Raw genomic sequence first — 72,089 nt, 5'->3', positions numbered from 1 at the left:
GAGTGGGCCTCTCATCGGTGATCACTCTTACCCTTTTCCTATTGGACCGACAAGCCCTGTATCTGACTCTACCAAATAAATAATACAATGTCCGTCGTAGGTTACAACGTCCGTCGTAGGTGATAGGGTGTCCGTGAGCCGTGAGGGTTAACAGCATAGCTTAGTAATTAGCATGGTAGAGGAGATGAGCATGCATTGGAGCTTGGCTCTTGGTTGGATTTGCATCACAAAGCCAAGATTTGTTGGTGTAGGCCTCCCTTCTCACAAGCGTGGAGTAGGTGATGAGATTTCCATTAAAGCTTGAGAAGGAGAGAGAGTCTTCTTTGCTTCACACATGAGATTGTGTCACTGTGTGTGTGATAATGCCTTGCCAAAATCAACCCCCTTTCTCCCTTGGTTGACCCCTCTAGCATTTTACTCATGCTGGCACCCCATTGGACCCTGCAAAGCTTAGCCAATGATAATTAAGAAGCATAATTAGTGATATCCTTGTGACATGTGTTCCCCTTTCCCCTTTTGTGAGAGATTTAGGTAATTATTTAATGCAATTAAACTCTAATTGGATCCCTTAGTCTTCTGACCAATAGGAATCAGGCAAGCCATTGGGTTGCTAAATGCTCATTGGACCCCTTGGGAGACTGTCCAATAGTCTTCTAGAGAGCTTAATTTCTATTGGTTCTTTTATCAAGTTTTTAAAACAAATTAAACTAAATTATTCTACCCTAATTCTCATTGGTCTGCCTCTATGGCCATCCAATAGGAATTGAACGCATCTTGGGGGCAACTGGCCTAGGGAGCTGACATGTGTCCCCTATTTCCTTTGTGTAAAGGGAGCCTGCTAGAGTTTGTGTGAGTTTCTCTGTCATCCCCTGCTAAAAGGGATCGCCCCCTCCTATCTAGGGATATGTGAAGAATTTTTTGTCTTCACATAAGCATTCAATATTACCTAGAATTTGACCATTGGACACAACCTTTGAATTTTGGAACCTTAGCATTTTGGAAGTCTAATGGGCTAAACCTTAGGGTCTTTGAAGCCCATTGTTGCACATTGATCTTTTGCAGATGGCCCCCCCTGTGGATCCCTATTTTCGCTCCTTTGGATCCCTATTGTGGCCGGTTTGCCAGCTTAACCAATATTCTAGCCTTTTCTCCCCTCGTACTTCCCCATATTATGATCATTTTTAACATGAGAAAATAATTATTAGTTATTATGACATTACCTCTCTCTTGAAATCATAGTTGTCCTTGACTATGGGGTAGAGAAGATAAAGCCTATTCATTGGTCCTTTTCCTAGCGGGTAGATGATCCCTATTTTACCCTACGACATCATCCCAGAATGGATGACTAATCCATTTGGTGCTTGAGAGCCTAAGCTACCGCAAGCATGTCTGTGCATTAGTCCTTTCAATCTTCCATAGTAGAGTGACAAGCTCTACTTGGTGTTTGGGAGACGTCTCCACAAAATTGATCCTAAGCATGCATACTACTTAACATTTGTGCACAATAAAGAAAAAGAGAGTCTTATAAGACAAAAAAAATGTTCATTTTAAACATTTGTACATTAGCTTACTCTAGGGAAGCATTGTAAGCATTGACAAGGTTTAGGTTATCCTTTAATTGTATGCCTTGTATCCATCTAGCATCTTCAAAAGGATAGTTCTTAAACTTAATAAGATACTGTCGGATAATCTTACCGCCTCTCAATACCTTGTCTTCATGTTCGATCTCCGGTGGGTCTTCAATAGTTGGTTCTTGAGGTGGATCTCCTTTGTAAGGCTTTAATAGGCTCACATGGAAAGCATTGTGTATGAGCCAATGACTGGCAATTTGAGTTGATAGGCCATCTCATTGATTGGTCTAAGAATCTAGAAGGGACCATAGTACCTTTTTGCTAACTTAGCATAGTACTTTTGGTGTCCCATAGGATTCTTGCCCGTTGTGTGCCTTAATCGAGCCTTGGAAAATTTAAGCAAAACCAAATCATTTTCTTTAAAGGCTTGGACTCTTCTGTGCTTATCAGTAGCAGCCTTTTGCCTTTGCTGTGAGATAGAAATAGCATCCTTAATCTTTTGGAAAGATTCTTGTAGGTCTCGGCTATACTCATCTACAATGAAGATCTTCCCGTGTACCTTAAGTAGCAGAGGACTTTTAGATCTTTCCTCAATTACCTCGAAAGGTGCTTTTCCCATGGAGGTATGTATAGTATTATTGTAGGCATACTCCACTAAGGGTAAGTACTTCTCCCATTGGGACCTTTGACCTACTTCCATTACATAGGCTTTTAGTAGATCAAGAATTTTTAGGTTATCTATTTCACTTTGGCCATCCGTTTGCGGGTGATAGGCTAAAGAGAAGTTTAGCCTTGTCCCTAAATTCTCAAAGATACCCTTCTTGAAATTACTGGTCATTCTAGGATCTCTATCCAACACTATGGACATCGGCAAGCCATGGTACTTGAAGATTTGTGATATAAAGAGGGTTGCCATTTGATGGGCTTTGATAGTCTTTTTGACAGGTATAAAATGAGCTTGTTTGCTGAACCTATCTACTATCGTCCATATTCCCCTATTCCAATGTATAGACTTAGGCAATCCAAAGATAAAATCCATGGATATGCTCTCCCATGGTGAATTAGGGATTGGAAAAGGTTGAAGCAATCCAAGTTGCTTCCCTCTATCAAACTTCGTCTTTTGGCATACCACACATTTAGAAACATTCTCTTGTATGTTTGCTTTCATGGAAGGCCAACCAAAATATGTTTCAATCTCTTTTAGGGTAGATTGAATCCCTCAATGCCCCGCATAAGGAGGAGCATGAAATTCATACATTACTTTCTCACGTAGTGAGTTAGTAACCCATAGTTTATTGCCATAGAGAAGATAACCATCTTGTAAAGTAAATGGTTCCTCTTTCTTCCTTAGTGCAAGGGCTGAAATCACATCTCTAAAATCGGGATCAATAGCGTACTCATCTATCATAGAAGATAGATCATTGTGAGTTGCTATGGAAACCGCATTCACTCTCGGCCATCTTGAGAGTGCATCGGCTAATTGATTTTGCTTGCCAGCAATGTGAGCAATATGAAAATGAAATTGCAAAAGAAAATTTGCCCACCTCATTTGTTTGTTGGAGAGCTTGGTCTGCATCATGAAGTACTTAAGGCTTTGGTGATTTTTCTGCCACAGAATGAAAGGAGTCCCCAATAAATAGTGCTTCCACGAGTCTAAGACATGTAGAACTACGAGGAGATCCTTTTCATATATGCCTAGGGCTTGCTCAACAGGGTCGAGCCTTTGATTTTCATAGGCTATGGCGTACCCTTTTTGGAGCAAAAACAACTCCAAGGAAATCGCCACAAGCGTCACATTGGACCTCAAATGGCTTTGAGAGATCAGAGAGTGTAATCACTTGTTGAGAGATAAGCTTTTCAAAAGCATTGTCCTTCTTGGCAGACCATGTATACCTAACATTTTTCTTTGTTAGGTCATGTAATGGTCTCGCGAGTGGTGAGAACTTTTCTATGAAGCATCTCTAGTATGCACACATAGCTATAAAGCTTCTTAGTTCATGTAGATTCCTTGGATTAGGCCATCCTTTTATCACCTCTAGCTTTGATGGATCCATCTTGAGAGATAATGTGACCTAAATACTGAATCTGTTGTAAGAAAAACTCACTTTTCTTTTGATTAATATAGATTTTATTCTCTCGCAAGAATTGAAATATTACCTGGAGGTGTTGCTTGTGTTCGTCTAATGAATTAGAGTAGATGATTATATCATTAAAGAACACTCCAGTAAAGGTTTGGTGAGGCCTAAATAGATTCTCCATCAATCTGTTAAATGTGGCTAGTGCATTGGTCAAGCCAAAAGGCATGACAATGTACTCGTAAAGACCAAATGTGGTGCAAAATGTAGTCTTTACAATGTCTTGATCAACTATCCTTATTTGATGGTAGCCACTTTTAAGGTCAATCCTACTAAAGTAGGTCAACCCCCCTTGCAGCTTATCAAATAGGTCTTCTACCCGCGGAATGGGAAACCTATTCTTGATAGTGATCCTATTTAGTGCTCTACAATCGACGCACATACGATATGTGTCATCTTTCTTTTTCACTAGTAACATGGGTGAGAAAACGGAGATGAGCTAGGCCTAACCATGCCCTACTGAACTAACTCATGCACTTGCCGCACAATCTCCTCTTGTTGAGCTTGAGAAGCTCTATAAGGAGGTTTATTAGGCGGTGAACTTCTTGGAAGAAGTTCAATTACATGGTCATCATTGCCTCGTTTAGGAGGTAGTTCACAAGGGATGTCCTTTATAAAATCCCTGCTCCTTAGCTTTGTTATTGTTGGCATTGCCTTTAGGAGACTTTTGGAAATTGTCCTTCCCCTTAGGCTCATTGTTACGGTCCTTGTTCTCCGTGGGCTTAAGATTTCTCTTAGCCCCTTGTTGGAAATTGATTCGTGAAGCCACCATGGTATGGTGTATGACCGTAGATATGGTGTGTGGCCTTTGGGAGTTGACATACTCTACCATATCTTCAGTTAAGCCCGCACAAAATTGTTGTTTTTGCTCTCCAAAATCCATCTTTTTGAAGACAGTGGCTTTGAGATGTAAGTCCCAAAACTTGTCTACATATTTGTGAATAGATTCGTAGGGAGAGAGCTTCAAGCTTTGCCATTCGGTGAGTACTGTCTTTGGCATCGGTAGCCAAAAATTTCTTCATGATGGAACATCTTAAAGCTTTCCATGTTCATGGAGTAGGCTAGACCACCATTTCCTTACGGATTTTTGAAAATGCATAGCTACATGGCATAGCTTAGAGGACTCTGTGAAGTCCTCATCTCCAAACGCTGTATTGAATTGTTGAATGAAGGCCAAGACTTTGTCGTAGGTAAGAAAAGAGATGTTCTTTCCTCCCTCTTTGAACTTCTTGAGCTTGGACGGCCTCTTCTACGTGGCATAGGATTTCCTATGGCCTTTTCTTTTTGGTGGTTCAAAAGTTGCACCATCGCTTTCTTCAGAAGATGAAGAATTTGAGGAAGATGGAGAAGAGGGTGACCTCTCTGTTGCCTTGTTCCTCCTTGTCTGCACCATCACTTTCTTCATAAGAGGAAGAGGATGAAGAAGATGGAGAATAGGGTGACCTGTTTCTCGCCTTTTTCTTCTCTTGTTTTCTGCCATCCCTCTTTGAATTATGGTGTAGAGAAGTGTGAGATGATCTTCTCTATTTAGGAGGTGATGGAGAGCGTTTTTCCCTCCGTCTTCGTGGAGCCATCTCCACCGAGGTGGCAGGAGACACTTCTTTATCGCTCTTTTGGTGGGGGCTCTTGAGTTCTCCTTTGGGAAGGAGCTATGTTGTCCACCAGTAGTAGATTTTTGAGCCCTTCGTACGGATCTTCTTCTTCCCGAATCGGAGAGAGGCCTCTTTTGGAAGTCTCACAAGGAGGCTTCATAGGTACTCTCTCTTCATGTTGGGGAGTTTGGAGAATCCCATGAGCACGTAGCTGCCGTTGCACTTCACTTTGGAGGGATGGATTTCCCATTATTTGTTGAAGCCTAGAAACAAGGTAGTTAACAAGCATAGGGGCATCATTAGTAGGCTTCTCATTAGAAAAATCAAAGCTATCAACATTAATTTCACTCTCTTTATTATTTTCAATTATTCTCACAACTTTTAGGTGTAAACTTTTTTTTTAAGGTGTACTTTGGCACTTCAAGCCCTAGTTGCTACTCCTCTTTACCCCTTTAGAAAAGCACTCAAGCTCCTATACCTATGGCTCAAATATCATTAATTGCAAGGAATAGAAGAAAGGGTCTTTCAACACCAAAACAGTACCGGCTCCTGTCACAAGCTTCTAATAGCTACATAGTGGTTAAGCCGTAGGCAAGCTCCGTAGGACTCCGCTATTAAGATCATAGCTTTGGACGGTGATGCCCCGTTATCTGCACGAAGCAGGTGCACTACAAGGACAAAAAATCCCTATTCTACTTACTCAATTGCAATTAATAATACCAACCATTTATAGTTAGCATGAGGACCTCCCTTCTTGAGCAAGAAAAGAAAAACCTTGTGCTCGGATACCAATGTGACATTTAATGGCCTAGTAGCTTGTGTGTAGCGAAAAATAGCATAAACATAGTGAGCATTTCATTAGAATAAATTCCTAATGAGCATAGCAAGAGTGCTTGGATGGAGAGAGCAACAAAAAGCATAACATCTATCTAGATAGGCATGACCAATACTTCAAAAAGAGAGAGAAATTAAGCTATTGACAATAGTTGACCGGATTTACATGGAGCCGGCGGTCCCCCCTCCAAAAGGCTTTGTATTATAGGTTTCCCCCATCAAGGGAGACATTTTACAATACAATACTTTGTGTTCCTTCAATAACTTTCTGGTGCAATGAAGATGTAAGCTTCAAGCACCATGCATCTACTTATAAAACACAACATCAATTTTCTCACTATCTCAGACCCAAGACCTCACACACCTTCGAAGATGGTGAGAGCTAGCGGGGTATGAGAGTAGATTGAGAGGAAGAAGGAGTAGTCTTACGAGAAAGAAGTATATCTCCTCACATAATCACTCACAAAATCTCAGCATAGCTTAGTAATTAGTATGGTAGAGGAGATGAGCATGCATTGGAGCTTGGCTCTTGGTTGGATTTGCACCACAAAGCCAAGAGTTGTTGGTGTAGGCCCCCCTTCTCACAAGCTTGGAGTAGATGATGAGCTTTCCATTAAAGCTTGATTAAGAGAGAGAGTCTTCTTTGCTTCACACATGAGATTGTGTTAGTGTGTGTGTGATAATGCATTTCCAAAATCAGCCCCCTCTCTTCCTTGGTCGACCCCTCTAGCATTTTACTCATGCTAGCACCCCATTGGACCCTACAAAGCTTAGCCAATGATAATTAAGAAGCATAAGTGATAGCCTTGTGACATGTGTCCGCCTTTCCTCTTTTGTGAGAGATTTAGGTAATTAATTAATGCAATTAAACTCTCATTGGACCCCTTAGTCTTCTGGCCAATAGGAATCAGGCAAGCCATTAGGCTGCTAAATGCTCATTGGACCCCTTGGGAGACTGTCCAATAGTCTTCTAGAGAGCTTAATTTCTATTGGTTCTTTTATCAAGTGTTTTAAAATTAATTAAACTAAATGTATTCTACCCTAATTTTCATTGGTCCACCTCTATGGCCATCCAATAGGAATTGAATGCATCTTGGGGGCAACTGGCCTAGGGGGCTGACATGTGTCCCCTATTTCCTTTGTGTAAAAAGAGCCTGCTAGAGTGTGTGTGAGTTTCTCTGTCATCCCCTACTAAAAGGGATCGTCCCCTCCTATCTAGGGATATGTGAAGAATTTTTGGTCTTCACATAAGCATTCAATATTACCTAGAATTTGACCATTGGACACAACCTTTGAATTTTGGAACCTTAACATTTTGGAAGTCTTAATGGGCTAAACCTTAGGGTCTTTGAAGCCCATTGTTGAACATTGCTCTTTTGCAGATGGCCCCACCTTTGGATCCCTATTTTCTCTCCTTTGGATCCCTAAATGATCAGTTTAACATGAGAAAATCATTTAGGAGAATTAGATAGTAGTTATTATGACGGGTTGAAATCATTTGTATGGGAATTATGTCATAGCCATCCTCATTGCAAAATTGAGTAGGCATAAACGTATTCACGCATACATCCATTGTTGCCAAAAATTCTAAGAGTTACAAAATACTTACAAAAATTGGCTTTTATACCTTATCCAAGGTTTCTTTGGTAAAAACTAATAATCTAGGAGCTCTAACTAAATATAGGTTGATACAATCTGGAATCTTGTATCCCCAGCTCATCAATTACACAATTTATCTGGAAAGTAGAAGTTACAATATTCCCGATTTATCAAAATAATAAGTGTTTTTACAATAAAAAGCTCAAAAAAATGTTATCCAAGTTAGCTTGCTGCTAACAAATCCGTCTTTGTAAATTTATCCAGTAAGTGTGTAAACTTATAGTTCATAAGATTTTAGCCATTTGTAACCCACAAATACATCTAGCCAATTCTTTAAGAAAGTCAGCCTTGGAGTATCATGTGTTGTATAATACGAGCACTGCATAACCTCCTCTCCAAATCTTGAATGTGCTAGCTTTATTTTTGTAAGCTGATTGCTCAAGGAAAAAACTTTTACAAAATATCTTTCACATACAATTTCATCCAAAAATTTATATTTTGTGTGTTCATTTGCTATCCTAATTGATACATGTAAAAAACTATTTTTGTTAGATCGCTTCATCCCAAAGAATATCTCTCTTTCTTCCTTGATTTTATTAAAGCCTAAACTTCATAAGTGTTGTACATATTAGAGGCTGGAACATCACTATTTTGAAAGAAAATTGCAAAACTTTTACGTAGATTTGAAAGTGTAATTAAGAGATTGTCACTAATTATCTTCTCTAATTATTCACTAATTTCATGTGCTTTTAATGCTACACATTGACAAATCTTTGGTTGGATGTGTCCTTGGTAATTTTATGTGTTTAATTTTGTTAAGATGGAAGCTACTATACATGAGATTTGGTGATGGTGTGTGTAGGCAAAGCGGTTTTAGAAGTGCAGTTTTGGAGCATGCATGTGTATGTGTGTGTGCAGGTACGCACGTGCACGCATGTGCGCGCGCGCGCACACACACACACACACACCCCGATGGAAGCATCAATTGAAATTACAAATCAACACAATTTTTGGCGCAATTGTGAGTGCATTAACGCACTCATTTGCTGATTTATGTGTAGGTTTTGATTGAAGATAAAGTGCATAAGATTTGGTACAATTTAGGTGCATTAGTGTGTGCCTCTCTCTCTCTCTCTCTCTCTCTCTCTCTCTCTCTCTCTCTCTCTCTCTCTCTCTCTCTCTCTCTCTCTCTCTCTCTCTCTCTCTCTCTCTCTCTCGTAATGACTAGCATGGGAAGCTCATCCAAGTCATAGGTTCTTGAAGAGACTGTCGAAGAGAAATCTTGAACTAGGAAACATACTCCACTTGAATCTGCTGAAACATGAGGAATTCCATGCTCTCCATAATACTATCCATAGCACCCAAAATTTATCCGAGCCGAAAAAGTATGCATACGGCCAAAGTGATGGCGAAAGCACTCCAAAGATCCAAAAAAATCTACCAAAATGTATGCCAAGAAACGCATGCAAAGAGCCGTAGAGATGCAATCCAATAAATGTGGAATATTGTCAATGCCTGCACCATAACGAACACGTCGCAAAGAGGCCAATCTTTTAGAGCGCAAAAATTTGCCAGTTGGGAGAACCCCAACAATGCATCTCCACATAAATAATCTCTCCTTCAGAGGTAGCTTAGCATGCCACACTTTCATAACTTTACTCCGCCACCATGTAGCATTCTTACTAATATTCCATACCTTATTACAGTGTTCTAATTGTATCTAGGAAGATGACTGCAAATGAAAATACACTTTCTTTGCAGATGTCAAAGGGATCGAAGAACTAGCGTATAGTCATCGCAAACTCGATTCTCCGCAACCAATAGCGGAACAAGAGGTATCAAGTCAATTAGATCCTTAATGGTGTCCCACATGTGCCTGTAGTGCATCCCAAGACCAAAGGTAAGAGTAGCATGTCTAAACGAGAGCACTAGTCTATCAACATCTATCACATCTGTTATCCTATCAACAGCTTTCTGGGAGAGAGAGAAAATAAACATGTCTAGGAGAGTGTTGAACAAGAGTTTGAAAATAAAAATTGACTCCAATGCAAACTCTCCAATCAAAGGGAATTTCCACAGGCATCATCTCTACCATGCCACAACAATTTCCACGTAACTAGTTTCCAATATGCCACAAGAATGGAAGCAAGGGGGCATCCAGGTATTGTAGCTTCAAACTTATAAAAAACCACATCCCAATATGATGGCTGCCAATGGCCAAAAGCTGGCATAGAAGCTACATGAGAGCACAGATATGCAAACACATGCGTCCAGGGCTGTTTTTGCTCAACTAGCACCAATAAAAAAGTAGCCTTCCTTGTTGTAACATGAGAACACACATGTAGTATATTCAGACCACCACAACCCTTTGGAGTACACAACTTATACATCGCAAGAAATCACAAGCCCTTTTTTGGGGAGGAACTAGACCAGAAGTGCTTTGGAATTTGAGACATGAAGGCTCGAAGACGACGAGGTGGCCAATACAACAAATGTAGGAAAATTGTATGTATTCCACCAAGATGGATTGCACAATTTTGTGTCTTACATGCAACGTCTAGGTAGACAATTTCCAATAGTGCACTTTAGACCTCAATTTATTCTCAATCCAATCCAACAACTTTGCATTGTTAACCGACCCAGCCAAGGGGTAGCCAAGATGCCTCACAATTTGATCACGCTTCACTATCTCACTTGGCCATAATATATAACAGAGTGCCAATCCATTTGATACAATGACAAAAATTTAGATTTCCAATAATTCACTTGTAGGCTTGTAGCCAACCCATAAACATGCAAAGCTTCCATGATACACCTAACATACTCATGTTGATTTGGAGTCATCCGCATATGCTTACACCACAAAATGATCATGAGAAGGCAATTCTGATCCATGCAAATGGCTAGATGCCATCAAGACTTCGAGATACAACAATAGAGGATGTGTAGCAATAACATACAACATAACACTTAGAGGACATCCTTGCCTGACCGATAGACCAAGATCCCATAATTGAGTCAGCTCACCATCAAGAATTCCAGCTAGGGATTTCATTAATGTAATCACGATCATGTGATTGCGTCAATAACTCCAGTATTTACACAAGAAAATCATGTGATCACGTTAATTGTTAATGTGACTTTGATTATGACCTGCAAAAACCCACAGAACCGGTTAGCACTCCAGGTTTTTTATTTTTCCGTCGGGAAAATAAAAAAGGTTGGCAGGAGTAAATATATATAGTAAATAGTGTGCTAACTGCGGTCCTTTAGCTAGGCAAATCCTTGGGGAGTGTATCCGAGTGCCGGCTATAGTCATATCCTTGTCAATTGACCTAAGGTTACAGAGTCACAGGTCCTTTTTTTTGGGCCGAACGTGATTCTTAATTCTGTAAGCATTTTTAAAAGTTTTAATTCATTTACCGACATAAAGGTACGAAACCAAAACAATTTAAAACTTGGAGAGTCATGCTCATTGCGAAGAAGCTATTGGTCCAAATGAGGGTTGTAATTGGTTTTAGAAGATGAGCATATATAAATGACGAGTCGATAGTCAAGGGTCGTATGTCCTGTACTACTGTACTGGGCATATAAAGATCCTTGAAGTCTTGCATTTTTCACCATCATAGATTTGAGTTGATTTACACTGTCACTCCACAATATAAGAGCTATAATCCTTAATTGGGTTAAAGTAGCTTTTATATATTGAATTGGTTGCATGGGGGGCTACAATCCTTCACTGGGTACAAGTAGTTCTTAATTGAGTGATTATATTGAAGATTTATTTGCGTTAGTTCATCATTGGTTTATACAAAGAGTGCATTATGTATTACGATAGATTATTAGTGCATGAAATGACCAATCATATATTTTATTGCTTTCGTATGTTTTTGTAGCAATTGAAATTAGATGTGTCTTATTGTTTGCAAATGAAAGTGGACATATAAATATTCATTATAATAATAATTTCATTGAGAAATTCATAGCATTGTTGTAGTTATTATGCCGTGCATAGACTGTATTGCTGTGTATGTTTGCTCACAATATAGGTGATCAATATGTGGATTGACTAGCGTGCACTGAAAATCTCATATTGTGCATCATGGTTATTTTCATATTGAATGGTTTTATAATTTTAATATATACTAAAATTAAGAAAAATGTTTCAAAAATTGAACATCTGGTTCTTTTATCTTCAATTTTAATTTAAAAGCAATGGAGCAAAATGTGGGCACAAGTGGTACAAAGAAGCCAAAGAATAAAAAAGCTCCTGGCAAAGAGTGGGATTATGCTAACAACATATGTGGCCGATATATGGAGTGGCAATGTAAATTTTGTCACACAACAACATTAAGCGATGCACCACGTATTGGGGATCATTTTCTGGGTAAAGTTAAAAAGAGTTGTAAGAAATGTGAGCATCCTCAGGCAGCTCCATCTACAAAGCGTTTGAGAGAAGAGCTCGTCAAAAAGGGTGGCAAGAGACAATAGATATATAGCTATGTGGCTTCGAGTCAAGAGTTCTTAGAGCCAAATATTAACTCCGCAGATCCTATAGTGACGCCAACTAACCTTGGAGAACAACCTACCCAGGGAGAAGAAATTCTAGGCAGTGTTCCTTTCAAGCGTCACAATGAAGGTGGACTTGGTCAAAGCTTTCGAGTGCAATCTCTAGAAGAAGCACAAACTGCACTCGCCAAAGTAATATTCTTTACTAGAAGTGCTTTGGTCATGGTAGACAGCAATCATTAGAAGGCTGCTTGGAAGAAAATCGGTGAGTTTGGCCCAGGATTTTCAGCTCCTTCTTATCACACGATACGAAATGTTTTCTTGGACAAATGTTACATCGAAGTCAAAGAGCATGTTGGTAAAATAATACTTGGGAATATTTTTCTTTCAGGATGTACGATTGTGAGTGATGGCTGGTCAAATGTTCAAAGAAGATCGCTGATCAATGTAATGCTGATTTGTCCAAGGTGAGAAACGTTTATAAAGCCGATTGATAGTTTTGGTGCAATTAAAAGTGGCAAATACATTTTTGAGGTTTTGATTAATGTAATTAAAGAAATTGGTGCTAAACATGTCGTTCAAGTAGTCATGGATAATGCAAAAAAATATAAAAACGCTAGTAAATTAATAAAGAAGTGCTTTCCACACATTTTTGCAAATGGTTGTAATACACACATCTTAAACTTGGTGCTGAAGGATTGGTACACTACCAAAGAAACCACATGGTTCACCAAAATAATTGATACATCACGTCAGGTTGTGAAATTATCTTGAAACGACAAAGAGTGATCGATTTGTATAGGATGCGCATGTCAGTGATGTTGAAACTTCCTGTTGAAACTTAGTTTTGCACGCACTTTTATACCTTGTAATCACTTCTCTGCAATAAATGTGTTGTGATTGACACATTCAATTACGCGGCCTTTGATGAATGGCAGCTTGAGCAGAAAGAAAAAGTGATGGATAAAACTACATGTCTACGTGGCAATGTAAACAAGGTTGCTTGGTGGAGGAGTGTAATGGATGCATACTATGTAATGATGCCCGTTATGTTCGTGATCTTCAACCTTGATAAAAGGGTGCCAAACTTGGGCAAAGTGTGGATGACATGGTGGTTAGTCCAACAGAGTCTTGAACATCCCGAAGAGCTAAAAGAGTCTGTAGTAGAGAAGGAGTGGCGTCTACCATTCTTTGGCAAACATCAAAAATTTTGGCCAAGTATTTCCATGCAAGTGGAAGAGCGCTCATAGTCCACTCCATAATGTTGCTTACATGCTCGATCCGGAGTATTGGAATTTAGATATGATGTCCAATATAGAGGCGATAAGCAATTTCTATCACGTGTTCAATTCTACTCCAACATTCAGGACTGAATTGATTGCATCAAAGAAATGAGTGCATTTAGATTAAAAGAAGGTCCTTTTGCGAATGATTTTGTACAGGTAATGGCAAAAGAGCAACCTGCATGGAAGTGGTGGATGATGAAGGGTGGAGATCATTAATCTACCTTACGTCCCCTTGCAATGAAAGTACTGGCACAATGTGCAGCAACCTCAAGTTCAAAGAGAAACTGGAGTATGTACAAGTATTTCACAACACTATTCGCAACAGACTATTAGCAGACAGAGCGGAAAAAATAGTGTATATGTTTTGCAATGAAAAGATATTGAATCACATCGAAAGTGATGGCTACGAGTAGGAAATGCCAACTTGATTGTATGATTGTCAAAACGAAGATGAAGAAGAGTTCAATGTTGGTGTATCTCAATGCACTATAGACAAAATAGAAGAGAATCTGATAATATATGTGGAGGTTGAAATACAAGGAGAACCACAACATGCAGACTTAGAACCAGATAACAACTTTACAGATTCAATATAGCTTGAGAGTAGAATGAAGATTGTGTCAAAAACTATTGTAAAAGACCTTTTTTTCAAATGTGTTTTGATCATATACAATGCTTCATATTCGCGATTATACATAGTTTGTCAATCTCAATTGTGTTGATTTGAAGCAGCATCTTGTTCACCAAACAGATTTCTAATTGTGCTAGGGGTATCTTGGTAGGCTTGCTTGAATTTATACTCATTTTCCGTGCCAAACATAATATATATTCGTTGTGGAATATCTTGTGAACAGATTGTACATCAACTAATATTTTGTATTAAACGAATAAGACAAACTAAGTGATCATAATGACCGCATGTCAATGTATAATATCCACTCCATCCATCAAAATTCTTGTAGCAAACTGGACATTGGGAAGATGAGGATGCATCTGAAGTAGTCGATGGGACCAAATCTGAATGCAGGACAAGGTGGCTGATGTGGGTCCCTTGTACAGGTGTTGGATTCACTTGCTGTGTCAGATTTTGAACGTCCTGGCTTAAGCGGTGAATGCTTTTCGCCCCATCCAGACCTGCAAGGGTTGGGGTGCCTGGGTGGCTATAGAAAGCTATTTATTTTTGCATCTTTCTCTACCAACTGTGTTGTGTAAATATCCTTCTCTCTCTTTAATTGTAGGTCTGCACCTTCCACTATCAATGCCAACTCATCTCAGGTAAAAGTGACACAACTCTCTCTTAGATCATGAGTGGCAACAGTTGTCTCCTTTGAAGAAAATTCTAATGGTCACTACTGCACAAACTGAACATATAGCATTTTTGCAAAATATAACGCACAATCTGCATTGTGCATGGGATGGCCATAAACTTCCAAGAAAATACTCTCAACATTTTCTTTGATTGCATCATGGTTGCACTTCAAAACCTTCCACCTTCCTTTCTTGATCTCTGTGTCCTCGAATGGCCATATTGTTTTGATCATGTCCTTCATCACTTCTTTGTTGATCTCTTTCCATTGCATGTGGTTTGGATTTGCCCATTTTGAGAGTTGTCGAGCAGTGCGCGTTGCTTGTTGTGCCGACATACCGTGTGCTAGAGACTTTATGATCTAAAATGCATTAAGTGCCGCTTGTTGTTGATCATCGGGCACTGATTGGGTGCCAATATCTTGTTCTTCATCGGCCATTTTCTCTTGGAGCTGTAATTGATAGTTAGATAAAATATCAATATCATTGGCAAATAAATATTCTCATGATTCAACAGTCTCACAGATGCACAAGATAGGCAACTTCTCCTCCACTACATAAGACGTCAGAATCCACTAAATCAAACCACAACTAATGTGATTAATTGAATCACAAGGAAAATTTGAAATATCGACAATCAACACGACAAATTTGAAATGGCTAAAGATAATTGACTCAAGGAGGTGAACCACTTCAAACCAGATAATACACTTCAATAAAAAATAGGATACCTTGGACAAGACATATGTATATCATAAAAATGTTTAGATCGTATAAAATGATGGTGCAAGTTCAACAAGGGGACATTGGACAGGGTTAGGGTCTGTCTTAAAATTTTCTTTGAAAAATATCAACACGTCAGATGCATTTCTTCTTTGATCTCGATCATAACAATCTACTTTAATCCGAATAGCCCTCATAACATCTTCGTTCGGGTGGTGAAAAACTTCTTCTGAAAAATAAACTTTTTTGGCTACACTCCAAAAATCTGCAAGCATGTTGAATAGATAGCCCAATGCATAATGTTTCTCGCTTTTGTGTATGCACCGTGGATCGTATAGTTCTAGAGAAATCCATGGTCGCTTAGCTATCTCTACATCCCCTGCTCTCTGTGACTCCAAAAATGTAGAGTTTGACTGTGCGCTTGGATGCAGATAATTAACTGTTGCATGCTTAGCTGGCATTCTGAGCATCATCCCCCAATCAATGATGCCGACACGGGGTTTATTCGTGCAAGTAAAGTCCAACATTATGTTGAGCAAGTGCAGGTCATTGTGCACTATCGTGGCCGAGTGGGCAGCCAAAATAACATTGATTAAGGCGTGAACAAATGGTTGGCATCTGCTCAATCATTGCTTTGATCCATGCCGTGTCTATCTCTTGTACATGAAGATTTGTTGTAGGCAATGACCTCTAGCCGTGTTGTAGCCTGTGCATGTGTCGTCTGAACAATGGTAAGCAGCACATCATGTCACCCACTGTACCCCCATTTTAGTATAGGAATATTGTGATCCAAGGAGCTTTGGTAGTAAATCCAATGCACCTTACAATGGAGGGGTGAAGCGTTTGCTTTCCTTGCTCTGTTTGAAAGCTGTCAAATTTGCCTCACTCCCTCCCTTGTAACATTTTCCCACATATGTAATGTGGTATGGAAAAAAAGAGATGCCTTTGATGGCGTACAATGTGCACATACCAAAGGATCCTCCTCCAACCCTCATACCTTCTAACAAGGCTTCGTGAGGGATGCCGACAAGATGAGCACACTTGGCATTCAAAGCTGTGCGCGTGATTGTGTTGGTGCTGCTAGCATCGGATCGACCTCCCAAAACTGCTTGCTCATCTTGGGCCATCTTCAATTTCTTGGGTAAGTCTGCTTGGTCCTGCGCTTTCACACGCTTCATCTTTACCTTCTGTTCCTCCCACAATTTATCCCAGAGTTCTGCTGGGTATGCGAAGCTATGGAGGTTGCTATCGTGGAGCCATAGCTTGGAGAAGGTGTGCAGTAGAAGCGAGAAAGAGAGAACTCGACACAGCTTGAACACACCTTTTCTTGATTGATTATATGTTTTGAAACAACCTTACAACTATATAGTATGTTAACCATGCAAGACTCTAACTTTAACTGATCTTCAACTGAAGCTAACTTGCGTGCTATAGGGGTCAGTGCCCATGGGTTGACAATTGCTCACCAAACCCGGGCTTGCATACCCAACAAACCCCCCCCCCCCCCCCCCCCCCCCCCCCCAAGCCCAAACTAATGACAATGGACTTGAGATAGATCATGGTAGAGTTCATTCACCTAAAACCATGAGTAGAAGTCCCCCCCCCCCCCCCCCCCCTCCCCCGAGTATAGCATAGGTGTGTGTGTGTGTGTGTGTGTGTGTGTGTGTGTGTGTGTGTGTGTGTGTGTGTGTGTGTGTGTGTGTGTGTGTGTGTGTGTGTGTGTGTGTGTGTGTGTGTGTGTGTGTGTGTGTGTGTGTGTGTGTGTGTGTGTGTGTGTACTTCCCTCAAACAACCATCAGCGTGAGACAGACCCGAACTAGACCAAAACACAAAGGGTGGTCTTACCATTTGTATTTTATGGTAGTGTCTATAACCCGTACAAAAGTTTGGCATGACAGTAACCGGCTACCGAGAGGCTAAAACAAGACTTTGAAATTGATATTGACAAACAAGACTATAACACGGAATTGGTAAAATAATTTGTGAAAATTTGTATTGTAGTCATGAAGTAGTTCTTCATGTATCGGCCTTTGACTTCCTGAAGGAGATCTTCTTGTGAGATGTGTAGCATTTGTTGATGTATTTGAGCATGTCGTACACCTAGCTTGAAGCAAAACCATGGAATAATCACCTCTGCCTTTCTTTCTTGAGAAGCTTCAATTTTTGGAGATTTATCAACCACTTTAAAACCGTTTGCATGATGCTCATCTTCTACTAAGAACTTTCGTAATCCCTCCTCATCAGGAGTGACCATTTCAGTTCTATTTGATCCTGGTCAGTTGATCCTGGTCAGAAGTTACTAGTGGTTCTTGGAATAGTTGTCGGGCTTCTTTGTAGGGCCAAGACTCTGGAACTTGGTACCTGTCTTTGCTTAAGTTTTTGATTACCGAGTCCAAAGAACCATGCTGGCGAACCAACTTCAAGGCTGTTTGTGCACCAATTCCCTTAATTGTTTCACAATAATCACACCCACAGAGAATGCAGAGGTCAATAAATTGTTCCATAGTCAGGTCTAGGCCTTGTAGTACCTTTGAGACATCAAACTCAACAACAGGTAGCTTGTGAGGTGTGGGTTCCGTTAAGGGCCTGAGGAATTTTGGTGCTCCAAAAGTGAGTGAGTCCATGTCCTCTGAGGCAACTGCGTACACCTTTCCAGACTTGCATAACGTTGCACACTCGGCCTCCGCTTCACAAGGTTCCTCAATTACAAGTACTTACAACTATGTAATATGCTTACAACTATGTTATATGCTGACCATGCAAGACTCTAACTTTAACTGATCTCCAATTGAAGCTAACTTGCATGCTATAGGGGTTAGTGCCCACAGGTTGACAACTGCTCACCAAACTCGGGCTTGCATACCCAACAAGCTCTAGTTTGGACATGCTGCACACAGGTGGGATATCTTCCTTTAAGTCTCTGCAACATACTTTCATATTGCCCAACACTGTTCTAACCTTGTGGTGGGGGTCAAATTCTCGAATCCCTATTGGAATCAACAACTCGTATTGGCCTTCACCTTGTAGCGTGCGCTCTGTGTTCTCTCATATAGTGCTAGTGAGGTCTTTGATGAAGACATCTCTTTCACTAATCTGCTGTATGCGACCATCTTCGCATAATGAGATTGCCAAAATACATTCTTTACGAATGGCACCCATAATACTTTTCTTTTGATCTGGTGTCATGTTTGCACTGGACAATAAAAAACAACATATTAAATACACATTCATGGTTGTGAATGACACTAACACTCTCACACTATTTCAGGCAAACCCTTAACCACGACTTGAAGACTTTAAGAAATGTGCAAGGCAATATTGATATAAATTAAAACAATCTTTAATTAAAATTGCAATGTGTTACACGTGTAAAATGTAGATCAAACAAGTGGTTTATAAGAACTTTATCCAGATCAAACAATACATGCTAACAATCTGGAACATTTCAACATATATTGAATTTTTAACTTATATTTTTCTCCGTGCGCACATACTAGTTCAAACAAAGTGTACAAATCTGATTAGAAAATTGCAAAGAATGTCTTGCTCTTTAAAAAGATAGAAATAAATATTTAACATGCAAATTGTCATCACACACTTTTCTACATAGAATTTATGTGAATATAGCATTCAAAATAGCGATGATAATTGATGCTCTTTAAAAAGATACAAAAGAATATTTAACATGCAAATTCTTTTTTTTTACTGAGAATTTATGTACATGAAGCATTAAAAATAGCGATAATGCTTGAGGTCCTTTAAAAAGATAAAAATGAATATTTTTAACATGCAAATTGTGTGCAAATATTTTTTTCATATAATTTATGTAAATGTAGTATTTAAAATAGCAAAGATTGATGAATAAAGAATTATTTTGAATATGATTAGCTAATATATAATTTCATATGAGCACTTAAAAATAACAATCAAACAATTCAAACATTTGTATATAAAATACTCTTCACAGCCATGTTACCGACCAAGTATTTCATATACTTAATACTTAAAAAATTAATTGCACATGCACATACAAATTATATGACGTTCTACGGCCGGGTTAACGATCTGAATGCCACATTTATGCAAAAACAGATGCTTCTAACAAACGACACTCTATTAGGTGCATTACCGATCCAGTGCTATCTAAATCTAAGGAGAAATAATGGCTTGCATACGAACATCATATAGCCGCATTACCGACCGATACCCATATGTTTTTCGAGAAAGGGGAAGGAAGTTGACTTACCATAAGGATACTAGATTTGTCGCGTTACCGATGTAGTACCCAAACAGTAAGCCAATACTTATCACAAGGACACCATCTTCCCCACGTCACCGAGGTGATGCCCCCGTGGTAAGCACTGTTTCGTAGAACAGCTTACGCACACACTCCCATTTTGTGGTAAGGTACCTTAGGACTGCCATGCAATATTACAAAAGGCACGCTACCACACAATACATACACACACGCAACACATACCCGGATCGTGTGATCAGGTACTCCGCTACTGCCGTGCACTGTGACGTACAGCACGCTCCCACACGACCCCCTCTCTCCCTCTCTCCTCTCTCCTCTCGACGTACCTACAAAGGCAGTCGACGAACTCTCTCTCTCTCTCTCTCTCTCTCTCTCTCTCTCTCTCTCTCTCTCTCTCTCTCTCTCTCTCTCTCTCTCTCTCTCTCTCTCTCTCTCTCTCTCTCTCTCTCTCTCTCTCTCTCAGAAGATGAGACAATGAAATAACACCCAGCGGGCCCAATCAAGCCCGTATATATATATAATTTTGCGAGCCCGTTGGGCTTTTAAGTATTCCCGACGGGCCAGCAGGGAGAACCTAAAAGCTCGGCGGGCCCGCAGGGAAAATGAAAAAGCCCGGTGGGATTTTAGTGGGTTTCCAGGTTGCCCTAAACCGGATTCTTTGTGATCATGTTTAGTGTAATCATGTGAATGTGTCAATAAGACCTTGTGATGACATAAAATTTGTCGTAATTCCGTAAATATTAAATCCCTAATTCCAGCAGATTGACTCTGCTCATAAAGAAAATAGACCACTCGATGCATTATGGACCTAAAGCCCAAAGCCGTCATGATTTGAACAATGTAGTCCCAATGAACAATGTCAAATGCTTTCCTTATATCAACCTACATAATAAGCACATCTTGTCTAGTATATTTTCCATACTCAATTCCAATGAAAGCATTAGCAATATTATCCATAATTTACCGACGAGGGATGAATCCATATTGAGCCGGATGTATATTAGAGAACAATTGATCATTAAACACACACACACACACACACACACACACACACACACACACACACACACACAAACTAAACTATTGGTTTATGCTTGCTTTAGTTCAAATATCTCCCCCCACTTTGGTTTTTTTCACCCCCTATTGGGACTATAGACTTTTTTTTGCTTTGCCATACTTTCCTTGTAATGGGACTAGGCCCTTGCATAATCGAAGCGTGAAAAAAATTTGGTATGATTATAAGGGATAGGCGGCCCTGTCTACTCTCTTCCACTCTCTCAGTATGGACTTCCCAGGCAATGGCAATCGCGGGTCGAACATGGGATTTGCACAGTAAAGGGGCGGCCAGGCGCATTCATCCCCACCTCTCTAGAAACGTGCACACCTACGTATTTAAACAGAGGTGAGGGCACACCTTGGCCCTCACTTAGCCTTGGATTAGGTTTTTGTCTCTCTCTGCTCTGTATCGTTCTGTCTGAACTTGTTGAAACGATGGATCTTGCTACTCAAACATCTCAGTTGCCTTGTTTTACCTGCTTTAGCTTTTTTCAGTTATGCATGGTTGGCTCCGAGTGAGAGTTGGTTGGTGTAAATACTGTTATATGACCTTGAAATACTGTGTCGGACATGTTCAGCTTGTACCTTGAGACCTCTTATGCATTAAAAAAAGGGGGGAGGATGAGTTGCTGTAGAAAAAGTGGGCAGATTGTTGTTTAAAACTGGTTGTTGTACTAGCTCTTTTTCAAGCCATGGTAGATTTATAACTACTGGTTGTTATGGCTCTATTTTCAGCCGCTGCAGGTTGAGCACTACTAGTTATAAAATTGGCACCTGTAAATAACCAGTTGTAATATTAGGGCTAAGGATAAGTCTGCAAGTGGTCATACTTAAAACACTAAGAGTTGCTTGGTACATTCATTTAAAAATGATCTTCTTTAAAACAAACCACTGTGCATGACCGACTGGGGTCTTGAGACCTCATGTTGATAACTATTTTTGTTAAAAACAATGGCATGGACTGAGGTTCCTCTTGCAAGTTGGTATGGTCTCTGTGCTTGCAGCTAAGGGTTGTTGATTTCACTCATAACCACCTGGTAGTTTTCCGCTACAGGGGTTTCTCTGAAATGGCCGATAAGGGCTGTGTTTTTTTTTTTTTTTAAGTGTTGAGCCATTGCATAGTTGGTTTGGGTCCTGACCTTTGGGTCCTGACCTTGCTTTGCATATGGTAAAAGACCTCTTTCGAACACTGGCAAGGACTGAAAGTTTCTAGCAGGCTCTGTGCGAGCAGCTAAGGGTTTTTTTTTTTTTGAAAGTTTATCTTACCTAGCTAATAAAATGTCGATACTAATGTGGTGGCTTATGGGTTGCCCTGGTCGTAACCTTTCTCTTGGATAGAGAATATTCAAGGGGGGAGGGAGCTTGACTGGTAGGATTCGAAAATTGTTGGTTTTTTTTATAAAACTGGTTGCTTGGGCTTATCATAGTTGGGATTTCATAGCAATAGAGTGGTTTTTAAGTAACCATGATAGTTGAAACATTAAGCATAATACTCTAATCGGTTCGGATACTACAATGCGTGATAACTTGGCATTCTGAAGGTAAGTATATAGCTGATACTTTCAGCTTTGGGAAAAAGCTATGGTTGGTAGTCCATGAGTCTACTTAGTATAGATGGAGTTTTTTTTATACTCTGTTGATTGGTTATACTGGCATTTTTTGTTGCATTTTTTGCATACATTAACCTCTTTTTTGAAACCATTGGGCATCTTAAACAGTGTAAGTTGTTCTTGACCTCTCGGTGTGAAAAAGAACACCAATGACACCTTGAAATTGTTTCTCAGGAAGGTAAGTATATGGATACTACTGCAAAGCATAGCTACCAAGCTATGGTGTAAAAAATCTCACTATGATTAAATTGATATATGGATTCTTGGTGGGCTTCACATGTCAATAAAAAAGGTAGAAGGTAACACTCATCTTTTGATATAATAAGTAAAAGACTGCTATCATACAAGTTCTAATGAATAACCTAGCTTGTCTAAAGTAAATAAAATCAGTAAGATGGACATAGATAACAACTGATAGGGTCCATTTATACATGTAAAACACATCCAAGGCTAACTAAATTGTTGTCTTGTTTGGATGGATGTAGGTAAGGACTCTATCCTATCTTGGAGGGTTTTCTTTTCTTTGGCAAGCAACCTTACTTAATGAAGCACTCACTGAAGAACAGGGAAGTTCCTTTACTATTGGTCTAACTGAAAGAGGATCTCTTTCCTACAATCATTGTACCTAAATAATTCTGATACGGAGTTATTTTTGTACTTATCTGTCCATTGTTCCTTGGCCAGCTGTCTTTTGAATGTAAAAATTCAATTATGTCTTATTAGTTAAGAGTTAAACAGCTACACACACACACACACACTCACTTAAGTACTGATACCTCTTCACTAGACTGGATCAGCTTACAATATGGTCAAAAACATTGCACCATGTTAGTAGGGATCTTTTACCCCAATATAAAAATAGTTGACACCTCCTAAATGGTTCTCCCCATGGGAGTGGACCCTTGAATGGGAGCACAATGGAATAAGCCTTGACTTGAGTAAACCATGAATGGGTGCATATTAAAGTGCGAGAATTAAAATACTCAAGGCCCTCTTCATGCTTCTCTTTCCCTCTCCCCCTTTGCTACGACAGCTATACCTGCCTGCACTAAACCCTAATCCATCATAACCTTTACTGAGGCGGATGTATCTGGTGTAATACAGTGCCAGATCGTGCTGATATGATAAATAAGGAGTTTATGCCTCTTAAACCTGGCCCGTCTTTCATGATCCTGCTACCCTTTCCCCCTCCTCCTCGTTCCTATTGTAGTAGGGGTGGCTGTATTAACTTTTTGTACATTAACACCCACTAAGTACATGGATCTTGGGTGCTTCTGCTGCTACGAACAAATCAGAAGGTTCAGACCCTACAACACTGCTATATAAGAGGTGAGGGAGCTCTAGCCCCTCACTTAGCCTTGGGCGTATTTTTTTGGTGTGTGTATGTGAGAGAGAGGAGTGAGTGCATCACCGCTTACTGTGCAGTTATGGAATTGTCTGTACAACCTTCTCAGGTCTGTGATTACTATTGATTATTTAAAAACTATTTGACATACTACTTTTCTCAAGTTTGTTTTGGCATATGGTTTAATAGCTTGAGTACTTTATGTCTGAGTGGTTTGCATAGACAAAACCACTACATAAAACAAGGCACCTACACTACTGAGACTGATGGATAGTTTCTCTAGATGGTGGGTTTTCCTTGCATTTATCTGCACAATGGAAATGTTTGTTGGCTCAGTTTTGTAATGTTTTGATAAAGGTTTTTTGTGGCCAAAGACTCAATGGGGTTCGTGTGTTTTTTTGGGAATAATGTGCCATTGACAATATTTTTTTGTTATTCACTGCATCATGCTAACCAAAGTGCAGACTTTTTGTTCTACATATTGTTTGGAGTGGTTGAAATCTTTTGATTGTTCTAGGTTATTTTCCTGGTACCATTGGGTAAGTAGATAGCAGTTTTTGCTTCAACACCTACTTGGGTGTATAGTTGGCTGTCGAACTATTGCCTACTATTCAGTTAAGTGGTAATCTGAGCATGTTTTGACCTATGTAAGCATATTATGTTGTGCTTTGAATCCCCATCTATGGGACCTTTTGATCGACCCTTCTTAATGAGATAAGCGGTTTCTTTTTTTGGGCCTGGCATAGCCTGGACCATAAGTACAATGTCATGTGAGTGTAGAGCCCTTTGAAGCATTATTCTTGCTCACAGTTATACTTCTCTCCGATGTGATAGCTTACTAGTGTTAAACTAGGCAGGTTAAAAAAAGGGGTCTTTGTGGATTAGGTTATACTCAATTTCCTTTTTGGGATAAGCTTTTGATATCTTTTCGACTCCTTTAAAACGTAAAGTTGTAAAATACTTCACAAAGGTAACAGATATAAATGATACTAAGCGCCTTATGGGCAAAAACTGGGAATAAAGACACTTGGATCGGAAAGGGTGGTGGCCTCCGATCGGAATTTTGATTATTTAAATAAAACTATTAAAAATAAATAAACAATTGGGGTATATTACTTTATCTATAACCTATGTTATTGTACTTGAATCTTAAAGGAGTGATGACCTTTTTTATTAGAAGTTTAAGAAAGAACTAAAAACAATGCGCACCTTGAGGTTTTAAAAAAAAAACAAAAGATAATGATTTAGTTTGGATAGTGGTTTTAAGTTAAAAAGTTGTAAGTTGGACATCGATAACAACTGATAAAGTCCATTGACACTTGTAAAATGCATTCAAGGCTAAAATATCTGTTGTTTTGTTTGAATGGATGCAGGTCATGATTCTATCCTTCCTTGGAATTTTTTTGGCTTAAAGAAAATGTCTTCCTTGACATAATAGGCTCTTGCCACTTCATGGAACATACATTTTAGATCGACCATAGTACTTTTACACTAGGATGAGACCTCATTCTTATAGCAATGTACAAAAGTAATTCTAAGGTTGAGTTGTTTTTGTACATATCATTGTCACTTGTCCAAAGCTAGTTGTCCAAAGCTAGCTGTCTTTTGAGCTAAAATGTTCAGTTATGTTTTATTATATAAGTAAAGCAACAGCAACACACAACACACAAACATGCCACACACACACACACTTTATTCTCTCTCTCTCTCTCTCTCTCTCTCTCTCTCTCTCTCTCTCTCTCTCTCTCTCTGTGTGTGTGTGTGTGTGTGTGTGTGTGTGTGTGTGTGTGTGTGTGTGTGTGTGCGCGCGCGCGTCCGCGTGCGCGTGCCAAAGCCAGATCCCCACCCGTCTCCGTCTTTTTCTCTCTCTTTTGCATTGTCGACCCCACCCCATCCCCTCCAGCCCTCTATGCTACTGTCGAGATTTGTTTTTTTTTTTTTGTTGACCTTTTTGAAATATAATATAATTTAATCTCATTTTTCTTAATTTCATTTTATTCCATTTCATTTGCTTTGAATTTTATGTTGCATTTATTTATTTTTATTAAAAAGACCAATTTTAAAAAAAAATCCCAAAATCCAAAAAGTTATCAAAAACAAAAAACAAAAACAATAGAAGTCACCAAAAAATGGAAAAATTCGACTAAAAACAATTTCTTTGCAAAAAATGGAAAAAAATAAGAAAAAAAACAAAAAAATAAAATTAAAAATTAAATCAATAAAAAATCACAAAATTTATAAAATCACTAAAAAAATTATTTTAAAAATTGACTTGTAAAAACAAAAAAATGTACATTTACTTTTTTCTTTTTTCTTTTTCTTTTCTGGTTTTTTGTTTTTTGTTATTATTTTTCTTTTATTTGTTTTTTTCTTTTTTTCCTATTATGGGCTCATTGTGAGTTAAACGGAATACATATATACACACACGTAGACAACCAGCATAGATATATCCAACTTCAACCCACAAACCATCAAGTACTTAGTTTCTAGATGCTTAGAGCTCGAGCACACTCAACATGGTTAGATCGCCTTCTCGGTGGTTTTGGTACATTGTATAGACATATGACAAAGGATAGTCAAGAGACTATTACGTTAGCCCTTCTTGAGGATCACACAGATGCATGTGAGCTCCCACAAAATGTATCTTTGCACCTATTTGACATTGGACCCTTGTATACTAATGAGGATCGGAGGATGTACATGACAGAGATAGCGAGACCTGGAAAGTACCCTCCCTATGACACATATAGTACTATCCCATCGGGTTCCTTCTTACGAGATACTTATAGGATCATTCATGATGAGGCTACCTGTACGTTGTTGTGTGGACTACGGTATTCCCCTTCTCGGAGTAGTGATGTTGAGCCTATAGTAGACTCGATGAACATACCACCTACACAACCGACACGACTTAGATCACCTCCAGGATTCACATCATCCACACCATCTAGGAGACATACCTTTGATGGCATCATAGCACAGAAGAGGACTGATATGGAGCATAAGAATCAGAGCTATACCATTGCACCGCCAGACTTATCATGAGAGAAAGTCATATCACATGCTTTGACTGCCACTAAAAGTAGTACACATGCTAGAGAGGTTGCACATACTACACTATAGACCATGAGCACAAGAGCTTGCTAGATCACATGCATCAGATATGCAAATGAGTCATAGATCACCACCTAGAGACACTGTGAAGGTACCCCATGGATAAAGTTGTCACAATGAACAAAGAGGACCGTATTGAGTTTGTGCTACATTTTTTAGGCTATAGAGGAGTTTTGGTGACTTTGATGGACATTCTTAAACCAAAGGCACCTTCTTAGAGGACCTTGTTATAATAACTAATATCTAATTCTCCTAAATGATTTTCTCATGCTAAACTGATAATTTAATATGGAGAAGTACCAGGGGAGAAAAAGCTAGAATATTAGTTACACTGGCAGACCGGTCACACAATAGGGATCCAAAGGAGAGAAAATAGGGATCCAAAAGGGGGGGGGGGGGGGGGGGGGGGGGGGGGGGGGGGGGGCATCTACAAAAGAGCAATGTGCATCAATTGGCTTCAAAAACCCTAAGGTTCAGCCCATTAAGACTTCCAAAATGCTAAGGTTCCAGAATTCAAAGGTTATGTCCAATGATCAAAACCTAGGGAAGATTGAATGCTTGTGGGAAGACTTAAAAGTCTTCCGGGCGAGCCCTTTTAGTAGGGGATGAGAGAGAAATACACACACACTCTAGCAAGCTCCCTTTACACAAAGGGAAAAGGGGACACATGTCAACTCCCTAGCCTTGTTGCCCCCAAGGTGCATTCAAATCCGATTGGATGGCCATAGAGGTGGACCAATGAGAATTAGGCTAGAGTAAATCTAGTTTAATTCATTTAAAAACACTTGATAAAAGAATCAATAATATTAAGCTCTCTAGAAGACTATTGGACAGTCTCCCAAGGGGTCCAATGAGCATTCAGCAGCCGAATGGCTTGCCTGACTCCTATTGGCCAGAAGACTAAGGGGTCCAATGAGAGTTTAATTGCATTATTTCATTACCTAAAGCTCTCACAAAAGGGGAAAGGGGAGACATGTCAGAAGGCTATCACTTATGCTTCTCAATTATCATTGGCTAAGCTTTGCAGGGTCCAATGGAATGCTAGCATGAGTTAAAAGCAAGAGGGGTCGACCAAGAGAGAGAGGGGGACTGATTTTGGCAAGGCATTATCACACATACACTCACAAAATCTCATGTGTGAAGGAAAGAAGAATCTCTCTCCTTCTCAAACTTTAATGGAAATCTCATCATCTACTCCAAGCTTGTGAGAAGGGAGGCCTACACCAACAACTCTTGGCTTTGTGATGCAAATTCAACCAAGAGTCAAGCTCCAATGCATGCTCATCTCCTATACCCTACTAGCTCTCACTATCATGAGGTCTTGGGTCTGAGACTGTTAGGGAATTGATGTTGTGCTTTACAAGTGTGAGCTTGGTGCTTGAATCTTCCATCTTCATTGCACCAGCAAGTTATTGAAGGAACACAAAGTATTATATTGTAAAATGTCTCCCTTGATGGGGGAAACCTATAATACAAAGAGTTGTGGAGGGGGGACCGCCGGCTCCATGTAAATCTGGGCGTCAACTGTTGTCAATAGCTTAATTTCTCTCTCTTTTCGAAGTATTGTTCATGCCTATCTAACTAGGTGTTATGCTTTTGCTGCCCTCTCCATCCAAGCACTCTTGCTATGCTCATTAGGAATCTATTCTAATGAAATTCTCACTATGTCTATGTTATTTTCCGCTACACACAAGTTACTAGACCATTAAACGTTACATTGGTGTCAGAGCACAAGGTTTCTCTTTTCTTGCTCAAGAAGGGAGGTCCTCAAGCTAACTATAAATGGTTGGTATTATTAATTGCAATTGAGTAAGTACAATAGGGATTTTTCAGCCTTGCAGTGCGCTTGCTTTGTGCAGATAACGGGGCATCACCGTCAAGAGCTATGGTCTTAATAGTGGAGTCCTACGGGGCTTGCCTACGGCTTAACCAATTGAGCTATTAGAAGCTTGATAGGAGCCGGTGCTGTTTTGGTGTTGAAAGACCCTCTCTTCTATTCCTTGCAATTAATGATATTCGAGTCATGGGTACATGAGCTTGAGTGCTTTTTTTAAGGGGTTAAGAGGTGTAGCAACTAGGGCTTGAAGTGCCAAAGTACACCTAAAAAATTTTGCACCTAAAAGTTGTTAGAATGGCTGACAATAGTAAAGAGAGTAAAATTAATGTTGATAGCTTTGATTTGCTAATGAACATGCTACTAATGATGCCCCTATGCTTGTTAACTACCTTGTTTCTAGGCTTCAACAAGCCATGGGAAATCCATCCCTCCAAAGTGAAGTGCAACGGTCGTTACTTGCTCATGGGATTCTCCAAACTCCCCACCAAGAAGGGAGAGTATCTAGGAAGACTCCTTGTGAAACTTCCAAAAGAGTCCTCTCTCCAATAAGGGAAGAAGAAGAGGATCCATATAAAGGGCTAAAAAATCTACTACTTGACGATGCATCTCCTTCCCAAAGGAGAACTCAAGTTTCAATGGTAGAGCCCCCACCAAAGGAACGAGAAAGAAGTGAGTCTCCTACCACCTTGGCGGAGATGGCTCCATGAAGACAACAGGCAAAATGCTCTCCAACACCCCCTAAACGGAGAAGACCATCACACACTTTCCACACCATAATTCAAAGAGGGATGACAAAAAACAAGATAAGGAAAAAGCGATAAAGAGGTCACCCTCTTCTCCATCTTCTTCATCCTCTTTCTCTTATGAAGAAAGTGATGGTGCAGACAAGGAGGAACAAGGGAAGAAAAAGGTGAGAAAGAGGTCACCCTCTTATCCATCCTCCTCAAATTCTTCATCTTTTGAAGAAAGCGATGGTGCAACTTTCGAACCACCAAAAAGAAGAGGCCATAGGTAATCCTATGCCGCGTGGAATAGGTCCTCCAAGCTCAAAAAGTTCAAAGAGGGAGGAAAGAACATCTCTTTCCTTACCTACGATGGAACCCTTGGTGCTACGGACAAAGTCTTGGCCTTCATCTAACATTTCGATGCGGCGTTTGGAGATGAGGGCTTCACGAAGTCCTCTAAGCTATGCCATGTAGCTATGTATTTCCAAAAGTCCGTCAAGCAATGGTGGTCTAGCCTACGGGCAAATGGTGAAGCTCCACAAACATGGAAAGCCTTAAGAGCTTCCATCATGAAGCAATTTTCGGCCACCGATGCCAAAGACAAAGTACTCACCGAATGGCAACGATTAAAGCTCTCTCCCTACGAATCTATTCACAAATATGTAAACAAGTTTTGGGACTTACATCTCAAAACCACTGTCTTCAAAAAGATGGGTTTTGGAGAGCAAAAACAACAATTTTGTGCAGGTCTAATTGAATATATGGCGGAGTATGTCAACTCCCAAAGGCCATGCACCATATCTGCGGTCATACACCATACCTTGGTGGCTTCACGAATCAATTTCCAACAAGGGGCTAAGAGAAATATTAAGCCCACGGAGAACAAGGACCGTAATAACGAGTTTAAGGGGAAGGACACTGTCCAAAAGTCTCCTAAAAGCAACGCCAACAACAACAAAGCTAAGGAGAAGGGAGTTTATAAAGGAAAAAATAAACTCTCTCTCAAAGAGCTTGAGCGTTATCGTAAAGATAACCGATGTTTTTAGTGCGGGGAACAAGGGCATGCTTATCATGCTTGTCCCCACAAGAATACACAAAATGAGCCTCCTAGAGCTACCTTGGTCGAAATCCAAGAAGAGGAAGCTCACCACAAAGGATCTCCTCTATGCCATGCTTGGGGAAAGGTAAGAGAACATGATGCTTTTATTCTCGTTGACCCTAGTTCTACTCACGATTTCATGTCCACAGAGTTGGCCACCAAGCTAGGCATCCAAGCCTATGAGATAGGAGATGTCCTACCCGCCGATGAGATGGGAGATGGGAGATGTCCTACCCGTCGATGGTGCTTTCAAGGGGCAAGAAGCCTCAGTCACTCCCTTAATTGGGAAATTGAGGCTCCATGTCCAAAGCTATGTGGACAAGGAGGACTTCTTTATCTCTCCTCTCAAGCACGAGGATGCAATCCTTGGTTTGATTGCATGGCTACCAATGTTAAATTCCCTGAAAGAAAAATCTACTTTAGGTTCAGGGAAAAAGATATGTACATAGATGCTAAGGAATTGGGTAACACCATACCCATTGTACATACACAAGCTTTCAATAAGTCAATAAAGAGCTCTATTTCAGTGTACATGATTTTTGTTAACACTAGGTTGGTAATGGGACAATTTTATGTCCTGGGACACTTTTATGTCCTGTTAAGTGACCATTTTCCTTGAATTATGTCAAGAGTTTCAAAATGGATTTTGAGGTGCTATCTATCTAGAAAGTTGTCTCATGAGCTGAAAAAAACTCGACATTTTTTTGGAATATCAATTCCATCTTTAACATTGTCCTTGCACAACATTTCACAACCTAAACTGTGTGAAAAAACAAATCCTGTTTTTGGCTTTTTTCAATTTTTTGCAACTATACCACTCTAGAATTTATGTTTGTGAGGTCTATAAGGCTAGAGAACTATCTTTAGTAGTCCTGAACATGTACTGATGCTTCTAGGGAGAAATAAATATAAAAGTTGTAAGTTATGACCAGATTACAAAAATTATCAAATCCTGTTTTTTAGCCAATTTTAGCTCTTTTGTGATTTTTTTGGTGGATTTCATGATATCCAAATGCATTTTTTATTTTCTATGTCGCATATTGTAACATAAAGCTAACATTCCTTGAGTTTTGGGGCACCTAATACCCTATTTTGCATAGTACACAACGATGGTTGATTTTTCCAATTATAAAAGAAAACAAAACATTCTAGTATATCAAGTATAGCTTTTTCAATATTGTTAGTTTCTTGTGACAAATACATGCATTTTGTAGGTAGTAACCATATCTAGTCATAAGGATCAAATTTGGCTAGATATTGAATAGTTTCTATGGGATTCTACAACTCATAATGTTGAACCCAGTTTTTTCATGTTTACTGTATTTAACACTTCATCTTTGTCCCCAAGATTCCCCTTGGTAAGAGATGTATTATTCTTTTGACATGCTCCATGCCTCCTTATGAACATAAAGGACAATAGGGAACTAAGAAAACATGCATATATTATTTGTATTGAGCGTGGCTATAGAAATTTTGATGATATGTTTTCAGAATGGTAAAAATTCGACTTTTTTGTACCTATTTATTTTGACAAAACAAAAAATAGTGAGTGAGAAGCAATCATATGTTCTCATCACCAACCCATTGAAGTTAACTAGGGAATTTATCTCAAGTCCTACAAAAATTCCTAATCTTATTTTTATGCAACAAAACGTAAGAAATGACTGTTTTGATGAAAATGCACTGGTCCATCAACTTTGGAGGCTTGGTGTGACCAAAAGATGAGAAATTTTACAAGTTTCTTATTTTTTCTATGTGTAGTGGGCCTTGAGCTATAACCTCATGAAAGGATTTTACAAAATGAGTGGATCTACTATGGTTTTGGAGGTTTTTTTCAAAACCCTGAAAGGACACTTTTATGTCCTGTCAGGTTACCAACCTAGTGTTAAAGATTCTCAAAATGAACCTAATGCTTTAGCAAAAGAAAATATAAACAATCACAAGGAATTAGAGTTATCCAATTTTCTCAAGGGATTTCGATTGTTTTTATTGATGACATCCCCTGTGAACCACCTCCTAAACGAGGCAATCATGACCATGCAATTGAACTTATTCCAGGAAGTTCACCGCCTAATAAACCTCCTTATAGAGTTTCTCAAGCTCAACAAGAGGAGATTATGCAGCAAGTTCATGAGTTAGTTGAGAAGGGCATGGTTAGGCCTAGCTCATCTCCATTTTGTTCACCAGTGTTATTAGTGCAAAAGAAAGACGGCACATATCGTATGTGTGTCGACTATAGAGCACTAAATAGGATCACTATCAAAAATAGGTTTCCCGTTCCACAAGTAGAAGACATATTTGATAAGCTACAAGGGTCGACCTACTTCAGTAGGATTGACCTAAAAAGTGGCTATCATCAAATAAGGATAGTTGATCAAGACATTGTAAAGACCGCATTTCACACTACGTTTGGTCTTTACGAATACATTGTCATGCCTTTTGACTTGACCAATGCACCAAGCACATTTAACCGCTTAATGGAGAATCTATTCAAGCCTCACCGAACCTTTACTGGAGTGTTCTTTGATGATATAATCATCTACTCTAATTCACTAGACGAACACAAGCAACACCTCCAGGTAATATTTCAAGTCTTATGAGAGAATAAACTTTATATTAATCAAAAGAAAAGTGAGTTTTTCTTACAAGAGATTCAGTATTTCGGTCACTTTATCTCTCAAGATGGCATCCAAATGGATCCATCAAAGCTAGAGGTAATAAAAAGATAGCCTAATCCAAGGAATCTACATGAACTAAGAAGCTTTATAGGTATGTGTGCATACTATAGACGCTTCATAGAAAAGTTCTCACAAATCGCGGGACCATTACATGACCTAACAAAGAAAAAGTTTAGGTATACATGGTCTGCCAAGGAGAACAATGCTTTCAAAAAGCTTATCTCACAACCTGTGCTTACACTACCGGATCTCTCAAAGCCATTTGAGGTCCAATCATCAATGTGTAGCTTGTGGTGATTGCCTTGGAGTTGTTTTGCTCCAAGAAGGGCACGCCATAGCCTATGAAATTCGAAGGCTCGACCCTGTTGAGCAAGCTCTAGGCATATATGACAAGGAACTCCTCGCAGTGCTACATGCCTTAGACACGTGGAAGCACTATTTATTGGGGACTCCTTTCATTCTGCGGACGGATCACCAAAGCCTTAAGTACTTCATGACGCAGACCAAGCTTTCCGACAAACAAATGAGGTGGAAAAAATTCCTTTCGCAATTTCATTTTCATATTGCTCACATTGCTTGCAAGCATAATCAAGTAGCCGATGCACTCTCAAGACGACCAAGAGTGAATGTGGTTTCCATAGAAACTCACAATGATCTATCTTCTATAATAGATGAGTACGCTATTGATCCCAATTTCAGAGATATCATTTCAGCCCTTGCATTAGGGAAGAAAGAGGAACCATTTACTTTACAAGATGGTTATCTTCTCTATGGCAATAGATTCTGTGTTACTAACTCACTATGTGAGAAAGTAATGTATGAATCTCATGCTCCTCCTTATGCGGGGCATAGAGGGATTCAATCTACCATAAAAGGGATATAAACATATTTCTATTGGCCTACCATGAAAGAAAACATACAAAAATATGTTTCTAAATGTGTGGTATGCCAAAAGACGAAGTTTGATAGAGGGAAGCAACCTGAATCCCTAATTCACCATGGGAGAGCATATCCATGGAGTTTATCTTTGGATTACCTAAGTCTATCCATGGGAATATGGGATTATGGACGATAGTAGACATGTTCAGCAAAGAAGCTCATTTTATACCTGTCAAAAAGACTATCAAAGCCCATCAAATGGCAACCCTCTTCATATCACAATTCTTCAAGTATCGGGGCTTGCCAATGTCCATAGTGTCAGATAGAGATCCTAGAATGACCAGCAATTTCTAGAAGGGTCTCTTTGAGAATTTAGGGACAAGGCTAAACTTCTCTTCGGCCTATCACCCGCAAATGGATGGCCAAAGTGAAATAGCTAACCTAACAATTCTTGATCTACTAAAAGCCTACGTAATGGAAGTAGATCAAAGGTCTGAATGGGAGAAGTACTTACCCTTAGTGGAGTATGCCTACAATAATACTTTATTAAGAGAGCTAGATACAAGACTTGGATTACATGGCTTGAGTACAAGACAAAGCTTGATTGCAAGGACAAGACTTGAACATAAGACAAGAACTGCCTACAATAATACTATACATACCTCCATGGAAAAACATCTTTTGAGGTAATTGAGGGAAGATCCAAAAGTCCCCTGCTACTTAAGGTACACGGGAAGATCTTTGTTGCAAATGAGTATAGCCGAGACCTACAAGAATCTTTCCAAAAGATTAAGGATGCTATCTCTATCTCACAGCAAAGGCAAAAGGCTGCTGGTGATAAGCACATAAGAGCCGAAGCCTTTAAAGAAAATGATTAGGTCTTGCTTAAATTTACCAAGGCTCAATTAAGGAACACGACGGGCAAGGATCCTACGGGACACCAAAAGTACTATGCTAACTTAGCAAAAAGGTACTATGGTCCCTTCCAGATTTTTAGACCAATCAATGAGATGGCCTATCAGCTGAAGTTGCCCAGTCATTGGCTCATACACAATGCTTTCCATGTGAGCCTACTAAAGCCTTACAAAGGAGAGCCACCCCAAGAGCCAACTATTGAAGACCCACCGGAGATTGAGGACCAAGAAGAGGTGTTGCAACCGAGTCCATTCTCCGACATGAAGACAAGGTATTGAGAGGCGTTCAACACACACACACACACACACACACACACACACACACACACACACTAGAGAAGTCACCTCTTTCATATAAAGAATAAAAGACACATATCAGGCTCCCAACCATGTTACCCTCAACCAACTTGAAGAACCAATGAGAATCAAGATTCATTAAAACAAGCTTAAAGCTCATTGGATAGCCCACAAAGAGAAGCAATAAGAATTGAGCCCCACATGAGCTAGCCTTGATCCCATTAAATTGCCTACTAGGGTAACCAATGAGAATTGAGCATCCCATGAGCTAGCTTAAATCTCATTGGATAGCTCACAAAGAGAAGCAATACCCACATGAGCTAGCCTTGATCCCATTGGATAGCCTATTGGGGGAATCAATGAGAATTGAGCATCCCATGAGGTAGCTTAAATCTCATTGGATAGCTTACCTTGAAAGACAATAAGAATTTAACTCCATTTAATTGAAGAATTAAGCCCTCTTCTCAAAGAGGGAATGAATGACACTTGTCACAATGCTAACCCTCTTGCTTGTTATGAAGAAAGCCATTCATTGGCTAGCCCCTAGAAAAGGCCAATATCCTTCACCCATGCCTTTTGGGAGAGGGAGTCGATTTGGGGGGGGTTTGCTTTCTCTTGCACTTGAAGCTCATTTTACACACAGTGAAGCTCTCCTTCTCATGGGGCAAGGAAGGGAGAAGCCTACACCAACAAATTTGACCAAGGAATGCAAATCCAAGCAAGTGTCATGCTTACAAGCATGCTCAACTCCTTCACCATCTCCATTACTTTGCTATGCTATGTTTTATGCATGAACATTGAATATGAGAAGAATACTTCTTCCTTGTAAGAATGGTTCTTATTTTTCTCCTCTTTTCTCACTCCCCACTAGCTCTCTCCAGCTTTAAAGGTGTTTGAGGTCTTGGGATTGAGGCCCTGCCAAGTGTAATTTTGGTGCATGAAGCTTTCCATCTTCATGACATCAATTGGGCTTTGAAGAGCACACAGATTTTATTGTAAACAAGTCTCTCACAATGGGAGAAGTTATAATACAAGGTCCTTCTGGAGGGGGGATCGGTTCCAAGTAAATCTGATCCTCAGCTATTGTCGATTTTAATCTCTCTTTTTCAAGTTATTTTGCATGCCAACCTAAGAAGTTATATTGTTTCTGGTTATAGACTTCAACCAAGCACTCCAAGCACTTTATTTTTGTTCCCAAGGAATATCCTGAATGAAACACTCTTTTGTTCACATAATTCCGCTACAATTCATGAAATTAGCTTAATTACTTCACACTATCCACATGAGACAAGGCAAACTTGGGGAAAAATATGAACAACACCTGAAGATCAAGTCTAACTTTACAAGATATCAAGAATCCGCAACTTCTAAGATCAAGAGGCAAGTAAAAATGAGGTGCTTGATGACATCTTGAATCTATCTATTAAGTTTCCTAAGGATAATCAAGACATTTCTTTGTGTGAAGACTGCACACCCCACAATGTATTAGAATTAGTCAAATGCTACCTCGAGCTACAAAATTTTGTCAAAGACATGGATTAAGAAATCCTACATGGATACCATCCCAAATCAATGTACACTCTGCAATACTAAGTGACTCCTTGGAAGCTCTTAAGAGTGGATGCATCATGCACTTCTTGCTCAATAATCCACTAACCTACTTGGATAACATGCTAGATGTATGTACATGCCTAGTAAACTAGAAATATCTTGAAATCATCAAGATCGGATCATGTGCTTCGAGGCACAATATATAGAGATGACGAGGGATGTCTTGTGACGACTCTTTGCCATGACAATCTATAGCAAAGCTACACATACAATGAATTCAAAGACCGCTATTTGATAGCATACCACCTACCATGTGAATAGAAACATGATGGCCCCACCTCTATGCTTGTTGAAATATGAAGACACTTGGCTCAACACACTAGTCACTATATAGATGAGGCAAAGTTGGAAGGCCGATGGCCTTCAAGGAGGGATGCCATCTTGATCGCACAAGACATAAGCTCCACTAACACCCTCTAATAGCAACCTCACCACCAAGCACCATGTCTCACCAAGGAAGATAGGGGCAAAAACATGGCTACATCTAGAGAGCATCCAAATGACTATCTCCTAAGTGACCATTGTCGGAGGATGTCACATCTAGATCTTCAGAAAATATAGAACGTCAGCTAGTAAGAGCAAGGGGGATAGGTGTGAAAACAATCATTGCGACTAATGTATATAAAAGCCGTGAGGAAACTTGACATCTTGCTTGGTTGGAAGATAAAGGAAGCTTGTAGGTGATTATGGGTCCATATGTTTCTAGTTTGTAATTTGAGATTTAAGGTTATGCCTATCTACCATGATTTAGAAGCTAATGAAGGGGTTCTTTGATCACAAACGTGAACACCCCTTTTACAAGCCATTGGAAAAATATGCCTCCACAACAATATGCATCTACAAAAGAATTCAGTCTAATGGAGAGGCAATGTTAGGATTTATGAGGCTCCTGTTCTTTCATATTTCGTACTAAAAATTGCCTAAAATAACATCACATGTCATTATTGAGGAAGGAAAGTGTCCATCTCTGGCATGAATTTGAAATTTAAAAAATAGTACCAAATGGAGGTACCGCAAGAAGCTTCGTGGGAACGAGCAATACAAACTTCTCCACAAGGTAGAGAAAATTGGACATACAGTTTGCACATATAGAGAAAAACGCATTACACAATGAGAGCAATTCTATTGGGATACAGCCAGTCGCTTATTCAGTTTCTGCTTTCTGCTTTCTGCAACAAAAGATTACAAGCTGGCCCCGATTACAAGCCCACTAGAATGGAGAGCAGTAGGCTTTGCAACGGGATACGCAGTCAGTTCTGCAGATAAGCCGGCCGCGCCCACGAGCTTGAAGATGGCGTTCGACTGGGTGAGAAACTGCGCCTCCACCTCCACCTCCTCCACCACCGCCACCTCCTTTCCTTTTACCACCTCCTCCGCCACCAGCACCACCGCCTCCGCTGCCCTGTCCATTGCAGATACCGATGCATATGTTACCACTGCCTCCCCCACCACCACCTCCACCGCCTCCTCCCTTGCTCCCCCCTCCTCCACCGCCTCCACCTCCGCTACTTCCGCCACCTCCGCCACCACCTCCACCGCTGCTGCCTCCACCTCCACCGCCGCCACCTCCCTTGCTGCCGCCACCTCCTCCGCCACCACCGCCGCTGCTGCCTCCCCCACCGCCTCCGCCTCCACCACTGCTGCCACCCCCACCACCTCCGCCTCCACCTTTGGAGCCGCCACCGCCTCCACCACCACCGCCTGAGCTTCCGCCTCCACCGCCTCCACCACCACCGCCTGAGCTTCCGCCTCCACCGCCTCCACCTCCACCTTTGGAGCCGCCACCGCCTCCACCACCACCGCCTGAGCTTCCGCCTCCACCACCACCACCTCCACCGCCCCCTCCTCCACCGCCACCTCCCCCTCCACCTCCACCTCCACCTGCACTACACGCAGCCGGGCATATCAGAGGCGCCCCTCTGCACCGTCCAAACGGCGGACACGTTTTGAAGCCTGGAGCCTTGGACTCCTTGAAGGCGGCTGCTGCAGTCTCTTCTTTCTCGCCACCACAAGCCAATACAAGCCCAAGAACCACGAGGGCAGCAAGGCAAAGCCGCGCGCCCGCCATGTCACGGCGCCAAGTGGAGTGAAGAAGTTAAGCTGCGTCAGCACAATGAGAATAGCCCAGAGGATTGCCACGGGAGTAGAAAAGAGAGCAACAGACACTGAGATGCTTGGACAGGTAGCTGGAGAGAGTGATCTTTATAGTGGTGGTCCGCTGTCACACTGAACTAGTAGCGGCTGGTCAGCGATCAGATAAGGCCGCCTCACCGAGGGGAGCGCCAGCTGACAGTGGGTTGCACTGCTCTCGCATGGAAACAGCGTTGAAATCCATTAACACGTCAATATTTAGCCTGAGCTTGGGCACCGTTCACACCAGCCCGGCCCACTCCCACCGTCGCCATGCAAAGCAAATCACATGGAGCCTACCTACGCTCTGCTAAAGGCTGCTCTCCTGTGCTGCAACTGTGTTCTTTTGACCCCTTTCCCACACGTACCGCTGAAGTGGAGGGACCAGGACTCCAGGCGTGCATCGTGGTGCCCATGCAAGACAAAACACAAGTCTTTGCCACTAGACGAGTCAACAGCGACTGCATTAAATGGCCAGGCTCGGTTCGTTCTGGTATGACGCGGCCCCGCACCGCTGCTTGCTTCCTCTCATTAAAGCCTTACGCGGACTCTCGCTTCCCCTTTGAAAAATTAAGCACCCATTCCTACGGATGTGAGTGTTGGCCCTTGGCCTTCTCCAATGGCCATCGTCCAAGTGGACAACGTGAAGTCAACTCAAATCGAGTGAGAGGCCTCCCCATAGGCCTAAAAATATGTCAACAGACTTCCATTCTCGCAGATTTAGAAACCATGATTCATAGCCCCATAAACCTAGTTGTACGAGTCATCCACAATGCCAACCAAGGAGTAGCCAATCAAAAGTGATTGAAGTGTGCTTAAGTTCGCGACAATACCTCTGATTATCGCGTGCAACATGCTCCAACTAGTGTTAAGCGTGGTTAAACCACCCCCTTTTCCATGTTGCATACTAGGGAGGAGGGATGCTTTCAAAAAGTGGGAGGCATGGGGTGCACGGTTTCATGTTAGAGAGCCTTGTAGAATGGCCATTAGCAAGCCTATGGGGGAGCCCTCATATAGCATTCTCATAAGTGGCTTTGTTATGATTTACTTTTTGTAATAGGACATTGGCATGCTAACATCAATTACCTGTATAGATATAAGAAATGCAACCTATTAAAATTTTTTTTCTCACATTCATCCGATTTTTCAACGTAAGTCGTTTACATAAATGCTTGCATCGGGACAACAATGTAATTGATCATCAGGTTTTGATCGATTTCATTGAACCTCCAACCCAGCCACATGAACCTGAGTGTATTCTTGACTATCATGATTTACGTACTCATCATTATGTGTGTCATCGAAAATTGGTTAAGTAAAAAGATAGACATGAATAAGGTGCCACTTGTGAAGAGCTACTGTTGAGTGTGTCAAGCTCAAATGCCTTGACTGACCAGGGTATTGTAGCAACCTACCACCATAATCTTCACTAACAGTCATAGTGTTTTGATAGTTCGAAGGAATCCATTATTCCATGCTCGTGCTAAAGTGCAATCACTTATCAAAAGCTCTCTATATCATGTGCGTTCAAGAGGTTATTAATAATACCTCAATATACATACTATATTTACATTATGAGTCTATTTAAAACACCTCCACCCCCCTCTAGTGTATAGATAAATAATTAATAATCCTCTCCAATTAACTCACGTGATGTGACACATTTCGAAAAGTGACCATCCCGAGGCTTGTACAAAGCACGTGATGGGGCACTATCATTGAGAGACTTTCTGCTAAGAGAGGTTAGCTTGGCTTATGTGACTACGACAGGCAATCCTGGTGATCTTTTCACAAAGGCTCTAACTCCTTAGGCATTCAAAGTTTTTCACAATTTTTTGGGGTTATTGCCCTTTCTAGACATATCACATAGGGTTCTAAGACTTTCCCTATACATGATCTTCAACTCATGTTCACCGCATCATTCCTAGAGGGAATTGTTCCCATGTTATGGCTGTGATATATATGAATACAAATCTCACGTGAATATTTTGAATATGCCACGATAACTTAGACGTAGGACTAGTTTTCAAACTTTCTGAATGCTCTAAAATGCGTAAGAATACCTCTTCACCTTTCGTGAAAGTGACTCGCTGAAGTATCTCATTAGCATACTTCTTATATCTGTCTTGTGCTTGTCAAAAATTTTGATGAGAAATTCTTAGCATATCCATATGGTCTTCGATACAATCTTTGACTTGCTAAATTTTCTTAGAAGCCAACTCCACCATAATTGGTGATCTAAGTTGAAATCGTACATAAGCATGAAGGGACTAAAACAAGTTGTAACATGCTTTGCACTATTATAAGAAAATTTCAAAATAGGGAGATAATCTTTCCAATTGGATTGGTTCTTGCTAACTTATGCTCTTAGCATATTCTCTAGCATTTGGTTCACTTTCTTAGTCTACCCATCCACCTCTTGGATGATCTGGAATATTGATATTTAGTTGTGTACCCAATTATTTAAAGATAGCCCTCCAAGAGTGACTACTGAACTTAAGATCACGATCACTCACAATAAGTGATACACATTGTCAACAAACTCAGAAACGGAGGGGCGGGGGGGGGGGGGGGGGGGGAGGCACTTACAAGAAATCACATATATCACCTGCGCTCAAAGTGTATTAAAAATTTCCCTATACTTACATGCTCTAAGGTAGTAAAATGGTCCCTTTTTCTTAAGAAACTTAAGGATTTTTTCCAAAGTGAAATGAAAACCCCCTTATGTAAATGTAATCCTATTCATTTTGCCTAATAAAATACCCCTTATGTTGAGCTAACGTGCTATATCAACATGTACGTATAGGTGACCTCCTCGAGTCAACAAAATATCTTGGCTAACTTTGGAGTTTTAATGGTGGACTTGGTTGGGATAAACTTATAAAATTTATTCAATCTATCTGCAATCATCCATACTCAGTCCCATGACCTCGTACGATAGTTGGTAGACCTTGCTAAGACTTTGAGACAATGTAGAGACTCTGAGACCAACTTTATAGTGATTTAAAATTGAGCAGCTATTTTCAAAGAAGACTGTAAGGAGGCTTCCAAAAGTTTAGCATTGAAACATCATCATTTTTTACCAAGGAAGCGGTATCATAAGCAAATTTCCATAAAAAAAGCTCAGAGAAGGTCCTTGGAATGGTATTCTGAGAGGCTAGAGGATAGAGAAACCCATGTTTCACCTAGCCACCCCGACCTATACTTATAGGTAGGCTCCTGTACTAATTTTCTTAGCCTCCCAAGTGGCACCTTCTTCAGGTCTATTTTTCACTTAAACAATGCTTGGCGACACACATGATGAAGAGTATGTAAATGATGATAGTCAAGAATGCGCTCAAAGTTCATGCGGTTGGGTTGGAGGCTCAATGAAATCGATCAAAACCTAATGATCAATTATATTGTCGTCCCTATGCAAGCGTTCAAGTAAACGACTTACATGAAAAATTGGATGAATGTGAGAGTGCACACGTAAAGAAAGTTTGTAGATCACATCTCCAAATCGCTTGAGTATTTTGAATGGGCCACAATATCTAGGAGATAACTTAGACGTAGGAATAGTTTTTAGACTTTTTGAATGCTCTAGAACGTGTAAGAGGACGTGATCACTTTCCATGAAGGTGACTTATGGAAGTTTCTCATTAGCATACTTCTTGTATCTATCATGCACTTGTCGAAACATTTTGACGAGCAATTTTCAACATGTCTTGGATAAAGTACTTGACTTGTTGAATTTTCTCAGTAGCTAGTCCCACTGTAACTAGTGATCTAGGTTGAAAACCATACATAGGCATGAAGGGACTAAATCGAGTTGTAATATAAGAAAATTTCAGAATAGGGACATAATCTTTCCAATTGGATTGTTTCTTTCTAATTTACGCTCTTAGCATATCCTCTAGCACGCGATTCACTTGCTCAATCTACCCAGCCACCTCTGGATGATTTGCAGTTTTGATATTGAGTTGTGTATCCAACTGTATAAAGACACCCCTCCATAAGTGACCATTTAACTTGGGATTATGATCACTCACAATATTGTTGGGCAATCCTTACAAGCGATATAGATTGTCAACAAATAGCTTGGCTAACTCTGGAGTTTTAATGGTGTGAACTTGGTCGGGATCAACTTACAAAATTTAGTCAACATATCTACATCATCCATACCAAGTCATGACCTTGTAAGGTGGTTGGTAGACCCTGCAAAGTCTTTGTAGCACTGCAAAGGCTTTCAGAGCATTTTTAGAGTGATTTATAACTAAACCACTAGCTTCACACAAGACTGTAAGACACTCCCAAAGTTTTAGCACCAAAAAGTCGTCATTTTTCACCAAGCCATTGGTATCATAAGCAAATTTGTGTAAACAAACCTCAAAGAAGGTCCTTGGAATGGTATTCTAAGAGGCCAGAGGATAGAGTAATCCATGCTTCACTCAACCATCCTTACCTCACATAGTCAAGAATGGACTCAGGTTCATGCAGTTGGGTTGGAGATTTATTGAAATCAACCAAAACTTGATGATCAATTACATTTTCATCCCCATATGCAAGTGTTTACATAAATGACTTACATGAAAAATCGAATGAATGTGTGAGTGCGCTTGTAAAGAAAGTTTGGAGTCCATATCTCCAACTCGCTTGAGTATATTGAATGGATTCCTCTAAATCTTGTAGGTTCTCACCTTTAAAATTAAGAGGTGAACCTCAAAATTTGTAGGTGGGATTACACTAAACTAGACATAGATTTTTTTGGAGCACCGCTCACTCTACAAGGAGTAGAGCAATTTACACCGAACTAGCTTGTGTTGTAAAATACATATGAAGGTTGTAATCCATGACAAGTACATTAGTCTCTCTCTCTCTCTCTCTCTCTCTCTCTCTCTCTCTCTCTCTCTCTCTCTCTCTCTCTCTCTCTCTCTCTCTCTCTCTCTCTCTCTCTCTCTCTCTCTCTCTCTCTAGATAGGGCAATGGGGCACTGGCAAGGAGACTCATTGACTACACTATACACCTGCAAAAAGTTCACAAGTCCGAGTATCACTCCGTTCGTGAGTCCGTGAGTTCTTAGCTTTTGGTCACTTTAGAGCTCACTTTTCCCACAATGTCAACCATGAGCTCTCCCTACACACCTCCCCCTCCCCCCAACCACAAAGTGGACTTTATATTGTAACGGTCATTTCCACAATTTTTAAGCATCGAGAGTCACTTATCAACTCCACACACCCCACATGATATGTGTCTTTTGGTCCCATAGATCATATTTCACCTTCCGAGGATGATAATCAAATCTCTCTCTCTCTCTCTCTCTCTCTCTCTCTCTCTCTCTCTCTCTCTCTCTCTCTCTCTCTCTCTCTCTCTCTCTTTTCCTTAAAAATGACTTGCCGATGTTTCTCATTAACACACTAGATTTATCTATCTGTGCTTGTCAAAAAAATTGAGGAGCAATTTTTAGCATATCCATTAGTCTTGGATAAAGCCCTTGACTTTCTGAATTTTCTTAGTAGCCAACCCTATCGTAAATGGTGATCCATGTTGGAAAACATACATAAGCATGAAGGGCCTGAACTGAGTTGTAACATGCTTTGTACTACGATAAGCAAATATCAAAATAGAGAGATAATCCTCCCAATCAGATTGCTTCTTGCTAACTTATGCTCTATGCATATCCTCTAGCACCTGATTAACTTGTTCAGTATGCCCAACAAATTGGCTAAGACTTGAGCTTTAATGGTGGACTTGGTTGGGATAAATTTACAAAATTTAGTCAATCTATCTACAAACACCCATACCGAGTCATGACCTTGTACGGTGGTTGGTAGATCCTCTAGAGACTTTGAGGTACTATGAGACTTTGAGAGCAATTTTAGAGTGATTTAACTGAATTTCTAGCTTCATAAAAGACTGCGGATACTCCCACAATTTTTGCACTGAAACATCATCCTTTTTTACTAAGGAATTGGTATCATAAGAAAATTTCTATAAACAAAGCTCACAGAAAGTTCTTGGAATGGTACTCTGAGAGGCTAGAGGGTAGAGAAACCCATGCTCCACCCAACCATCCTTGTCAATATTTGTAGGCAGGCTCATGTACGGATTTTTCATTTGCCCTTGGCCTCACATTGTTTCCCCCTTCGATAAGTGTTTTCATCCTCAAAAACAAAAGCGAAGTATTTTTTGTTAAAAACATTAATATTTGTGGCACCTTCTTCAGGTGTATCTTAATGCTTGGTGACACACATGATGATGTGCTTGAGTTTATGCGATTGGGTTGGATGTTTAATGAAATTGACCAAAACCTGATGATCGATTACATTGTCATCCCTATGCAATCTCGTACGTAAACGACTTACATAAAGAACCGGATGAATACGAGAGTGCAAGTAAAGAAAGTTTACAGTCTATATCTCCAACTCACTTGAGTATTTTGAATGGGCCATAATATCAAGGAGATAACTTAGGTGTGGGATCAATTTTTAGACTTTGTGAATCCTCTGAAGAAAGTTTGTAGTCCATATCTCCAACTCACTTGAGTATTTTGAATGGATAATATCTGGGAGATAACTTAGGTATAGGATCAATTTTTAGACTTTGTCAATGCTCTAAAATGCATAAAATACCTCTTCACCTTCTGTGAAGGTGACTTGTTGATGCTTCACATTAGCATACTTCTTGTATATGTCCTCTACCTATCAAACATTTTGACGAACAATTTTGAGCATATCCATATGGTCTTGGATAAAGTCCTTGACTTGCTAAATTTTCTCAATAGCTAACCGCAATTGAATTGGTGATCTAGATTGAAAACCATACATAATCATTAAGAGAATGATAAAAACCTGCAAATCCCAATTATGACGATGTTCTAGCACCAAATTTTGAACGGAATAGCACCAAGTTTGGTACTGTGCTAGCACCAAATTTTGTACATTATTACCATTGTATTAACACCATTGTTAGGCATTTCAAAAAATATGCTTTTAGACTACAAACTACTAGACAACACAAGAAAAGACACCAGAGATTAAGATCCCAAGACAGTGTACCAAAATAAGTGGGTTTTCATTATATATTATGTGTCATGATACAAAGTTTCACAAAGTATAGGAGTTCAGGAATCTCCTAGGTCAGGGGGGTCAAATCTATAAGAGTAACTCTCCATCTGTATGAATTAATCAGCAACATACCTTGAAATATCATCTTCTATGTTAGAGGTTGGGTTCTTGCAAGTGTACTTTGTTGGGTACTAATCGCCTATCCATCCAAACAACCACAATAAAATGAGGTCCATTGAGTAAAAAGGGTATTCTTGGCCTACCACCATAGGGTAGTATGATCTGATTGCAAGACAGTTCTCATAGTTATTTTTGAGTGACTTGTATCTACATTCATCTACCAGAATTGTGCTGCTAGCATTAAACTGTGGGTGCCTTGCCTACACTATCCGTAGGTTCTTCAGGTAAACAGGCTTGTCGCCCACACTTTTGGGTATGTGTGGCACCTCCGCCATACTCTACCACCTGGTCTGACAGTCTCCTTGGGAGAGTACATCTGCCATGCCAAAAGGAGGTTAGAAGCATGGCTTAACCTCTAAAACACTCAAGGCTCACATGAGCTACCTACAAAATACTTCTATTGAACATGTTGGGGGAAGCAAGCATTCAACATATCTATCAAATTCTCCTTTTACAACAACAGGACCACAAATTATCTTGGATTTCTTTTTAAGAGTTATTATGAACTCGTCAACATCTGGCCTTACAAGACAAATTAGTGATCTATAGACACCGATGATCCGTGGTTGGAGCTTCTTATCCAAAACCCAAAGGCCTTTTGGAAGCTCGCCAGGTTGTCAATAACACCCCATTGAGATCATGCACAATCAATCGCCCGGGTTTAGTAGCCACATCAGCCTCAAGCACCGTGTTTGTTGGTGGCTCATCTAGCCACGAAGATTTTACCTCAATAAAAACAGTCCAAATGAGTGGAGGCAAATAGACAGTGCAAACAGACAATGCAAAATGAAAAGCATATTGTGCGAAATACATAAGCATGCAAGAAGGGCTATATTTTGCATGCACGAGACAGCTGGCCACGAGCACGGTTGTGCTTCTTTCTTTGCACACAAAAAAGCTCCAACAAGGTCACCAAATCAATAGAATTACGTGTTGAATTCTGTACAACATCACCAGCAGTTGGATCCACACCGCCGTTGGTGCTGTCCAATTTTGCATCCTTTGCTGCCACTTCCTCCTTGGCATCCTCGTCCCCATCCGTGTTCTTTGCATTGCCCGCATTTTCCCCTTTTGCCTCTTCCCCCTTCTTGGCCTATGCCCCTTCCCCTTTCTTGGAATCATCTACCCATTTCCCCTCCTTGGCATCCACCCCCATACTTGCCTCCCCCTCATACCCCTTCTTGGCTTCCAACCCCTTATCGACCTCCCCCTCATCCTCCTTGGATTCCACCCCTTGCTTGGCCTCTTCCCCTGCCCCTTTAGGTTCTTCCACTCCTTTCTTGGCCGCTGCACGTTCCCCTTACCTGTTCTCATCCTCAATAGTGATTTGATCGCTAGGTTTTGTGTCAACAACATTTGGTCCGACAACATCCAGCTCCACTATGTGAGGTACTTTACCTCCCACACCGTCTTTAGTCTTTTTAGCATCTTTGTCCTCAAAGTCACCATTTACTTCACTATCCCCCATGGTATCACAGTTCTATCCCTTCTCAATCTCTTTCTCTTACACACTACCATACTTTAAATGCTGGAGAATATCTCCTATCTCTTTTGTAACCTCATCCTCCTCTCATAGAGTACTTGCAATAGACTTTGTGTCACCTTGCCCATCCTTGACCGCCTCTCCATTTCTTCCACTAGGCCCAACCGCTACAACATCCTCTTCCTCTGCAAAAACATAGAAAGACAGCACATACTTACAAACAACCTCGTTTCACTGTAGGTAAGCATATGATTTCCAAAAAACCATTGATAAAAAACAACCATAAACCACCAAAGAGAAAACCACAATAGTACCAAAAGCATTATAAATAGTACCAAAAGAAACCAGAATAGTACCAGAAGATACCAGTTTGCACCAAAAGCATTATGAATACACCCAAGACAAAAATAAACCACCCAAACATAACCAAAAAAACCTTGTTAGGTCCACGCCATAAACTACCAAAGCATGACTAAAAACTACCAAAAGCTTTCAGTAAGGGTATAAAGCTACTAGCAACACAAGCAAAACTACCAAAACTACCATTGCCTCCAAAACTTTCAAAACTACCAGCGGCTACCAAAACTACCAAAACAAAAAAAAATTATCAGACTACCAAACGTCTAAAAACAACATGAAAGTAAATAACAAAACAAGAAAGTAGAGCCAAAAAGACCCTAAAAATACCAGCATGAACAAAAACTACCACAATAGCATAGGAAAAATTCAAAAAATCTACATGAAGCTACGAATCTACCTAAAATATGCAACTACCATACAGAAGCAAGAGGACCAGTTGCTGACAAAACTACTAAAGCAGGATTTACATATACTAAAAAAATACCAAGAGCTTTCACAAATACGATAAACTGCCAAAAATTTTCAAAATTTCCAGACTGTCAGAATCTACCAATACTAAGAAATTAATTGATGTACTAGAAACTGCCATAAACCACGAAATGTATTAGAACTAGCAATGGAGTGGCAAATAGAAGTTATTAACACTACCAAAAGCTGCCAAAAACACCGAAACCACTTTCTCAAAGGATTGATGTCAAGAATTACTTGTTGCAAATCAACTTGCTTCTCAAGATTCTTCATGTCCTCATTGTTTCCATGTCGGCGAAGCATGCGCCGACTCGCTCCCAAATCCGCCTCCACCTCTTTGATGTCCTCATCATTACAAGGGTTTTCTTGCTTTAGTTTTGCAAGCTGCACTTATGTCATCTTTTATCCGCTTCGCAACAACATTGGAACCCTCTCCTCTCAACAAAGTTTCCATGTTCTGCTCTCAAGGAGGTCACCTAAGAAAAATGTAACCTATCACGTGAGTTCAACATATGGGTATTTAAATTCTTGAAACTTACAGAAATATATATAAAAATGGATATTCTTTTTCAAATTTGAACAAAAATTATAGATCTTAAAAGAAAAGGTTACATTATATTACTAAAAAAATTCATAGATAATGGATTTTACAAACATGTCTTGAACGCACGTGATATGGTAGTTTTACACATAGTGTACCCCTCGAGGTTCTGATGCACAGCTTCTCTCAACTCTTTCAGCCTATTGGATGCAGCTGCACATGTCTGAGGCACTCTCTCAACAATACTTTCCAGGTCTATAACAGAGTCAGGTGTCCACACGTGATGTTGTGGGGGGTTTACCTCTGTATAGAGATTACTACCACTTTACATAAGGCAAGGCTTCTTAATAGATGACGGGTGGCCTCCGTAGGAGGCACTGCTTTCCCTTCACCACGTATCAACCTTCCGCTCCAACCCTCCTGGGTGGTTGGCACACATATTAAGTACACTCTTTTCAAACATCGCCCATGCAACCTTAGGTCGCATAGGGTCCTTTGTTGCCGCATGGCATTTCTCAAAAGCAAAGCAACACACAAAATTTGAAGTGATCTCCTCACAAGATGGAGAGCTTGGTGTGACCTTGTGGAACATGCAATCGTCAACCAGACTTGGCTGCATATGATTCAAGTAAATCTTCGCATTCTTCAGGTAGCATTGCTTGTCAACAGTCAGCCCCACTGGTCATCAGGGGGGTCTTCTTCTGTAAGATCCTTTGGAAGGGTCTTCTTCTGTAAGATCCTTTGAAAGCACACCCTCCATGCTCAAACCATGCTCCTCATGAAGCTCTTTGGTTGTACAACAAAACTTGGTCAGAAGAGGGTATTCCTCCATTCTCCTGATGAGGACAAAGTAGATCAGAACAAATGCCCACCTTGGGCATACATGGTGCAACATATCCTTGTTGCAAAGGGAATTTGGAATGTTTTGTGTCATTATAATGTAAGACCAAGTCTATGAATATAGGTTCTATGGATGATGGTGCAAATTTAAGCAATTCTATTGCTAGTATTGTTTTGCTTACTTCTAAGCAGACACGTTTTATTACTCCACACATTTTCTCATCACAAACAACAAAATAAGTAAGGGATAGAATAACTATGAATCCCATTAGACATGCCCTCATTCTACCAAACTAAACACCTAAGAATGCTTCCTATATGCCTTTAGTCTGGAGACATTTTAGTAATGTAAAACTCAACATGAAAATTCTGAACTGCTCTTTATCACATGGATGACCTTGCCAATGTGAAAAATTTGGTATCGTAAAGTACCAAATTTGGTACTATAAAGTGCCTCAGTTTATATGTTAACCTTCATTGTAGGACAAAGATTTACATTTGTGTTGCATGCAATGCAAAAAAAAAAAAGGGCAGACCTCTCAAGATACTAGACATGCATTTGCATACATGGATGAAATTTAAGAAAAATACATGAATTGGTTCAAAACATTAAAACCTTCGAATGACAAAAGATACCTTTCATGAGACAAAATCATATGCTAGTGACACAACACAACAATGTACACATGCAAAGGAGGAACACCAACCTCTAGATTTTGTAGATAATCGAGTCTCATCCTTGACCAAAACTGCTCCAGACTTAGCTGATTTCTCTTCAGAGACGCTCCCCTTGCTAGCTCTTCTGTTTGGGGTGTTGATGCTCTGAGCATATTTTGTACCTATGAGGGGGACCTTTCATCCATGTTCCTAGGCTTCTTCCTCTTTTCGGGTGATGCCCTAGCAGCAACCTTCCTTGCAAGCATCCTCATTGTGGTGATGGTATACAGTCGAAGACCTCGCTAGTTGGTGGAACAAATCTTTGCTGCTTGCGCGAGAGGTGCGAGAGATGGTGGAGTGAAGGGAAGGTGGAGGCATTGAGGACTGGTGTTGGCAATAATGAGGGAGGGTGTGTGCTATCTATGAGAGCAATACGAAGCCATTGACACGGGATAGAAAATGGCAGCCTTAATCCACACTAATTCAAACGTACACAACTACCATCCATGATTGCCCCACCCACGTTTTCTTTCAAAGGAGTGGTGTTTCAATATTTAATACACTCCCTCCTAGAGTGATTAAATTTAGAGGACAAAAAAGGTTCCCTCCAAAATAACCTAGACATCTGTAGAAGTACCAACTAGGTAGAAACAAAAGAGGTCCTTTTTTTGTACCACCAATGCATGCTTTTATCCCTTTATGGAGTCATTATTTTGTCATGTTCAAATAGTTGTTTCATATACGTCCTTTTCAAGCATGTTTGAATCTTTACACTTACCTTTTCCTTACGTACACCATCAATAAGAATAATAGTTTTAATGGTGAAGAGGTGTAATGGGATTGGCCTATTTAATTTGAGAGTAGCGGAAATTAATGAGAGTACTTTTGAGAAATGACTTTGTGAGCATAGCGGGTGAACATAATTGAAAATAGCAACATACTCATAGCAATTAGTTAACTTGGCATAAACAATACTTTTGTAAGAGAGATAATTTAGAGAACATGACAACAGTTGAGGACCGGATTTATGTGGATCCGGTCCCCCCTCCAATAAGCATTTGTATTATGATTTCTCCCATTAAGAGAGACTTGTTACAATACAATCTTTGTGTTCCTTGTGACCTAGGTGATGCAATGAAGATGAAAATCTTCATGCATCACAAACATAACATAAAATTGAAGAAATATTTAACTATCCCAAGCCTCAGTCCCAAGACCTCAAACACCTTCGAAGGTGGAGAGAGCTAGCAGGGAATGAGGGTAGGGAAGAGGAACAAGAAACATTTCATAGGAGAAAGAATTAGTTCCTCACTTATCATAATTCTTGTTGCTAGCATACATAATAGCATAGTAATGAAGAAGAAGGAGATGGCAAGCTTAAGCATTGAAGCATGGCTCTTGGTTGGATTTGCACTCCATATCCAAGAGTGTTGGTGTAGGCTCTCAACCTCTACTTGCTTGGAGAAGGAGAGGGAGCTCTTGCCCTTTGCATAGCACACAATGAGATTGTTTGTGAGTGTGTGTGGGTGAGTATACCCCCTAATCAACCCCCTAGCTTGCTTGGGTCAACCCCCCCTTGTAGCTCATGCTTGAAGCTCATTGGACCCCTCCAGGCCTAGCCAATCATAAGCAGGAGGCATTACAAGCAGCAAGGGTAGCCTTGAGACAAGTGTCCCCCTTTACCCTTTGAGAGAGAGGGATAGATAAATGCAAAATCAATTAATGAAATCTCCTAAATTATTATTGGACCCCTTCGATGGCCAACCAATAGGTTTCAGGCACACCATGAAGGCAACATGAGGAGGAACTTAACAATGTCCCTTTTGCTTTCTTTGTACCATGCATGCCTTGTGTGAGTGTGTGGGTGTTCTCTCTCATCCCCCCTCATGTAGGGCTCGCCCCCTCCTTGTAGGGATTGAATATTTGAACTTTTGACAAGCTTGGCTCTTAAGCACTTTAAGCTTGGGCTAGGTTCTCACCTCAAGTGCAACCCTAGCATCTCAAGCATGTCAAGCACCTCAAGAATATCAATCATTAAGAACCTCAATCATCTGAAGCACCTCAAGCACCTTAGTCATCAAGTATGACAAGCAGGACAAGCACCTCGAGCTGGGTCGGGTTCCCGCGTCTCAAGCTCAGACCTAGCTTACCTAAGGTCAAAGGACTTTTACACACATTATTGGAGGTCTTCAATGAAGCTAACCTTAAGGTCTTATGCTCCATTTGTTAGCCTTGCTCTTTCATAGACCATCTCTCATTTGGGCCCCTTTACCATTGGCCCCGTGTTGAGATAGATCTATAAGCACATGTCTATATCTTAACACTTGTTCCCATTTATTCTCCCACATTAAGTGATCAATTTAATTTGAGAAAATCATTTGGGTTGGTTAGATATTAGATATTAAATTTTATGGCATTACCTCTCTCTTGAAATCATAGTCGTCCTCGACTATGAGGTAGAAGAGATAAAGCCTTAGTCATTAGTCAATTTTACTTAGCGGGTAGAGGATCCCTTTTTACCCTACAAGATCTTTCCAAGATGGATGACTAATCCATTTGGTGCTTGGGAGACATAGCTTCCGCAAGCATGTCTGCTCTTTAGTTCATTTCATTCTCCCAAAGCAGAGTGACAAATTCTATTTGGTGTTTGAGAGACGTCGTCATCACAAACATGATTCTAAGCATGGATACTAGTTAAATTTGTGCACAATTAAAAAGAGGACTAGTCTTATAAGACAAAAACATGAGTCATTTAAAAGAAATTTGTACATTTTCTTACTCTGATGTAGCATTGTAAGCATTGACAAGGTTCATACTATCCTTAAGCTGTATTCCTTGCATCCATCTAGCATCTTCAAAAGGATAATTTTTGAACTTAATAAGATACCGTCGGATAATCTTACCATGTTGTAGTACCTTGTCTTCATGCCGAAGGATAGCTACGGGTTGTAGTACCTCTTCTTGGTCTTCAACTTTGGGAGGGTCTTCAATAATTGGTTCAGTTGGTGGCTCTCCTTTGTAGGGCTTAAGTAGGCTTATATGAAAGGCATTGTGTATGAGCCAATGGTTGGGCAACTTGAGTTGATAAGCCGTTTCATTGATGGGCTTCAAGATTTGGAAAGGACCATAGTATCTTTTTGCTAGTTTATCATAATACTTTTGATGGCCCGTAGGATTTTTGCCCGTCGTTTTCCTTAATCGAGCCTTAGGAAACTTGAGTAAGACCCAATCATTTTCTTTGAACATTAAGGCTCTTCTGTGATTATCAGTAGCAGCTTTTTGCCTTTGTTGAGAGATGGATATAGCCTCCTTAACCTTTTGAAAAGATTCTTGTAGGTCACGACTATACTCATCGGCGGTGAAGATCTTCCCATGTATTTTGAGTAGCAAGGGACTCTTAGGTATTTTGAAGATCTTCCCATGTATTTTGAGTAGCAAGGGACTTTTAGGTCTTCCCTCAATGATCTCAAAAGGTACTTTTCCCGTAGAAGTATGTACAGTATTATTGTAGGCATACTCTACAAGAGGTAAGTACTTTTCCCATTGTGAGCATTGATCTACGTCAGTAACAGAAGTCTTGAGTAGATCGAGTATCATAAGATTGGCTATCTCACTTTGGCCATCCGTTTGTGGGTGGTAGGCCGAAGAGAAATTCAATCTTGTTCCTGGATTTTCAAAGAGACTTTTCCAGAAATTACTGGTCATTCTAGGATCTCTATCTGACAGGATGGATGTGGGTAATCCATGGTGCTTGAAAATCTGAGATATGAACAGAGTTGCTATTTGATGTGCCTTAATAGTCTTTTTGACAGGAATAAAATGTGCTTGCTTCTCGGGGAGTTCACTATGTGTAAAACTACCATATCACGTGCGTTCAAGACATGTTTGTAAAACCCCTAATTTGTGAATTTTTTAGGAATATAATGTACCCTTTTCTTTTAAAATCTGTAAATTTTTTCCAGATTTGAAAATATAGTATCCTTATGTATATATATTTCTGTAAGTTTTAGGAACTTTAAATACCCTTCTGTTGAACTCACGTGATAGGTTACATTTTCTTGAGGTGACCCCCCCGAGGCTTGCTTGCCAAACCTGTCGACTATTATCCATATTTCTGTATTCCCATGGATAGACTTGGGTAATCCAAAGATAAAATCCATGTATATACTCTCCCATGGTGAATTTGGGATAGGCAATGACTGGAGTAATCTAGGTTGCTTCCCTCTATCATACTTGGTCTTTTGGCATACTACAGATTTTGAAACATACTCTTGTATCTCCACTTTCATGGTAGGCCAATAGAAGTAAGTCTCTACTCCTCGGAGAGTAGGTTGAATACCTCTATGCCCCGCATATGGAGGAGCATGGGATTCATACATAAATTTCTCATGAAGGGAATGGGTAACACATAGCCTATTGCCCTGGAGAAGATAACCATCCTAAAAGGTGAATGGTTCCTCTTTCTTTCCCAAAGCAAGGGCTAACATTATGTCTCTAAAGTCAGGGTCAGTAGCATACTCGTCTACCATAGAGGATAGATCATTGTGAGTAGCTATAGACACCGCATTAACTTTTGGTCACCCCGTGAAAGTGCATCGGCCACTTGATTGTGCTTACCAGCTATGTGAGCAATATGGAAATTAAATTGCGAAAGAAAATTTTCCCACCTCATTTGTTTGTCGAAAAGCTTGGTTTGCGTCATGAAATACTTGAGACTTTGGTGGTCGGTTCGTAGGATAAATGGAGTCCCCAATAGGTAGTGGTTCCATGTGTCTAGGGCATGTAGAACAGCTAAAAGCTCTTTCTCATAAATGCCCAAGACTCGTTCATCAATATTGAGCCTTCGGCTCTCATATGCTATGGCATGCCCTTCTTGAAGCAAAACTGCTCCAAGGCAATCACCACAAGCATCACATTGGACCTCAAATGGCTTTGAGAGATCCGGAAGCATGAGGACTTGTTGGGAAGTAAGGTTCTCTTTGAGATTATCAAAAGCATTTTGCTCCTTAGCAGTCCATACATACTTAACGTTCTTCTTAGTTAAGTCGTGTAGTGGTCCTGCTACTTGAGAGAATTTTTTTATGAAGCGTCTATAGTATACGCACATACCAATGAAGCTTCTTAGCTCATGTAGATTTCTTGGGTTAGGCCATGATTTTATTGCCTCTAACTTTGATGGATCCATACGGATACCATCGTGAGAGATAATATGACCTAGGTATTGAATCTCTTGAAGGAAGAATTCTCTTTTCTTTTGGTTGAGAAAACGCTTGTTCTCCCTCAATGCTTGAAAAATCATTTGGAGATGTTGCTTATGTTCCTCCAAAGACTTGGAGTAGATGATGATATCATTAAAGAACACTCCAGTGAATTTGCGGTATGGTCTAAAAATATTCTCCATCAGACGATTGAACGTAGCTGGTGTATTAGTCAAGCCAAAAGGCATGACTAGATATTCATAAAGACCAAACGTTGTGCAAAACGCGGTCTTTAATAAATCTTCATCCACTATCCTTATTTGATGATAGCCACTCTTAAGGTCAATCCTACTGAAGTAGGTAGAGCCTCGTAGCTTATCAAACAGATCTTCTACCCGAGGCACGGGAAATCTGTTTTTGATAGTGATATGGTTTAGTGCTCTATAGTCCACACACATACGGTATGTACCATCTTTCTTTTGCACTAAAAGGACTAGAGAACAAAAGGGAGAGGAACTAGGTCTCACCATCCCTTTGTCTACCAATTCATATACTTGCCTCATGATCTCCTCTTGTTGAGCTTGTGAGACTCGATAAGGATGTTTGTTAGGCAGTGAGCTTCCTGGAAGGAGCTCAATGCAATGATCATCATCCCCTCGTGTTGGAGGTAAGTCCATAGGGATATCATCAATGAACACATCTTGGAATCCTTTTAGAAAATTAGACAAGTCTAACTCTTCTTGATTCCTACCATTTACATTTGATGAAACATTAGTATCTTTTAGAGACTCTTTGACAAAAATCATGTACGCAGAAACCGAGCTCTTCATTGACTTATCAAAAGCAAGAGGATTTACAAGTGGAATAGTGCGACCACGCTCACTAGCATCTATATACATGTTCTTTCCCCTGTAGGTGAAGTAGATTCTCCTTTCAGGGAACTTCATGTTGGCAGCCATGCGATCAAACCATGGAGCCCCTAGGATAGCATCCTCATGTTGGAGAGGAGAGATGAAGAAGTCTTCTTATTGACATAGCTTTGGACATGAAGCCTCAACTTCCCAATCAAGGGAGTAACGGAGGCTTGCTGTCCCTTGAAAGCTACATCAGCCATTACCATATCTCCCATCTCAAAAGCTTAAATGCCCAACTTGGTGGCCAACTCCATTGATATGAAGTTCAGAGTAGAGCCAGGGTCAATCAAGATGAAGGCATCATGCTCTCTTACCTTTCCCCAAGCATAGGAAAGTGATGATCCTTTGCAATGAGCATCCTCTTTTGGAGCTTTGTTGGTGGAAGCCCTAGGAGTCTCATTGCGAGTATTCTTCTTGGGGCAAGAACGATAGCCATGTCCTTGCTCTTCACACTTGAAACACTTATGGTCCTTGCGAAAAGCTTCAAGCTCTTCAGGAGAGAGTTTATTTTTACCTTTGTAAACTCCCTTCTCCTTGGACCGATTGTTGTTGTTGTTGGAAGTGACTTGGGAAGTATTTTGAACATTGGTTCTCCCCTTTGCATCTTTTTTTTCTTTGTTTTCCATGGGTTTGACATTACGTCTAGCCCCTTGATGGAAATTGATGCGTGAAGCAACCATGGTCTGATGGATTACTTTGCTAATAGTACCAGGCCATTGAGAGTTGATGTATTCGGCCATCTCTTCAGGTAATCCCGCACAGAATTGCTGCCTTTGCTCGGCAAAGTCTATCTTTTGAAAGACAGTAGCCTTGAGATGTAAATCCCAAAACTTGTCTACGTACTTGTGGATATACTCATGAGAGAGAAGCTTCAAGTTGTGCCATTCAGTAAGCACTTTGTCTTTTGCATTGCTTGCAAGGAATTGCTTCATGACTGAAACTCGTAGAGTTTTCCATGTCTTTGGGGCTTCACCATTGCCACAAACGCTAGCCCACCATTGACGAGCTGATTTTTGGAAGTGTCAGGAAATAAGACGTAGCTAAATAGATATTTGAGTAGATTACTTAATTGAGAGAGGTAGATTTCACACACAAGAGATTATAGAGTAGAGAGAGAGAGAGAGAGAGTACACATGATATACATGGTTCACCCAATGTGGACTACGTCCACGGGAAAGCAGCCACTCAATGGCTTTAGTACTTCAAAACAAGAAGTAGTTTACAAAGGGATTATACCCTTAATGGAGCTCCCGCCTTGCTTCACTCTCACCACCTCACACTCACCTTGTTGCATCAACTTCACACTATATAAAATGTGTGTAGAAATGGCCTCTTTTTATAGGCCAAAAGGGCTACCCTCTCTCATGAGAGGCAGCCATGTGTAGCCGCCCTTGTGTAGATAAGTCCAAATCGGACCCTCCAATCCGCCCATGTGTGGCCGCCCTTGAGAAGACAAGTCCGCTTTTGAATTCGGCCTCCGGCCATTGAATTTGGCCACCGGCCATCGGCCATTGACTTTCGACCACCAGCCACCGGCCATTGACTACCAGCCACCGGCTAACCGACGGTTGTTTTCCGGCCGCCGTCCGGCCATAATATTCCGGAGAAAAGGAATATTCCGGCGAGGGAAAAAAAAAGTATCGGGGGCTTCCGCCCCCGAAGCCCCTAATGTTGCCCCTGATTCTTGTCCGTGAAAATTTTGGTTTCCGATGAGTGATTTTCCTTCACACACGATGGCTTCTCCTCATAATGGGGGCCCTACAAATGTGAGATTTTACCACAAAAAGTTACAAGGGTAAATCAGGCTCCATACTTAACAATCTCCCACTTGGAGACTGATCTCCAAACCAAACCTATGACTGCTTCCATTCTGGCTTCTTATCCTTGAATGCCGATTGAAGATGAGCAAAAGCTCAACTTCTCCTTGTTGACCACCTTTGTAAACATGTCTGCAGGATTTTCACTTGTATGCACCTTTCCTAGCTTTAGCTATCCCTCTTCCAAAAGAGTGCGTATGAAGTGATATCTCACCTCAATGTGCTTTGTCCTTGAATGAAAGGCTGAGTTCTTCGCAAGATGGATAGCACTTTGGCTATCACTGTACAAGACACAATTGTCTTGTTTGAATCCAAGCTCTTCTAAGAATCTGTGAAGCCACAGAATTTCTTTGCTTGCCTCCGTCATTGCTACATACTCTGCTTCCGTGGTAGAAAGTGAAACCACTTTCTGCAGCTTTGAAGCCCAGCTTACTGTTGTGCCTCCAACCATGAACACATAGCCAGTAGTGCTCCTTCGAGTATCTTTGTCACCTGCCATATCTGCATCAGCATACCCTTTTAGAAAAATATCAGTTCCTCCAAAATACAAAGCATTTGTTGTTGTCCCTTTTAGATACCTAAGTATCCACTTCACAGCTTGCCAATGCTCTTTACCTGGGTTGTCCATGAACCTACTCACAACTCCCACTGCATGTGCAATGTCTGGCCTTGTCCAGACCATAGCATACATTAGAGAACCTACCGCTGCAGCATATGGAACTTTAGACACATAGGCTATCTCCTCTTGTGTCTTTGGACACATATCCTTCATTAGTTTAAAATGACCAGCCAAAGGTGTAGAAACTCGTTTTGCATTTTTTATTGCAAACCTTTCTAGTACCTTCTTGATGTAATCTTCTTGAGATAGCTTTATTGTCTTCTTCATCCTGTCCCTTGATATTTTCATACCAAGTATCCTCTTTGCAGCACCTAAATCTTTCATTGAAAAAGATTTAGACAGCTCCTCTTTTAGGTCTTTGATGTCGTGCATGTTAGCACTTGCAATCGGCATGTCATCAACATACAACATTAGGATGATGAACTTCCCATCTCCCAAATTCTTCGTGTAGATGCAGTGATCCGAGTTGCATCTTGTGAATCCATGATCCAACATCCATCGATCAAACTTCAAGTACCATTGTCTTGATGCTTGCTTTAAACCATACAAGCTCTTCTTTAATCTGCAAACCATTTTCTCCTTACCTTTTACTTCATACCCCTTTGGTTGAAGCATGTAGATTTCCTCCTCTAAGTCACCGTGAGAGAATGCCGTATTTACATCCATTTTCTTGAGATTTAAATCATGAGCAGCCACAAGGCTTAAGACAAGCCTAATTGAGTTCATTTTTACAACAGGAGAAAATATTTCATTGAAGTCAATACCTTTCTTTTGAGAAAACCCTTTTACCACAAGCCTAGACTTGTACCTTTTCTTCCCACCTTCTTCTTCCTTCAGCTTGTACACCCATTTGTTTTGAAGTGCCCGCTTACCTTTAGGCAACTCAACCAACTCCCATGTGTGGTCGCTGGTCGCGATGTAGTGAGTCCATCTCCACTTGCATGCTCTTCGTCCATTCTTCTTTGGATTCATGTTGCATAGCTTCTTCGTATGATTCCGGCTCTCCAGAATCTGAGATCAAGAGATGGTTGAAGGAAGGAACAAACCTTTCTGGAGGACTACTTGCTCTTGTAGATCTTCGGGGAATAGGTTGAGGCTCCTCATTTGGTTGACGTTGTTGCACATTGTCACCGTTTGCAGTCCTTGAGTCTTCACCGTCCTCAAGCTCCATGTACTCATCACCTGTTTCTTTTGTTTGTTTTCTTTCCAAGTAATCTTTGTACATATTTTGTTTGTTAAAAATTACATCCCTACTCCTTAAGATTTTACCATCTTCAGGATTCCATAGGCGATACCCAAAGTCACCTTCTCCATAGCCAATGAAGAAACACTTTTTGGACTTTGCATCTAGCTTTGATCTTAGGCTTCTATCTATGTGCATGAAAGCCTCACACCCAAACACTTTGATAAATGCATAATTCACCGGTTTACTTGTCCATGCCTCTTCTGGAACTCCCCCATCCAATTCCATTGAGGGTGACCGGTTGATTTAGTACACAGACGTACTTACAGCTTCCGCCCAAATCTCAAGCGGTAGGCCTGCATGTAGCTGCATGCTTTGTGCTCGCTCCATGATTGTCCTGTTCATCCTTTCCGAAATACCATTTTGTTGAGGTGTCCTTGGGGTTGTCCTTTGCCTCCGAATGCCATTGATAGCACAAAAGCTTTCAAAAGCTTGGCTGCAATATTCACCTCCATTGTCGGATCTGAGGCATTTAACCTTGGTACCTGTTTCATTCTCCACAAAGGATTTCCACCTTTGAAATATGGAAAATACATTGGATTTATTCTTCATGACATAAATCCATGTTTTTCTAGTCGCATCGTCTATGAATGTTACATAGTACAATGAGCCACCAAGTGATGGTGTACTTGCTGGACCCCAAACATCAGAATGAACCAACTCAAGTTTTTTTTTTTCTTTCATTTCCTGATTTTTGAAATTTTACCCTCTTTTGTTTACCATAAACACAATCTTCACAGAACTCTAAGTCCACTTCTTTCAAACCTGGTAGAAGCTTCTTTGTTTGAAGGATTTGCATTCCTTTGGCACTCATATGCCCAAGCCGGCAGTGCCACACTGCACTGCCAACTTCTGTAGTTGCTGCACAAGCTGAAGGTTGCGTGCTAATAGTACACAAGTAAAGTGTACCGACCTTTTCTCCCTTGGCAGCCACCAAAGATCCCTTTGAGATCTTCCCCCGTTTGTTTCCGAATGCAATGTTGTGACCTTCATCGTCCAATTGTCCTGTAGAGATTAAATTTTTGCAAAGAGAAGGAACATGCCTAACATCTTTAAGCTTCCATTCATTTTCGTTAGCAGTTTTGATAGAAACTGTACCTTTGCCGACAATCTCACAAGCTTCATCATCTCCCAAGTATACATACCCAAAATTACTTTTGGTGTAGTCTTAGAAATGTTTCTTGTGTGGTGTCGCATGGAATGAAGCCCCGGAATCTACTATCCAGGAATTAGACACATTGTCTAATGAGAGAATTAGAGCATCTTGCTCTACTTTACCTGCCACATTGGCCTCCGATGTTGGCTTGTTGTCTTGAGACTCTGTCTCCTTCTTCTTTTTGGACCAGCAATCCTTTTTGACATGGACCTTCTTGCCGCAGTTCCAACATTCAAGAACTGACTTTGTGCGTGACTTGCTCCATCTTGAGCGATCACGACCCTTTTGGTTTTTGAACCTCTCCTTAGGCCTTCCTCTTGTTTCTACTGACAATGCAGCACTTGATGATTCTCCTGTGCTTCTCCTTCGCATTTCCTCGCTTAGGAGAACACCCACAACATCATCAAACTTAAGAGTATTTGTACCAGAGATAGAATTACTTACAGCCATCACAAGGCTGTCCCAACTATCCGGTAGAGATGATAGTATAAGGAGAGCTCGCACTTCGTCATCGAAATTGATTTTCACCGATCGAAGTTGACTTATGTTTGTGTTAAAGTCATTTAGGTGTTCTGCAACTGAAACATTCTCTGCCATCTTTAGATTGAACAAGCGCTTCATAAGAAATACCTTATTGGATGCCAATGGTTCTCGTAGAAGTCGTCAAGTGACTTCATCAAGTCCTCCGTGGTCTTCATCTCCGAAACATTGAAGGCCACCGTTGACGCCAAGCTTAACCGGATTGTTCCCAGGGCCTTTTGACCAAGGACAATCCATGCTTCATCTGCCATTGTTGCGGGCTTCTTCGCAAGACCGCCTAGTGGCAAATAGAGGTCCTTCTGGTAGAGATAGTCTTCAATCTGCATCTTCCAATGTTGGTAGTTTTTGCCGTTGAACTTCTCAATCTTGAGCTTCCCTTCCTCCGCCATAACTCCCACTCAATTCAAGGAATCCTTTCCTTGAGATAATTTAGCTACGAGCAAACCTTGCTAAGATACCAGTTGTTAGGACATAAGATGTAGCTAAATAGATATTTGAGTAGATTACTTAATGGAGAGAAATAGATTTCACACACAAGAGATTATAGAGTAGAGAGAGAGAGAGAGAGTACACACGATATACGTGGTTCACCCAATGTGGGCTACGTCCACGGGAAAGTAGCCACTCAATGGCTTTAGTACTTCAAAACAAGAAGTAGTTTACAAAGGGATTATACCCTTAATGGAGCTCCCGCCTTGCTTCACTCTCACCTTGTTGCATCAACTTCACACTATATAAAATGTGTGTAAAAATTGCCTCCTTTTATAGGCCAAAAGGGCTGCCCTCTCTCATGAGAGGCAGCCATGTGTAGTCGCCCTTGTGTAGATAAGTCCAAATCGGACCCTCCAATCCGCCCATGTGTGGCCGCCCTTGAGAAGACAAGTCCGCTTTTGAATTCGGCCACCGGCCATTGAATTTGGCCGCCGGCCATTGACTTCCGACCACCGGCCACCGGCCAACCGACGGTTGTTTTCCGACCACTTTCCGGCCGCCGGCCGGCCATAATATTCCGGAGAAAAGGAATATTCCGGCGAGGGGAAAAAAAGTCTCGGGGGCTTCCGCCCCCGAGGCCCCTAATGTTGCCCCTGATTCTTGTCCGTGAAAATTTTGGTTTCCGATGAGTGATTTTCCTTCACGCACGATGGCTTCTCCTCATAATGGGGGCCCTACAAATGTGCACTTTTACCACAAAAAATTACAAGGGTAAATCAGGCTCCATACTTAACAGGAAGTGCATCGCTACATGGCGTAGCTTGGAGGACTTTGTGAAGCCCTTATCTCCAAAGTCCACATCAAACTGCTGGATGAAAGCCAAAATTCTGTCGATAGCATCAAAGGTGCCATCATAGGTGAGAAAAGAGATACTCTTTCCTCCCTCTTTGAACTTCTTTAGCTTTTGTGACCTTCGCCATGCAGGAAATTATTTGCGATGTCCTCCCCTCTTGTATTCTCTAGGAGAATAGCCATAACTTTCGTCGGAAGAGGAGGAAGGTGAAGAAGAAGGAGAAGAGGGTCACCTCTTCCTAGCCCTTTTCTTCCTTTGTTTCCTCTCTTTCCTTTCAGAGTGATGAGGAGAAGGACTATGTGTTGATCTTTTCCTCTTGGGAGGAGTGGGCGATCGTCTAGACCGCCGTCTTCATGGAGGCACATCTTCAGAGGAACTTAAACTTTCATTGCTTTCTTGCTCTTTGGACTCCTCCTCTCGAATGGGAGAGAGTCTTCTTTTGGGGGTCTCTTCAAGAGGCCTCCTAAGCTCTCTCTCCTCTTGGAGAGAAACGGAAATTCCATAAGCACGAAGTTGTTGAGTAACTTCGGCTTGTAAAGCAACGTTTCCCATAGCTTGTTGCAACCTAGTGACGAGATAATTCACAAACATGGGAGTATCACCATTAGCACTTTCATGTGCAAAATCAAAGCTATCAATATTCATTCTACTCTCTTGATTATTGTGAGCCATGTTAACAAAATCTATGCATGTACTTAGTGTATGCTTTGGCAATTCAAAACCTTAGTTGCCACTCCTCTTAGCCTTTGAAAATCGGCTCTTAAGTATCTACACCCACGGCTCGAAGTGGTTAACTATAGAGAGTAGAGGAGTAGGTCTAACATAGCAGAGTTGTCGAGGGCTAGCTCCTTTCGAACTTCTTATGGCTCAATAATGGTAACACCATAGGCAAGTCTAAAAAGACTCCATTATTAAGTCCAAAGCTCTCGAGGTGTGCACCATCCCCCACATAGTGGGCTCAACAAAACCGATGATATATCCTAGTTCCACTTACCCTAATATAATTAACAACATCAACCATTTATAGGCTACTTAAGGACCTCTCTTCTTAAGCAAGAAAAGAGAAACCAAATGCTCTAATACCAATGTAATGGGATTGGCCTATTTAATTTGAGAGTAGCGGAAATTAATGAGAGTACTTTTGAGAAATGACTTTGTGAGCATAGCGGGTGAACATAATTGAAAATAGCAACATACTCATAGCAATTAGTTTACTTGGCATAAACAATACTTTTGCAAGAGAGAGAATTTAGAGAACATGACAACAGTTGAGGACCCGATTTATGTGGAGCCGGTCCCCCCTCCAATAAGCATTTGTATTATGATTTCTCCCATTAAGAGAGACTTGTTACAATACAATCTTTGTGTTCCTTGTGACCTAGGTGATGCAATGAAGATAAAAGCTTCATGCATCACAAACATAACATAAACTTGAAGAAAGCTTTCATTATCCCAAGCATCAGCCCCAAGACCTCAAACAACTTCGAAGGTGGAGGGAGCTAGCAGAGAATGAGGGTAGGGAAGAGGAAGAAGAAACATTTCATAGGAGAAAGAATTAGTTCCTCACTTAGCATAACTCTTGTTGCTAGCATACATAATAGCATAGTAATGAAGAAGAAGGAGATGGCAAGCTTAAGCATTAAAGCATGGCTCTTGTTGGATTTGCACTCCATATCCAAGAGTGTTGGTGTAGGCTCTCAACCTCTACCTGCTTGGAGAAGGAGAGGGAGCTCTTGCCCTTTGCATAGCACACAATGAGAGTGTTTGTGAGTGTGTTTGGGTGAATATACCCTCTAAGCAACCCCCTAGCTTGCTTGGGGCGACCCCCCCTTCTAGCTCATGCTTGAAGCTCATTGGACCCGTCCAGGCCTAGCCAATCATAAGCAGGAGGCATTACGAGCAGCAAGGGTAGCCTTGATACAAGTGTCCCCCTTTCCCCTTTGAGAGAGAGGGCTAGATAAATGCTAAATCAATTAATTAAATCTCCTAAATTATTATTGGACCCCTTGGATGGCCAACCAACAGGCTTCAGGCACACCATGAAGGCAACATGAGGAGGAACTAGACAATTGTCCCTTTTGCTTTCTTTGTACCATGCATGCCTTGTGTGAGTGTGTGGGCGTTCTCTCTCATCTCCCCTCATGTAGGGCTCGCCCCCTCCTTGTAGGGATTGAATATTTGAACTTTTGACACCTCAAGCCCCTCATGCATAGGCCCAGTTCCCACCACAAGCTTGGCTCTTAAGCACTTTAAGCTTGGGCTGGGTTCTCACCTCAAGTGCAACCCTAGAACCTCAAGCATGTCAAGCACCTCAAGAATACCAATCATTAAGCACCTCAATCATCTCAAGCACCTCAAGCACCTTAGTCATCAAGCATGACAAGCAAGACAAGCACCTCGAGCTGGATCGGGTTTGCGCGTCTCAAGCTCAGACCTAGCTTACCTAAGGTCAAAGGACTTTTACACACATTATTGGAGGTCTTCAATGAAGCTAACCTTAAGGTCTTATGCTCCATTTGTTAGCCTTGCTCTTTCATAGACCATCTCTCATTTGGGCCCCTTTACCATTGGCCCCGTGTTGAGATAGATCTATAAGCATATGTCTATATCTTAACACTTGTTCCCGTTTATTCTCCCACATTAAGTGGTCAATTTAATTTGAGAAAATCATTTGGGTTGGTTAGATATTAGATATTAAATTTTATGACATTACCTCTCTCTTCAAATCATAGTCGTCCTCGACTATGAGGTAGAAGAGATAAAGCCTTAGTCATTAGCCAATTTTACTTAGCGGGTAGAGGATCCCTTTTACCCTACAAGCTCTTTCCAAGATGGATGACTAATCCATTTGGTGCTTGGGAGACATAGATTCCGCAAGCATGTCTGCTCTTTAGTCCATTTCATTCTCCCAAAGTAGAGTGACAAATTCTACTTGGTGTTTGAAAGACGTTCTCATCACAAACATGATTCTAAGCATGCATACTAGTTAAATTTGTGCACAATTAAAAAGAGGACTAGTCTTATAAGAAAAAAACATGAGTCATTTACAAGAAATTTGTACATTTGCTTACTCTAATATAGCATTGTAAGCATTGACAAGGTTCATACTATCCTTAAGCTGTATTCCTTGCATCCATCTAGCATCTTCAAAAGGATAATTTTTGAACTTAATAAGATACCGTCGGATAATCTTACCATGTCGTACTACCTTGTCTTCATGCCGAAGAATAGCTACGGGTTGTAGCACCTCTTCTTGGTCTTCAACTTTGGGAGGGTCTTCAATAATTGGTTCAGTTGGTGGCTCTACTTTGTAGGGCTTAAGTAGGCTTATATGAAAGGCATTGTGTATGAGCCAATGGTTGGGCAACTTAAATTGATAAGCCGTCTCATTGATGGGCTTCAAGATTTGGAAAGAACCATAGTATCTTTTTGATACTTTAACATAATACTTTTGATGGCCCGTAGGATTTTTTCCCGTCATTTGCCTTAATCGAGCCTTAGGAAACTTGAGTAAGACCCAATCATTTTCTTTGAACATTAAGGCTCTTCTGTGCTTATCAGTAGTAGCTTTTTGCCTTTGTTGAGAGATGGATATAGCCTCCTTAATCTTTTGAAAAGATTCTTGTAGGTCACGCCTACTCATCTGCGGCGAAGATCTTCCCATGTATTTTGAGTAGCAAGGGACTTTTAGGTCTTCCCTCAATGATCTCAAAAGGTGCTTTTCCCGTAGAAGTATGTACAGTATTATTGTAGGCATACTCTACAAGAGGTAAGTACTTTTCCCATTGTGAGCATTGATCTACGTCAGTAACAGAAGTCTTGAGTAGATCGAGTATCATAAGATTGGCTATCTCACTTTGGCCATCCGTTTGTGGGTGATAGGCCGAAGAGAAATTCAATCTTGTTCCTAGATTTTCAAAGAGACTTTTCCAGAAATTACTGGTCATTCTAGGATCTCTATCGAACACGATGGATGTGGGTAATCCATGGTGCTTGAAAATCTGAGATATGAAGAAAGTTTCCATTTGATGTGCCTTAATAGTCTTTTTGACAGGAATAAAATGTGCTTGCTTCTCGGGGAGTTCACTATGTGTAAAACTACCATATCACGTGCGTTCAAGACATGTTTGTAAAACCCCTAATCTGTGAATTTTTTAGGAATATAATGTACCATTTTCTTTTAAAATCTGTAAATTTTTTCCAGATTTGAAAACATAGTATGCTTATGTATATATATTTCTGTAAGTTTTAGGAACTTTAAATACCCTTCTGTTGAACTCACGTGATAGGTTACATTTTCTTGAAGTGACCCCCCGGAGGCTTGCTTGCTAAACCTGTCGACTATTGTCCATATTCCTGTATTCCCATGGATAGACATGGGTAATCCAAAAAAGAAATCCATGGATATACTCTCCCATGGTGAATTTGGGATAGGCAATGGCTGGAGTAATCCAGGTAGGATAGATCATTGTGAGTAGCTATAGACACCACATTAACTTTTGGTCACCGTGAAAGTGCATCAGCCACTTGATTGTGCTTACCAGCTATGTGAGCAATATGGAAATTAAATTGCGAAAGAAAATTTTCCCACCTCATTTGTTTGTCGAAAATCTTGGTTTGCGTCATGAAATACTTGAGACTTTGGTGGTCGGTTCGTAGGATAAATGGAGTCCCCAATAGGTAGTGCTTCCATGTGTCTAGGGCATGTAGAACAGCTAAAAGCACTTTCTCATAAATGCCCAAGACTCGTTCATCAGTATTAAGCCTTCGGCTCTCATATGCTATGGCATTCCCTTCTTGAAGCAAAACTGCTCCAAGGCAATCACCACAAGCATTACATTGGACCTCAAATGGCTTTGAGAGATCCGGAAGCATGAGGACTTGTTGGGAAGTAAGCTTCTCTTTGAGATTATCAAAAGCATTTTGCTCCTTAGCAGTCCATACATACTTAACGTTCTTCTTAGTTAAGTCGTGTAGTGGTCCGGCTACTTGAGAGAATTTTTTTATGAAGCGTCTATAGTATGCGCACATACCAATGAAGCTTCTTAGCTCATGTAGATTTCTTGGGTTAGGCCATGATTTTATTGCCTCTAACTATGATGGATCCATACGGATACCATCGTGAGAGATAATATGACCTAGGTATTGAATCTCTTGAAGGAAGAATTCGCTTTTCTTTTGGTTGAGAAAACGCTTGTTCTCCCTCAATGCTTGAAAAATCATTTGGAGATGTTTCTTATGTTCCTCCAAAGACTTGGAGTAGATGATGATATCATTAAAGAACACTCCAGTGAATTTGCGGTATGGTCTAAAAATATTCTCCATCAGACGATTGAACGTAGCTGGTGTATTAGTCAAGCCAAAAGACATGACTAGATATTCATAAAGACCAAATGTTGTGCAAAACGCGGTCTTTAATATATCTTCATCCACTATCGGTGCCATCATAGCTGAGAAAAGAAATACTCTTTCCTCCCTCTTTGAACTTCTTTAGCTTTTGTGACCTTCGCCATGCATGAAATGATTTGCGATGTCCTCCCCTCTTGTATTCTCTAGGACAATAGCCATAACTTTCGTCGGAAGAGGAGGAAGGTGAAGAAGAAGGAGAAGAGGGTCACCTCTTCCTAGCCCTTTTCTTCCTTTGTTTCCTCTCTTGCCTTTCAAAGTGATGAGGAGAAGGACTATGTGTTGATCTTTTCCTCTTGGGAGGAGTGGGCGATCGTCTAGACCACCGTCTTCGTGGAGCCACATCTTCAGAGGAACTTAAACTTTCATTGCTTTCTTGCTCTTTGGATGCCTCCTCCGAATGGGAGAGAGTCTTCTTTTGGGTTCTCTTCAAGAGGCCTCCTAAGCTCTCTCTCCTCTTGGAGAGAAACGGAAATTCCATAAGTACGAAGTTGTTGAGTAACTTCGTCTTGTAAAGCAGGGTTTCCCATAGCTTGTTGCAACCTAGTGACGAGATAATTCACAAACATGGGAGCATCATCATTAGCACTTTCATGTGCAACATCAAAGCTATCAATATTCATTCTACTCTCTTGATTATTGTCAGCCATGTTAACAAAATCTATGCATGTACTTAGTGTATGCTTTGGCAATTCAAAACCTTAGTTGCCACTCCTCTTAGCCTTTGAAAATCGGCTCTTAAGTATCTACACCCACGGCTCGAAGTGGTTAATTATAGAGAGTAGAGGAGTAGGTCTAACATAGCAGAGTTGCCGAGGGCTAACTCCTTTCGAACTTCTTATGGCTCAATAATGGTAACACCGTAGGCAAGTCTAAAAAGACTCCATTATTAAGCCCAAATCTCCCGAGGTGTGCACCATCCCCCACATAGTGGGCTCAACAAAACCGATGATAGATCCCAGTTCCACTTACCCTAATATAATTAACAACATCAACCATTTATAGGCTACTTAAGGACCTCTCTTCTTAAGCAAGAAAAGAGAAACCAAATGCTCTGATACCAATGTAATGGGATTGGCCTATTTAATTTGAGAGTAGCGGAAATTAATGAGAGTACTTTTGAGAAATGACTTTGTGAGCATAGCGGGTGAACATAATTGAAGATAGCAACATACTCATAGCAATTAGTTAACTTGGCATAAACAATACTTTTGCAAGAGAGAGAATTTAGAGAACATGACAACAGTTGAGGACCGGATTTATATGGAGCCGGTCCCCCCTCCAATAAGCATTTGTATTATGATTTCTCCCATTAAGAGAGACTTGTTACAATACAATCTTTCTGTTCCTTGTGACCTAGGTGATGCAATGAAGTGAAAAGCTTCATGCATCACAAACATAACATAAACTTGAAGAAAGCTTTAACTATCCCAGGCATCAGTCCCAAGTCCTCAAACACCTTCGAAGGTGGAGAGAGCTAGCAGAGAATGAGGGTAGGGAAGAGGAAGAAGAAACATTTCATAGGAGAAAGAATTAGTTCCTCACTTATCATAACTCTTGTTGCTAGCATACATAATGGCATAGTAATGAAGAAGAAGGAGATGGAAAGCTTAAGCATTGAAGCATGGCTCTTGGTTGGATTTTCACTCCATATCCAAGAGTGTTGGTGTAGGTTGTCAGCCTCTACTTTCTTGGAGAAGGAGAGGGAGCTCTTGCCCTTTGCATAGCACACATTGAGAGTTTTTGTGAGTGTATGTGGGTGAGTATACCCCCTAACCAATCCCCTAGCTTGATTGGGTAGACCCCCCCTTGTAGCTCATGCTTGAAGCTCATTGGATCCTCGAGGCCTAGCCAATCATAAGCAGGAGGCATTACAAGCAGCAAGGGTAGCTTTGAGACAAGTGTCCCCCTTTCCCCTTTGAGAGAGAGGGCTAGATAAATGCTAAACAATTAATTAAATCTCCTAAATTATTATTGGACCCCTTGGGTGGCCAACCAATAGGCTTCAGGCACACCATGAGCGCAACATTATGAGGAACTTGACAAGTGTCCCTTTTGCTTTCTTTGTACCATGCATGCCTTGCGTGAGTGTGTGGGTGGGTGTTCTCTCTCATCCCCCCTCATGTAGGGATCGTGCCCTCCTTGTAGGGATTGAATATTTGAACTTTTGACACCTCAAGCCCCTCATGCATAGGCCCAGTTCCCACCACAAGCTTGGCTCTTAAGCACTTTAAGCTTGGGCTGGGTTCTCACCTCAAGTGCAACCCTTGCATCTCAAGCATGTCAAGCACCTCATGAATCTCAATCATTAAGCACCTCAAGCATCTCAAGCACCTCAAGCACCTTAGTCATCAAGCATGACAAGCAGGACAAGCACCTCGAGCTGGGTCGGGTTCCCACGTCTCAAGCTCAGCCCTAGCTTACCTAAGGTCAAGGAATTTTACACACATTATTGGAGGTCTTCAATGAAGCTAACCCTAAGGTCTTATGCTCCATTTGTTAGCCTTGCTCTTTGATAGACCATCTCTCATTTGGGCCCCTTTACCATTGGCCCCGTGTTGAGATAGATCTATAAGCACATGTCTATATCTTAACACTTGTTCCCGTTTATTCTCCCCCATTAAGTGATCCATTTAATATGAGAAAATCATTTGGGTTGGTTAGATATTAGATATTAGATTTTATGACAAGAGGCAATTAGCCAAAGGTTTTAATAAATTGCCAACATGGAGTTGGATAGTGCTTTTGGTTCTCAAGGAAATGTTGAAAGTGTTGAGGATTCAACGCTACTTTGAGCAGAACAAAAAGATTACTCAAAGGAGAAACTTTGAAGAAAACTCGTCGAGAGTATTGATTGTTGTGCAAATAATTATTGCCAATAAATTAGTCACAAATAAGCGATTAGTTAGAGCAGAATAGGGGGTTTCTACACCTAAACCTACTTCTAAACATTCATTCTTACTCAAAAATCTCCTCTATCTTAGGCTACCATCCCCAAAAACAATGCCCAATGTTGGCTCCCTAGTAGCATAGATCCAATGAATTAACAAAGCTATCAATTCAAAGATGGTAGCGACCTAGCTAGGGCATGGAAGCATCACACATGGGTGAGTGTGTGAGAGCTATGATTTGAAAATGAGTGGAAAAATCATGAGAGGCCATCTAGAATACAAAGGAGAGAGAACTAATAAAAAGGATTAGTGGTCACACATGCCTTAATTTATGCTAA

The 72,089-nt window shown here is 40.7% G+C and overlaps 1 protein-coding gene and 1 pseudogene across 1 annotated transcript; both read right to left on the bottom strand.

Moving 5' to 3' along the window:
* Window positions 1-17,508: 17,508 nt before the first annotated feature.
* On the bottom strand, window positions 17,509-18,268 carry LOC147420532 (flap endonuclease 1-B pseudogene; annotated as a pseudogene).
* Window positions 18,269-37,945: 19,677 nt separating this feature from the next.
* LOC147420531 (uncharacterized) lies at window positions 37,946-39,383 on the bottom strand. The gene is made up of 2 exons (XM_086504880.1): window positions 38,919-39,383; window positions 37,946-38,863 (listed from the first exon to the last, which is right to left on the bottom strand). Exons 1-2 carry the CDS (start codon window positions 39,043-39,045, stop codon window positions 38,160-38,162), a joined length of 831 nt encoding a protein of 276 aa, XP_086361006.1. The 5' UTR covers window positions 39,046-39,383; the 3' UTR covers window positions 37,946-38,159.
* Window positions 39,384-72,089: the final 32,706 nt, after the last annotated feature.

This window comes from Adiantum capillus-veneris, chromosome 28, assembly GCF_014529385.1.
Source record: "Adiantum capillus-veneris isolate H3 chromosome 28, ASM1452938v2, whole genome shotgun sequence".
Lineage (NCBI taxonomy): Eukaryota > Viridiplantae > Streptophyta > Polypodiopsida > Polypodiales > Pteridaceae > Adiantum > Adiantum capillus-veneris.
This window is presented reverse-complemented; position numbering and strand designations above follow the sequence as displayed.

Bases quoted from the DNA above. Each gene is read 5' to 3' on its own strand.
- LOC147420531 (XM_086504880.1), bottom strand. From the start codon at position 39,045: ATGGCGGGCGCGCGGCTTTGCCTTGCTGCCCTCGTGGTTCTTGGGCTT. The intron at 38,864-38,918 runs GTCCGCCGTTTG...GGCTGCGTGTAG, and splicing joins GGCTCCAGGCTTCAAAACGT to TGCAGGTGGAGGTGGAGGTG.